The sequence below is a fragment of the Ciconia boyciana genome, chromosome 9 (assembly GCF_034638445.1).
Source record: "Ciconia boyciana chromosome 9, ASM3463844v1, whole genome shotgun sequence".
NCBI lineage: Eukaryota > Metazoa > Chordata > Aves > Ciconiiformes > Ciconiidae > Ciconia > Ciconia boyciana.
Genome location: NC_132942.1, coordinates 25,568,609 through 25,629,556, shown reverse-complemented (window position 1 = coordinate 25,629,556; position 60,948 = coordinate 25,568,609). Strand labels below are relative to the sequence as shown.

Genomic DNA, 60,948 nt, shown 5'->3' with positions numbered 1-60,948 from the left:
CCACTCAGCTCCCCGCCTCCTCCCATCACTTCCCTACTAGAAAAAAAGAAACCAACCCCCAAGTGTATTTTCCTTCTGGGCTGAACCCAACCTCAATTTCTAATTTTGAGCCTTTGCAGAGGTAAAGTAAAAAATCACAAGGGGATTAAAAAAAAAGCCAAAGGGGGGGGGCGCGAAGAAAAATTAGTACATTTCCTATTGAAAAAAGTTACAGGAAAAAAATAGCCTTTTTTGTGGTTGTTATTTTTAACTGGTAAAACAGCAGAATTGACGGAAGTCCCCAACCTGGCTCTGCGTTCAATCCCTCGACACCTCCGTCCCTGCCCTGTCCCGCGGGGCGCGGATGCCCGCACGCAGGAAGATGCGGGGCGCTGCCGGCCGTGGGCCTCTGCAGCGCTGGAGGCCATCTGCGCTCCCCAGCCTGCCGATCACGTGTCCGGCACTTGGAAGCGGACCCAGCTCCTTCCCATGGTGCGGTTGCTCCTTCCACCACGCTACAGTAAGCAAGTGTGTGTGCAAGGAGGGAGCCCGGCGTCTCGTCTCAGACCCCGCTGGCACACGCACCCCTCCCCGGTAGGCACACGAGCATGGGGAAACTTTGCTGGCTTTCAGCATGAAAACGGCCCAGAGTGCAGGAGACCAAGCGCTGCTTTGCTCAGCGAGGATTTCCTCGGTTTCGCTTAAAGGCTGAGGAATGTCTAACGCTAACTATATCCAGATGTGTCTACTTGGCAGCCCGCTGCTGAGGCATTACCGAGGGGACACAGGATCAGCGCTACCAAATGGGATGTAAGTATCTATTATGTATGTTTGATCAGGGTGGGTTGGGGAGAGTTATGCAGCAAGCAGTGTGAAGTGGAGACTGTCCTTACCTTTTCTTTTTCCTTCAGCCTGCGGCTTTTCTTTTTGCCTTGTTGCTCTTGCAGTGTTGTTACATGCAGCGACCTGAACTGTGACGGTTAACATGCAGCAGGGTTGGCTACAGGCTTGGAACACAGTCTCCAGCCCTGCTACGTCTGCTTTACGCTTTACTTTCCGAAGAACTTTCTTTGGATGTTTTAGGTTGTTTTTACAGAAGAAAGTTTGGGGCTTCTTTAGACAATGCCTCCAGTGCTCCGAGACAGGGTTTCCTCCCAACCACGAACATGTTCCAGTGGCGGCACGTTACATTTACAAGCCATTCCTCACCAGTAAAAGGACATGAATCTTCCCCCTGTGTTACACTATTGTATGCTTTGAGCAAAACATGGCAATTTTCAAGCTCTCTAGCATCGCAAAGAGAGAAAGAAAAAAATTCAGTCTCAGTGAAAGGGGCAATTACAGATCACATTTTTTAACAGCTTTTGGGCAGATTCTGATAAACTTATGCATTGGGTATCATCTTGAAATTAGTGGGGCAAGTCAGGACGTACTCCCTCTCCCATTCATGTCTGGGTGTAACAATACATCCATGCTAACGCACTGTAATTGCTGGGTTTTGGGGCACATCAGGCAAATGATTTATCAGATCAGAAGACGGTCTAGGAGCTGAAGAAGTAGCGAGCACTGCAGCCTGCGGAGGGCTGGGAAAGGAGGGCGGTTGTTTTTGGTGGGGCTGTTTCTTACCCCTTCACGAGTCTGCAAGGCTTTATTCTCCTCCTGAGGCCAGAGGAAATGAATGTTTGCAAGAGAGAGGGCAAGTTCCTAACCCTGTGCTTGGCTGCTCCGGGAGGGCCCTGTCTCCCCGAAGCACTAAGGGTATGAGCTGCTGAGCTCTCCATAATTCTGAAAATCAGACCACCTACATGCAAGACTGCACCTGGATTTAGGAAAGTACCTCTTGAGGCTGCTAAGCCTGTGGAAGATAATTGCGCATTACCTTCTACCTTGCAGGCAGCTGAATGCTCTCATTAGAGATGTGGTGCTGTGCTTTAGGAGGAGCTGGAGTTTTCCCTGTTTGCTGGGGCCCACCATGGCGTGCCTGGCAGCAGCACAGTCCTGCACAGGCACTGCCCTGATGGCATGTCCTGCCCCGAAAGGGCCAGGAAAACATCCTGCACTGCTTAAATGCAGCAGAGCTGCAGTCCCCAAACCCTGCCACGTGTACATGAGTGACTTACCGCCGGGTCAGCAGGGCAACGGGAGGAGCAGTGCAGGCAGCCAGCGTTTCCCGGAGGTCATGGGGATGGTCACGCAGGCAGCCAGCACTGCCCAGGGTCATCGGGGCTCCTCTGCACAACAGCCACTGCCTTCTGCTGTGGTACCACACGATTCCCTGCTGATTCTGGGGCCCCTGTACGTGAGAGCAGACATCTTAGCACCATCGCCAGCCTTCACACAGCAGCTCTGCAGTTTCTTTGCATTTAAGTCTGTATACTTCATAAAAGCTTCGCTGACTGGGGTGAAAGCTAAGAGGAGGCGACCGCAGCAGCCATTTGCGAGCCGTTGTCTAACGCCTGACTGGCGTTGCGAAGGCGAGGCTGGCAGCGCTAACAGGAGGGACCGTGATAAAATGGGACAAGCCATCTGGGAAGCTGATGAAGCCACGTATTTCAGGACTGGGGCAGAGACATAAATAAGGCACCCTGTCCTGTAACAGCACGGATTTCATCCATTCGTTTGAGCTGGCCTGAAAAGCAGCTCCAACAGGAAAGCTGGAAACAGTCTTTGGAGCAGGGCCTGCATTTTTGTTACCTGCTTGCACAGCGTTTCAACCAACAGAGCTTTTTGCCTCCAGGTGCTGCAACGCAAGTAACAGCAGCGGTGACACTGTGCCGGTGACGCTGTGCACGGGGCTGAAGCGCTGCTGCGACGGTGGCACTGGCCAGCAGTGCCCGAGCAGCACCTTGGTGCGTGGCTGAGCACCGCGAGCCCCTGCCCCTCCGCACTGCGTTCCTTTGGCTCTGGCTCACGACCCTGACTCCTGGGAAAGCTTTCTTAAGACATTCAGCTAATTAAATCCTACAGCCTATTTTCAATTTGTTTATAGACTTCAAAACTTCTAAGCGGCTGAATGAGATGGGCTTTTTTTTCTGGTAAGGCAGCTTAGCAATTGTTTTGGTTACTTCATTTTACTAGGGCTTTGCACTAACCAATGTGCCGAAGGGCGTCTCTTGTATTTCAGCCTGCCCTGTCTTCTAGTCAAGAAGATCAAATCATTCAGCATTGCTTTGTAATCCTATAGCTCCAAATGAGACCTCTTCACAAACACCCTGGAATGCAGAGAGGTGTTATCCAGCACCAAAGCCCCTTGAAGCATCAACTTTGATGAGGTTATTGATTTTGCCGAGGGGGGTGGGTGGGGGGGGGATGTAATGGAACAACAACCACCACCACCAAACAAACAAACCCAAAAAAGAAACCATGCAGGAATAAAACTTGTTACATGACACCCAAACGTAGAAAGTAAAGAGGGCTTCTTCCCCTGCTCCAACACACAGAGCTATTTTTCCCCTTTAAACACCCCAAAACCAGCTCAAACCATTAAACCAGTTGTTTCATGCATGTTTTTGTATGTGGGGCAGAACAAACCCAGCACTGGAAGCTGACACATTTCCCTGTGGGTACCCCAAAGAGCCCAGGCACCCATGTGATGCAAAATGAAGATGAGGTTTTGCCTGCATGAGACCCGTACTGAGATAACTCAGCTGAGATTTGAAAACCTTTGCCTTAGCGCTTCACTTCAGGTTTCTGTTCAAGGGTAAGAGAAGGATAGCAACCCAACGTGGCTTGAAGAGAGCAAAACAAGTAATCCCCACACAAAACAGAGTGCTACTTCTGTCTGCGTGTTCAGCAATGCATTTAAACTAAACTGGTGCGGACACAGAAGTCAAACGCTCTCCCGACCCTCGGGGGCTCAGAGGATGGGACCAAGCGAGAGTCGGTAGGAAGGTGTAGTCACCAGAGCTTCAGGTGGTGCAGACTTCTTGCTGTCATCATCCTGGTCTGGTGGGATAAAGTTAATCTGCGCATGTCTATTTTACATAGTCCCAGCTGCAGGATGGGCATAGGGTATGTTATTATTGTTGCTGGTGGGTTCTTGAACAACGTCAGGAGGCGGCGGCAGAAGAACAGCAGCACAAGGTTAGGAGGCGCCTGGGAGCTTGATCTGCTCTTGCTGAGTGAATCAGGATGGAAAAACTGCTGCAAATGAGGTGGGAGAGGGACACGTGCACAGACCTCCCTGCTGCAGGCCAGAGCCCTGGTCTCAGCTTCCAGCACTGGGTGTTACAACCCGACTTTGTTCTCGTGAAATGCGTTCAACCAACATGAAAACAAATATCCAAAACCTCAAGCATTGCCTCATTGACGATTGGACTAGATGATCCTAGAGGTCTTTTCCAACCTGAATGATTCTATGAAAGCACCCCCACCACTCAGAATTTTCCAAGTTCCCTTGAGGATTGCAAAAAACTCATTGAACGCATTGGTGCTGGATCCACAACACTTTCTTTAGCTCAGTTTACAGAGAAACAGATAAGACATCTCTATCATCAACCACAGCCCCACATATTGCATGGCCACACAACATATGTGGCTCCTCTGGTGCACAACCCAAACCTACCAGTGGCAGCTCCAGCTTCAGGAGCGAGGAGGGGAGCCAGGAGGGAGCTGGAAACACTTTGCATGCAGTGGGGCAGCAAGCTGATCTGGGGACAACCCACAGCCGTGCTTGGTGGGGACGGACATTCCTGTGAGCCAGGCTGGGACTAGCGTGCAGCACAGCTCTTTGCTGTGTTTTGTACCCTCTTGCTCAGTGTACCACATTTTCAGCTTGCCTCGCCATTGCAGCTGCTTTTCCCGAGGCTGGGTGGGTTGAATAACCACTCTTCAAGGCACAAGGGAACATGCCAGAATCACCAAGGCTTCTTGACTGAATTTGGGGACAGGATCCAGAGGCTTTTTCCCACCTGGGCCCATGTAAGCAGAAGTGCCAAGTGATGGAGACATGATGCCTGCTGCAAAAGAAGGAAGTTTCCAGGATGAGCTCAAGGCTTCACGTCATTCAACTGGGAATGAAGGACTAGCAATTTTTTTTTATTTAAAATCATCATTTAACTGTTTTTATTGCAGCAGTCCTTGGCCATATTTCAGAATCCTGCTCTCAGATAAATGAAAACCAGGCGGAGGACTGGGCCCTCTGCCCAAGCGTGCAACAGCGCAGGTCAGATTCCCTGCTTGGATGCTCACAGGGTGCCATGCCCAGCTCCGGCCACTTCCAGCTTTCGAGCATTTTGTTCCCTGTGGTCCCCTTGGTCCTTCCAGCACATTCCCTGTGTCCCCCACGTTTCCACCTCATGGATATGGGACCTCTCAGCCTCTTCCTACAGCCCAGCTCAGCCCTCTAACATCACTGGTGCTCGCACGCGACACTCCCGGTCTTCCCCAGGACCCCCTTGTCCCACTGCTGGGGCAAACTGCACTGTCCCATTCAGACCCGCTCGAGCCGGACTCAAGATCCCTACTGTAGCCATCCTTGGGGAGCCAACACAGAGAGAGACAACTGCCTGTTTTTCCAAGCTTAGAGGACACAGGAAGCAGCCCTGGCAGCTAAGCCCACACTCCCTGAGGCACCAAGTGATGCAGCAGTTTCATAAGCCCAGCTCCGCTGCACAAGTTGGATGGAGATCCCCCACAGTGGCATATGAAGCAGAGGTGCCCGCCTTGGATGCAGACACGCAGCAAGATGCTGTGCCGAGAAACGCTCTGCTGTGCTCACATCTCTCTTGTTTGCCATCAAGTATTTTCTGCTCGCTTTGATAGCCCCATAATTCCACACCCACCCACCCCACCCCCCACCCCCCCAGTGTCGAGGTGGATGAATAATCTTTTTGGCTTTAGGACACACTGGAGGGTCTGCCAGAATCATCAATGCCTCTGAATTCAAGAACAGGACAGCTTTTCCCACACTGACATCCACGGATGGAGCTCACACCTGTGTAATAATCGAGGGTACTTCCTTCAAAAGAAGGAAATATCTAACAAAGACTGGAAAATCCATATAATTCGATCAAGGAATCACTTCAAGGGCTGGCAACTTCTTTCAAAAATGAGATGTCTATATTCAGCACTGAACTGTTTTATTTCAGCACAGAAATCGCTATTTCAGATTCTTTTCTTTCAATAAATGAAAACACAGAAGAAAATCCAGGCTATCAGCCCAGGCATGTAACAATTCAGGGTTTTTCTTGGCTTTTTCAAGGGCACTCATTGCCAGATTCCAAGATGCTGGCAGGATAAATCTGTAAGTCATGGAAATTACGAGTTTCACGACACACACATTTTATTCCAAACCCTCGCCAATAAAATGAAACACAGGAAAGAGCCAGGAATTTCATCCAGCTCCTTAATTACCATCTGGAGCCTGGCAGCTGAAATAAGATCAAACTTTTGCATAGAAAAGGAAAATTAAAAATTGCTATTACAGTGGGGAAAGAGATGAGACTGCGAAGAGCTTGAGTGGAGATACACAAACATCCCAATGCTATCAGGATCCGTCCCACCAGGGACTCCGCATCTCCTGCTTGCTCTGGAGACCACGTGCACAGAGCTGCGTAGCACCTCAATAAAGTTCATCCCATCACAACAGAAGGACCAGAAATGCCTCAGTTTTAGTTCTTATGAGCTTTTTGAGACAGGGTCCCTATTTTAGGTATCTCAATAACACCGAGCAAAAATTCTTGCTCGTGATGAGCAGAAGAGGGACAGACTCTCCCTCCTTAGCAGATCCAGTTCAGTAACACATCCTGGGTGTAGTGGGACCGTCCTTTCATACTGCTGGAGCTTGCCTTCAAAATTATTGAAGGCAACGTGAGGGAAAGCCTACTGGGAACCACATCTTGACAGATAAAGGATGATTTAGCACAAAACTGAAACACAGCGGGTTGCTGCAGAGCACCGCAATCGGGACTTGCCAAGGGTAATTTGCACACGACAGACGTAAAATGCAAACATCCTATACGTGTTAGAAGAGACTGTTTCACGAGGCTGAAAATAGTTATGAGCCAAGTCATGTGGCAGAAAGGCATAAACAGAAAACAGCTTCTGATTATTATAAGCATTTTAACAACAATTTATGAGAGATCAGAGAAAATTCTACAATCCTGCTATCAATATCAAAGCTATGCCGGTTAAAACATCAGCCTAACCTAGGAGAGAAGTGAAAGGTACAGTAAAAAAAGCCAACAAATGGAGAAAACCCCAGCAATCTCTATTAAAGGCCAGAAAATGGCAAGAAAGGTGGCCTGAGGAAAAAAGCATAGTCATCAGGACAGGGAGGAAGTGATTTTGAATCCACTGGGAATGCAAAGAGCCTTACCAAGGCACAGACAAGCCATTTGCTAAAATAAAGTTTTCAGTAATACTGGAGACAAAGAAGACAAGGTCAGTAAATATTTTGGAGCTGTACTTGGGAAAAAGATAGCTGATACCACATGATGATGAAATACTCTCCAGTTCAACAATAACTTGGAGATGCAGTTAACCAGTAATGAAAAAGCAAAATATTCTAAAATTATGAGGTCCAAGTAATGTGCATCTAAGAATTTTAAAGGGGCTGGCCAAAAAAATCAACTGGTTTATTAATTTTGCTTTTTCATTGGTCTTGAAATATTGCCTAGATCCCACAGGGTCTGGAGGTAATGTTGCGCCACTATTTTAATACTTCGTAACTACAGACTTATCAGTCTAAATTTGAGCTTCAAAAAGATAATGTTATGGCTGATACAAAATTGACGGTTAATTAACAATTAGCGGGTGATACAATCCATGAGAGTGAAAAAGAATTTGCTGAAAACAGATGCTACTGAATTAAAGAGGGTCCCATTTTAAGTCATAATCACGTTGAATTACAGTATTCTTACCAAGCACGTAGCTGCCCATTTTTGAGTCAGTAAAGCGGCTGTGGGGCTCGACTGGAGGCAGGGCATCCATCTGTGTGCTCCGCAGGCTAACAGTGCTGAAAACAGTGAACTGCAGGAACAAATTGCATAGGAAGCCACAAGCCCTGGCTCCTCCACCCTTTTCAGTCCTCAGTAAGAAGTGTTCCTTAAGTGAAGACAGACTGACGTTCAACCAGGCAGCTTTTGATCAAGAAGATTTTGGGTAAGATGATCTCGGCTGACTGAAGACAGGCAACTGTAATATCTTCAAAGGTAGCTTCTACTAATACAGCACAGGCAAGATAGAGCTGTACGTCACATACAAGTGTAAAATATTATCAGTGGATTATATAAGAATCCTTATGTGCACTTGTGGGAAAAGTTTTGGGTAGAGCTAAACTTTTAGGAACATGCTACCTGCTAACAAACTGTAGGGATTACGATTGTTTCCTGCCTTCTCCGGGAGCCCGGAGCGACTGTCAGGTCCTCTCTGTCCAACTCGGTTGTTAGCCGCTGTGGGGAACAGCGTGGCTGCACGTGCAGTGGTGATGAGAGGACCTTTGCTGCAGCTACAGACACTTGACCAGCTCTTTCCCTGAACTACAGTTGCATGCTGCTTTCTGCTTCTTACTACTCTTTCATTATTATATTTTTGTTTGCAGCTGAAGAACTGATCGAGTGAGACAGAAGATCTCTGGGAAAAGTGTAAGTGAGGAATCAAATCTTGTATTTCAAAAGGCAGCTTCATCTCTCACGTGAATAAAACATTCCTAACACAAGGCTCTCCCTTGCTTCTGCGTGTTGGGATTTATTTGCCCACCTCTTGCTTACTGGTTAGGGTGATTCAGCAGAGGCAAAAAACCCGTGCCCCTTCTAACCTTATTAATGGAAGTTATTTATAATGGTTTAATATTTTATAAAGATTACTGGCAGCAAAAAGGCCCTGTGTGCATTCCAGAGTGTGCCTAATGTATTCATTTTGAAAGCACAAATCATAGTTGGTTTACGAGAGCTGGCTCTGCGTGCAGGGAAACGCCAGTGACACGCTGCTGATGAAAAGTCTGCCCTTCAACAGCCAGGTCCGTGCCTCCCTGTTTCGACTCAAAAAGGGTAAAAAGCAGCAAGAAACAGTTACCAAGGGGGGTATGTGTGTGGGGGGAATAGAAAAAAAAAAAAAATCTAATGATTTATGGAAGAATGGCATTGCTCATAATTTTCCACCTTGTTTTTCCCAAAGCAGGGAAATCTCTGAAATGGCAAAACATGTTTGGCAGAGAGGGGTGTGGGAGGAAGGGCTGATTTCACGTTGTGCTTAGGGGGTGGTTTTCAGGATGATGGATGACAGCTTGGTGACTTAACTAAGCAAGTCACAGAGCCAGAGCACTAGGATCAGTGTTAAGTTTGCAACCCGTGTGCCTTTTGGCAAGCTCCTTTACGTGTCTCAGTGTTTGTATGAGTGGAATGCACTTTGCTGCTAGTTTTTTAAACGGTGTTTCAGTTAGTCTTGCCTGCATGCTTCAAAGCTGCCGATCCTCATGGCTGACACACCGTACGTTTATTTACAGATGGACATTGGTGCCAGGCAGCTCAAACACAGCTTTTAACTGTCCCAGAAACACTGCGGAGACAATGAGAGTTCGTCTCAAAGGGGATGCGATCTGTACCCTCTTCCTGCTGGTAGCGCTTTGCTCTTTAATCTACTCCCAGCTGGAACATTTAGTCCCAGTAGGAAACAAGGAGCCAACACAGAAGCAGCCTTCAGTAACACCGACACTATTCTCTGACCCCAGAGCACGTTGGAGACTGATGCCAGCAGAGGCGATGGTACTCAGACCCCAAGTAACTCCTATCGTTCGACGAACCGGAGTGGCCAATAACAGGGTCCAAACTACAATTCCACCCCCGTTGACCGATTCTGCCTTCAAGCATTATCTCCTAAACAAGGATAACAGGAACTTCAATCTCCTCATTAACCAGCCCAAGAAATGCAGGAAAACACCTGGAGGTCCCTTTCTGCTCATTGCTATCAAATCGGTAGTTGAAGACTTTGACAGACGTGAGATTGTCCGGAAAACTTGGGGCAGGGAGGGTTTGGTGAACGGGGAGCAGATCCAGCGAGTGTTCCTTCTGGGAACACCAAAGAATAGGACAGTGCTGGCGACGTGGGAGACCCTGATCCACCAGGAGAGTCAGACATATCGGGACATTTTACTCTGGGACTTCATGGACACTTTCTTCAATCTGACCCTGAAGGAGATCCACTTCCTGAACTGGGCCGCTGAATTCTGCCACAACGTCAAATTTATTTTTAAAGGTGACGCCGATGTTTTTGTCAACATTGAGAACATTGTCGACTTCCTTGAGAGACATGACCCCACTGAGGACCTCTTTGTTGGGGACATCATCTACAACGCCCGCCCTATCCGTGTCCAAAAGAGCAAATACTATATCCCAGAGACCATGTATGGGCTAAGCATCTATCCAGCCTATGCAGGAGGAGGAGGGTTTTTGCTGTCCAGCTGCACCATGAGGAAGCTCTCCAGGGCTTGCAGAGAGGTGGAACTCTTCCCCATTGACGATGTCTTTTTGGGCATGTGCTTACAGAGGATCAACCTCAAACCCATTTTGCATGAAGGATTCAAGACCTTTGGCATTGTCAAGCCTTCTGCTGCCCCGCACCTACAGACATTTGACCCCTGTTTTTACAAAGATCTCATGGTAGTTCACAGTCTGAAAGTTGCTGAGATCTGGCTAATGTGGAACCTGCTCCACAGCCCACGTCTTTCCTGTACTCAGAAGAAGCAAGTGAAGAAGCCTTTTCAATGGAAAAAGAAAGCTCAAATAACAACACAGGCATCACCCCTCAGATAATGCAGGCAGACTGCAGCAGAAACACATAGCAAACCAGCTGAGAAAGGGAACCTGAAACTGTTGCAACCAAACAAACCAGCTTTAGAAGTAGGCTATTTTAGCACATCTTATTCACAATGTTAAGGGAAGACGAAAAACTATTGCAGGAAATTGCCAAATTCCACATTTGCACACACATACCATGTAGGTCCTTCTCCATTAATAAGTCCAAATAATCATAACAGTATCTTTAATTTATTATTATTTATTAGAATTATAGTAGTGCTTAGTGGGCCAATGTGTAAAAGCACATTGCAAAATGCAGTCCTTGGAGATTTTTCAGCATTGTTAGAAATGCAAGAAGTGAAAGAAGATAGAGGGTAAGAGATGACACCAAGGAGCACAGGGATCGTTGTCAACTTGGTTACCTTGACTCATTTCTCATTGAGAAATGACCAAACTACACAGTAACTAGAGTAAAGGAAATCAAGTCTCCTTTAAGTACACTCAAATCAAATCACCCCTGCCTGGTTGGCTTTCTGTAGGCCTCATAAGAAGTGAAAAAAAGAACGACTAACAGCTATTGAAATGGGGTCCTATACGTTGCAGACAGGGTGGACTACAAGAAAACAAACTGGAGGCTGAGGCTGGTGTGGTTGGTTGAGCAAAGGACAGGTAAGTAGATAAATGGGAAGGGGCAGACTTCCAAAGGGCCTTTAAAGAAAGGACAAGAAGAACTTTGAGTTGATCCCTCTGAATCTTGATTTTTCGTTATTTGTAGCAACTCCTCAGTTCAAATATCTGCTCCATTGATACACTCAGGACTCAGGGGACCATTTTTTGGCACTTCCATGAGCTCGGGCTCTCTACGCTATGCTGACTGGCACTCAGTGAAAAGTCAAAGTCATCCAACAGTATCTGATCTCTCTCACCATCTAATCCAGATCTTCAGACGGTCTGCATCTGGAGAGATCTTTTGGCCTTCGCTTGTGAGAGTAAAACCACACAGAGCTGCTGCTTGCAATCACACTTGGGAGCTTCTTCAAACCAAAGGAAAACTTGTCAAAGGACTGGGCTGGTTTCTATAGACAGCAGTGCTCTTGCCTGGCATACAGTCAACTGCAAAGAGCAGCCAAGACTTTTCATATTGCTGCGGGTGTCATGTGAAGGGAGAAAGTAGTTTTCAGACAAAAGGGCTTCAGAATAAAAGCCTTTCTAAATTTATTGCAAGAAAGCAAAAACACACAGCAATCTTTCTGTTGGGCTTTCCAAGTTTCAGTCAGTCTGTAACTTCCTAAGTATTTTAAGCATCGGACAAGAACACTGGATTGCTTAGTTTTTCAAAGAATAGTCAATACTTTGAAGCATTTTGTTTTTTCCAGCAGGAGATTACCTTAAAAGAACATCCTTGTCTTGGACATCAAAGAAGAAGTAAATTCCTCTAAATCAGGGTTAAAAAGCTTTGAAATTCACAGGGCAAAGAGCCTGAGTTCACCTCTGATACTGTGTTTGTTAATTCTTTTGTAATTTTTCCCCCTCAAAAACACTCCTATTCATCAGAGAACCCCAATGTCATCCCTCTTCAGGAGGGCACATACACACAGCTTCAGAGGAAACTACAATCAGTCATAAATGTCCAGGAAGTTGCTTTCCCTTGAACAGAGCCTGCAGCGCAGCTGCATTTCATATCTGGGTATAACCTTCCTCCCACCCAGCACTAGTCCGTGTGTGGTACTTGTATTACCTATGCACAACATGGAGGAAAGCAAGCTGGTAATATCTTTTGGTAGACTATTAACAACAGGCTTACACGTTATCTCCATCATAAGAGTTTAAGCCTTACAACAATGTATTTCCAAGGAAAGGTCAGCTATATAGAAATCAAAAGACCGTATGTTGATTTGGGATATTTTCAGGATGCAATCCTGAAATACCAAATGCTCATGTGAGCTTTACAAGGAGCTCTGTAAGGTGTGGAAATAAGCCAGAGCCTTGCTGGTGGGAGAAAGCCAGTCACGCCCCGTCTGCTAAAATGTGTGATACTTATGTGTTTATGAGCTTGTACAGAAATGTATTACCTGTGATTAGTTTACAGTTTGGGAAATTATTTATACCATCATTAAAAGACAGCATGCAGACGTGCCTCTAGTTGTCAGAGTCTGTCAAGTACATCTGCACACATGTTCTAAGACTAATACCACAGGTATTTTTCATGAAGATAGCAACACAAAATATATGTTATTCATTATTTTGGATAACTTGGTTAAATCCTTCCTTATGCTGGACTTAAATTAATGCTAATGACAGAAAAATAAACACGGCTTACCTTACGATTTCCTACAAGGCAGCTAGTCAGGTTCAGCAGTCCTTATTAAGATCTTCCTTTTAAGCTCGGAGATGCACAGAGATTGGCTCCTCTCTCTATAATGTCTTCAGATCTGCAATCTACCCACAATACAGCATTAATGAGTGCATTTTGTCCTAGATCAAAGTTGTTGTTCAACATCCACCTGTGCCAGCACATACCCCGATAGCTGGCAGAAGCAGAGCTAGAGCAAACTGTTTACTCCATTGTCTTAGTCTATGGAATAGCTCATTTCTTTTATCCAACAAATACTAAATCTAGAATCTATTAATGAACGATACATCTGCTTTTGTTCTCCAGCCTCTGCTGCATGGCCTGTTTCACCTGGTTTTAAAAGTTTCCATTTGCTTCTGCAGTTGAGCTGTAAGTTCACAGACCCCATATGTGAGCATAATGCACTGGGGGAATGCCGGAGGGCAGTGCTGCACCCCCTGCAGTTTATTAAATTCTACTTAACTGCTACAGCAGGCAAAAAGTCTTTGACTTCACCTAAGCTGGAGACTGTTTCCTAAAAGATGCGGGTCTTTTCAGAAAATCCTAAAACCCTAGGTGTGTATGAGAACCAGCAGGAAGGACCCTCTACTGATCTTTCTGATGCATCTCGGAAAACCAAAGGCATCCATTTCAGAATGACATTCTAAGCAGCTTTTATTAACTGGCTAATTCAGCGCACCAGTCGGGGTTTTGCTACAAAGCCTTGCTTGGCAATTTTTTTCATGACTAACCCACGACGAGAAAAGAAAACATAAAAACATCTTAAGTGGGTTCCACCAGTAGCAAGGAAAGCAAGCAGACTTCCGAGACAGACATAAACATCTAAAGCTAATACAGTACAGTAGGTTTTATCGAATCCCAGAGATCCACACACAGTCAAATTTTGTTTCTACTGTACACAAGTAGCCAGATTTGGTCACTATAACGAGCAGAGCTGGCTTGAACCTCACATTCAGCACCTCCGAAGGCATCCCTGAACACATAAACTGGTAGCAACTGCCAAGATCCATCATTCGGTCAGGCCACCGCTGACTTAGACATCGTAAAAAAGAAAGCCAAAGATGGCTCTGAAGCAGTTGAACGTTAAAATATTGTGCTTCCTGTCTGCATTTAATTATTCATCTTTCTACAGCAGGTTCTCGGAAGCAAACCCTAAATGCAAAATCAAACACTACAAAATAATCAAATGGCTCAGAGAATCCTCACTAAATATTAGCACCAAGAACATTCCCTGGAAAGTGCTGAAAAAACATCAGATTGGGGGGGGGGTGTTTACCCCAAAGCCCAATTCAAAGAACTGCTGAGCCCCTGAAGTTGTACCTTTCAGCTGGAGTTGCTCGTCTCAGCAGCCCTGAAAATTAGCCCACCACATTTCCCTAACGATGCTATTAACTCTACCGACATTTGTCAAAACCAGTAAAACTTTTCAATCCACTTTTCATGATTTTCTAGGCTTATGATCAGCAAGAAAACCATACTGAGAAGTGAGAAACTAAACCCCAAAGGACGCATGCATCCAAGTCCCTCCAAGAGCAGCAAACAGCTCCCCCACCAGTGCTGGCCAGCCCAACGCTCGCTCTCCAGTTCATCCAAACCCAGCTCACAGATCTTCTCTCTCTCCCTCCCTTTCCCAGCCTGTCCGTTGATAAGCCCAGTGCCAAGACCAGGGAAAAACATAAAATAACACAAATCCATGGTGACTGCCTTGTCCCCAGGGGGGCTGATTGAGCTGGGTGTGAATAAAGGCATGATATTAAGACAAACACTCTCGACGGCCACAGAAGCAGAAGGAAAGGGTGAAATAATCTTAGTAGCCTCCATACTTGTGGATGCAACAGAGCTACTTAGCGAGGAACAGGGTAAACTCAGGATTTCAGGGCTTCAGTTTTTCTAAGAGAGACCGGCAGAGGTGAAAAGGGAATACAGTGACTCGGGCTGCTTTGATTACTTAGTTGATTAGACTGCACATTGCATAATCATGGGGGGGGTGGGGGTGGTGTGTGATTGGTATTTAAACTAAATGTCTCTCTGAAGGATATTAATACTGGAATGAAACTTACACACTAAGTGGAATATGTAGCGTAGGTGTGAAACATTAAGGCACTTAAACCAGCTTCCAAAATTGCAATATGCAGTACTTTAAAATGACCAAACTAGTAACATTTAAAGGGGAATTAATTAGGGTATGAAAGAGAAAAGGTTACATTAAAGCATTACAGTCTAGTCCAGAACAAAAATTACTGTTATAATGGTATCTTACACCACAGTAAATGACCTATTCTGCCAACTCCAGCTTACCTTCCCCGCTGTTTCAAGCAGTCACCATTCCCAGATCATGAAAATGAATGATTGTGCTTGCTGGAAAAATACACATCCCCAAACAAAACAAAAGCCTTGTATATAAGGTTTGGCAGATAAAACATTTAAACAGTGACTTCATTAGTTACAGCTAAAATTCACACAGATAGAGAATATGGTATTTAAGTTCAACCTGAACCCTCCAAGTAGCACATACACTCCCTGCAAAAACAAATCCCTTTGTAGGTGCAACTTTCATATGGTGAACTGGTTATACCCTGGCCTTGAACAAAGCCCCCTACTTCATTAACTCCTGATCCTATTTTAATGCTCAAGAGTTACATTTTCAGTAAGCTCCATTTTATATTTCCCCTTATTTTGCTTCAACCTTACCTTATCTCTGAAACATCCTGGGCCATACCTTACATGGAAAGAACCAACCAGAACTAATTTGTATTCTATTAACTCACCAAACACGCACAGTGATGTATTTATTTGGCTATATGTGCTGTGTCAGGTTGTGTCTGACAGGATCAGCCAGAGAGGAGGGTGCCTTTGTGTTGGTGTAATCAAGATAAAGGAGGTCAAATAAAAGGTGTTTATGGGGCAAAAGTTGACATGGAACAATTGTATCTGCAGAGCTAGCACAGAATAGCCTTTTTTGCGTCATGACACCAAAGATTATTCTGAACTGAAAGAACACAACCAGCCCATGTGAAATTCTGCCATATCAGACATCTTGGTCCCTGTCTGAATACTCCGAAGCAAGCAAATAGCTACAGCTTGGACATAACATGTCTTTCAAAGTAACAGCCACAAAGCTTCAGACATGCAGATTTACTCTCATATACATTTGGAGCCATCAAACACAAAACTTAACAGAAGTTCATCTTAGCAGAGCTGTTAAGTGACTAACAGGCTCAACAACATGTAGAAAGTCAATGTGAAGGGGGCACCTACACCCTTGGTTTCCCTTTGGAAAACGCCAGCTGGTGTCTAACCTCCAGCCAGCTCCTGATAACAATGAACCATCATCTTGCTGTAACGCTGAGCTGTAGGAAAGATTTTGTTTTAAACAGGTTTGATGGGAGTTCTGGAATGTGAACGATCATGAGCACATAAATCAGTTCTCACACACCACCCGATTACTATTTCGGAAAAAAAATCTGTTTAGAATTAGAAGTGTGATGGTTCCTGGCAACGGAAAATTTTCTTGACAGGAACTGCGTTTTAGGGAACAGAGGGTTCTAGTATTACACAGCAGCACTGATCTATACAGTACTGCCTGTAATACTCATAGGAGCCCAGGGACTGCTTGCAGGCCTAAAGAATACGGGAAGAAATGTCAGCTTCACCTCCAAAAAGAAGGGCACAACAGCTTTATTAAGTGTAAGCAAATGAAATACTGTGGAAAATACTGCAGTATTCAAGTCAAGCAGACACACAGACAAACTCTTAATTTATATACAAAAGAAAAAGGCACACATCAAAATGGGATCACATGCACAATGTGTTTTATTAAAAATGCAATTGTATGTTATATAGTTTTCTCATATGAAACCAAAATGATGGACCAACACACATGTTGCCAACATCTGTATCAAGCAATACATAATTCTAACAGGGGCACCTGCTGAGATGGGATCTGACACAGCCCAAATCTCTCTTGTTCCTTTGGGAGGGGAAGGTGATGCACCCTGCCCAGCTGGCCTGGCAGAGCTCGAGCTAGCACACTACTGCACCATGAGCCCCCCTCTGCAAGGAACAGCTTTTGCTTCAAACAAAGAGCCTCGTCCCAGCCACTCCTTCCTGCCACACTGCCATCCTCACCTTCTCCCCCAGAGCTCCTCTATTCCCTATTCCTTCCTTTCTTCGTTCTGGTGATTCAAAACTGCCATCCCAGTCCTAACCTTTTCATGCCAGCAAGTCCTTAAGGCTCCACACCAGCTCCCCTAATGCATCAGCACAGGAACAGCTTGGCTTGGCTTAGTCCAAATAGCAGTAAACAAATCAAAAGATCTCAGAGAAGCGAGCTATGAACAGCTGCAGTCACAAAGGAAGGGCGAGGAAACCCAAAAGAGCTGCTCCACATTATCTCCCTGTGCCCTTCTTCAGCTCTGCCTCTCCCAGAAGTCAAGTGCTTTGCGCTCAGCCCATCAGCAGCAGCCAAGATGCAAAGTTGCCTTTAATTTTTGTCTGTTACAGAGGAACTTTTCGAGATGAAGGGACTGACCTAGAGAAGTATCTGGGCTGTTAAGAGAGCACATTTCATTATCTACACTGTTTTAGTTGCTTTGACTCACTAGCGTATTACAAGTGAAGATGGGAGTCACTGAAGTTGTTAAATACCTTTGGTTAGCTGCTGACATCCTGTCCTAAGTCTCAAGGTGCATGCTAGAGCAGCAGTCCTGACCTCACACTTCTGAAGAATTTCAACTGAATATGCTTGAGAGCAGGATATTGGTAGCCATTATTCAAATCATCCCATCGAGAATTTATCTCCTCCTGCAGCTAATCTGGAGCCTTTATTAGAAAAGGATTAATTAAAATTAATTTATTAGCAGGACTGCTGTCATATTTTAGTAACAAGCATAAGCATGCACACCATCTCAATTCAGAGATCATAAAATTCTCCAAGAGCACACTGAGGCAAGCACTATGCAAGGTCATTTTATATTCCAAAACCGAAGGATGCTAGAGTAGGGAGAGCTAAGTGCTCTAGCCTGCATTATGCAGCCAGTGCCGTAGAAGTGTTAATGGAAACAGGAGTCCCATTCCTTATGCCCTGCATTGACCTCTAAGCTACTTCAGGGTAAGTGTACTTTCAATGCTTTTCTGTTGAATTGCACAGGGCACAAGAAAGCAGTATGAGAATTCATGTTTGCTCCTTTTACTGCAGACATTTCTTTCGTTCTGTTGTGCGATATTCAAACTCTGAAGCTTGATCGATTTTAATGATACCCAAAGGTTGACATGAGTGTAACAATCGCATTTTTGAACACAATACAGAAGCCACGGTGTTATTTATCATACTTTAAAGACTTTCCTTCTCCACTTCAGGGCAAAAAATTTATAATATGCTTTCACATATCTACTAGGAAATAGACTGCAAGTTATGTTAGTTTTTATACTGACTCTTCGGAGAACATACTGTATCAGCTGTAAAGGAGGAACACTAGTCAGGTACTTCAAATATAACGTCTGAGAGACATTAAAATAAAAAAGGACTAATTTATAAGGAAAAAAAAAAGCAAAAACATCCATGATTTTATTACAAAAACACCCAGCAACTGTATTTAACACAAAACAGTAACTGAGAGTCTCATTTTATTTTTCTTTCAGTGTACATGCTTATTATTATTCCATTTAATTTACAGAAGGGCTATGTAAAATGAAATTAAAATTAGAGAGGAAACAAAAGGAAGGTTGAGGCATAGAATTTTCTTAGCAAGCAATGATCACAGGAGACAGCACAGATTGAACAGGGAGTCAACAGGAGTGACACCTAGGGATAAAGGTAAACAGTAACTTTTTCCTTATCCATTAGATTCTCCATGGGGCTTTTTCGTTTTAGCAAAACAGTTGAGAGTATCACAGTATACAGGAAGACTAAATGGCAAAGAACGTCTCACACACACACACATTTATCCCTGCTACTGGTCCAGGATCCAAAACTTCTGTTAACATTCTATTTTCTATCTCTCATTCATTGATAAACTATACAGGATTACACTGTACATGGAGTTAAAATTACAAAAATGTCATATTTACAAAATCTGTACACACATAGTAAAACTCACAAAATTGTCATCTATGTATCACAAGTTGCTACACCAAAATATTAAAAATGGGATAAAATTATACATTTCTCTTGTCCATTTTTAAAAAGGGTTCAATATTTCAAAGACAGACCACCTATTTCCCCCAAATAAGACTGGTAAGAGAACTAGAAACCTAAAGTATCCTCCTGGGATAAAATGTCGCGAGCAGCATCTCCCAACTAGAAAGAAGCCTATATCCTGTCTGCTGGGGTGGGGTGTGCAGTTAGCATATATGTACAGAAATGGTGAAACTACAATAAGGATGTCTTTGGCTAAACCTTTGGCATAAATTAAAATAATACATCAAAAGTTACAGAAAAAGGTTTTCTTGGTGATGGCAGAGCTTGGGAATTTCTTTCTGAGATACCATTATATACAGCTTTTCTTTCTCTAAAGAAACAGAGTAGGAATAAAGGATTTTAGAACAGAGGCAAATGAGGCAATGCTATTTCTTCATTAAATTTTTCTGTAGTATGAAAAATTGTATCAAACCCTTTCACTGAAACATAATTCAATCATAGAAACAACCTCTTCCAGAATTTTTTTTTTAAACTCCATATGAAAAAAATTAGTAAACCAGCCATGGCAGAAAAAAATTGTTTCAGCACATCAAGTACATATTAGTGCAGGAAGGTGGATAAATTTGATCCACTGTATAAATAAGCTTTATGCGCAGCGTACATTAAATAACCATCACACCCCACTCACACCCAGTACACAGATGCTCCTCAGTGAAGATAAACATTTATCAAGTAATTAAAGTGTATGTAGTGCAAATGTTACAACCAAGTATTACGCACATGCTACTTGCTTGGTTTAAAGTTACACAAAGATGTGGTGCCTGAAATCATGGACATATATACATCCTTGTCACACTTGGTACAATGTCCTAAGCCACAGAAATACCGATGTGTTTATATCTATATATATACACACACACGTTTTCTTAAAATGTGACCACCACATCAATACAGTAACACAAACAGACTAAAATCAATACCTGCTTCCAGATGCTCCAAGGCTCAGAAAGTTTGTGCTTCTAACTCTTGCAGTCATTACGTGCCCCTCTTCCATTTCCCCCTTCTGCCAGCTGAGAAGGGGGGACAGTCTCTTCAGGTCTGTGCTGCATAGGATGAGGGCAACGGAGAGGAATAAACAACGGCACAGGCACCTAAGCTGCTTTCCTCCATCAACAGTTCCATGCCCCATGATGAAGGGTTGAGAGAATTTCCCCTCCACACCACCCCCGGGTGGAAAGGCTTATTGAAAAAAAAATAAAAATCATAACGTGCTTTCCATATTATAAGTGGCAGCAAATCAAGGCACGCTGTACTAATTTTGTAGCATTGAGATTAGCTGACTCTGCAGGGGATGCTCACTGGGGAAGGTCCGATGTTCTCAACTGGCTGCTGGGCCGCGTTGGGCCATACAGAGTAACAGAAGCTATGTGATTATTCTGCATCACCTGCAAAAGAACGGCAGGAAAAAAGGGAAATAAAAAGAACTGTACACCAAACAGGAACTCGGAAGAGTGGAAATGGTGAATATAGAACTGATCTGCCTGAAGAAAGAAATCCCAACAACAAAAGAAGGCAACAAGCTCTTGGCTAACTCCTAAAAATGGTCTCTAGATTTCTATGACACATTTAAACACCAGCATGCTCCACCACTACTCAGAGCTGAGTGCGTTCATCTCCTGCTAGTACAAGTTCTAGGTGACAAACTTGAAGTCCCAGCTTTAACATGCAAATGTACAACCCCAGAGAAGAGATTGGAAAGTTGCCTGTTTCTGTCAGTAAGCTCTAAAAATACAGCTGCTCCCAAGTGCTGGCTTTTCTTGAAATGGGAAATAAGAAGCCAGTAGTAATAATAGCAAACTCCTCATCTTGTCTTGCTCAAACAAATATGAAAGTTTTTCTCCTAACCTCAAAGATCATTCGTTGCAGTCCAAAGCAAAAGGTTGACCCAAATGGGTTAGTGTTGTTCGGAGATGATGACCTGATCAGAAAAGAGGAAAAAAAAAAAAAAAAAAAGGATGTATAAGGATCAGGAACTTCTTAGGGAATAAGCACTCAGTAATATAAGGTAAGTTATGGAATCTTTATCATGGCTTTCATCAAAAGAAAGTAAATCTGTGATGCAACACCACTGCTAGACTCCAAGTGAGCCAGAGGATACCTCCTTTTAATGTCACAGAGACGTTTGTAACTTTGATTACTTTCTCCCTGAGGATTAAATAACGACCTCTACAGGAAAACTTTCACTGAACTTGAGCAGGAAGAACCCTGAAAATAAGCAGATACATAGGAAGAGAGAAGCACCATGTAATTTATTACAAATTATTTTTGTGCAAGATCCTTTCCCACTCTTCAATCTACTTTATTTCTCAGCCTTTACCAAATGTATTTACTATATGCTGTCTGGCTAATTCACTGGGTTTATCATGTTAAAAAATTACCCTGTAAGATGCTGAAATAGAATAATCCACATTTTATTAAACAGTATTTTTCAAGATTAATGTATCACTTGTCTGTCAGATATTTCTGATATTTTTGGATCATATATACAACAATAGCAGACTCCTGCTGACTACAATCGATTTTAGATTACAGCCAACACCCCCCCCAGCCCCACCCCAAAAATATTTACCTTTTGGCCTTTCTTGTAACTGGTCAGTTTCTCAAATTGCATGTCTGAGACATTTGAGATGTGCTCAGTAAAGCAAACTGTGGTTGAACTACTCTCTACAACACAGATGAAAAATAGAAGGGCTCTATGTAATCACTACTTCACCCCAGATTTACTTTACATGGCTTCTGCTCTAATGATCTCATTGGAATAAAACAGGAGTAAAGAGGAACAAAGGGCACGAGGGGGGGGTGGGGGTGGTGGTGTGTCAAATTAAAAATCATGAAAGCCTGATGAAAATACCTTGTTAGGTATACCTGAAATTGCTGCAGTATTTTCACAGTACCCATGACTTACACTTGTCCCAAGATAAATCATAGTTTCGTATCATATCATAGAATGATAGCACTGCAAGCAGGTAATGTCTATTTAACCCAACACTCGGCTCAATCCCTGTAAGAACTGAGCAAGTGTAAGCACAACATTCTATCTTCAGGCAGCCTAAAAGAACTGTAGAACAACTATGTATGTTCATAAAAGCAAGGCTTCTTCAGACCGATTGCTATCATATACGCTACACACTGTGCTATATGATGTCATATTGTTGAAATGCATGTGACTAGTATAAAAAAACTACACTATTTATTACACATGAACAGAGATATTTCTTTATATGCTGCTTAGCTCTTCTCCGGACATTACAGTTCAAGGAATTTTGGAAATTTAATTCCAAAATTTTCCAAGTTTTCATTCTGCATGTCAGTCTATTTCATCTGAGAGCAGCTATCTAGCCTTGTTAGCAGCCAAAAAGTCTGAAACTGTATCAGCAAAGCAGCCTAAAAGTAACTAGTGCAATAAACACCCTTCCTCTGCCTAAATTCATCCTCCACAGCTCAATCCCTGCAAGGAAAAGAGAGATCTTTACCTGTGAAGTACCACTGGCTTTTCTACAGGGTGCCCCAGAAGATCCTGAATACCGTCCCACTGTAAATATATCAAAGACTTTGTGTTAAAATGAGGCACAGGAAAACTCTTCTTTTTATCTAGGAAGAGAGCTGTATACATTTGTTTGTGACATGCTCATTTGCCAAATAACACAGAGGTTGTATTTACAGAAGTATTTTGTGACTGAAGCCATACTCAGTAATGGAAACTACCCATTACTAGAGCTAGAAAATCCTCTCAGGGTTTATTATCATTTTTGTCTCAAAATAGCTTTGAATCAGAGTTATTAATATAAAAAATTCTATGGGTCTTCTGGGTAAAATGTAGCTGGAAAGTCTTTTAGCATTTCAGGGACATCTCAGGGAACAAAGCAGCTGTGGGAAACCTCAGCAAGATATCCTCTTACATACCTTTGCAGAGGGAAAAATAGTATCACTGCTACCTCTCCCAAAAGCCTTTCCCTGATTTAAGCAACAAGTTTGGAAAAGAAGAGGAAAGCTGCACTGTTTAATGATTGGGAATGTCCAGAAATTTTCACCACTCTAAGCACACTTAAGAAGCTGCAGTTTCAAACACAAGACTGAAATAAGTCAAAGCACTGAAGAATGCAAGTAATTCAAATCAAAAAGCAAAGAACAGCAGCTTCCAGGTTCCTGACTCGAATTTTTTCTTCCTAATATGAGACCCAAAATTCACCAAGGAAAGTCTTCATTTGGCACCCCAGGAGCCAAGAGAGCAGTACTGACCCTGGCTGAATGTTAACTGTAGAGACACTGCTGAACATAATTTTTGAGAAGTTTTTCAACTTAATGTAGTTCTCAAACATGCAGCAGCAACTTCCCAGTTGGGAATTTCATTTAGGTAGTAAGGCTATACAGTCTTCAAGGAGTCTGCTGTCATCAGGAGGTGCCACACTGGCAGTGACATTTTTGTAAGGCCTGCTGCTGCCTGAGAAACGTCCCATTACTGGCACGCCTCAGAAGAAACTGGAAGGGCACTGGACCCTCTTGGTTAAATATTAAATGTCTTCAAGAGCTACATTAAGTAGAAAAGCTCTATGAAAATTTTGTTTAGAAATATCTCTTCCAGCTAACATTCAGCCACTACTGCTATCGCTTTCATATATCACTTATTTTACTGTTCTATGTCTACCTGCAGCTATCTTAAAATGCAAAGCATGCAATAATTTAATTTACTAGAAGTGTGCTATTATGAATGCCTTCAATCCTTAACACAACAAAATGTTTAAACCACAAAACATACATTAATTTTTGTCCTTCAACTTTTCTATTTTGAAACAACATGACACAACTGCTATTATTTCTTCAAAGCATACTGCAAATTCAGCATACATAATTTAGATGGTTTAAGAAAGGAAGGAAAACATTCAGTTCTGCACAGACTTACCTTGCTGTATGTTGTACATGTTTCAGTCTGTGAATCAGCACTATCTATGAAAGAAAAACAGAAAAGCCTTTATAGCTTATGCTTGAACAGTCTCCTATATAATCCTGTGTTTTGGGAGGTTCATTCAGATAGCAGGAGACATACAAGCACTAGATCAGTTGATATACAAATTTACCAGCATTTACTAGCAACCAGAATTGTCAACAACATTGATTAAATGCCACTTAAGGTGATTAAACAAAACTGCCTATTTACAGCAAGTTCCAACACTATATGTTTAACCTGTAATCTTACATAGAAGAATGCCAGTGTAAAAGAAACTACATCTCTTTGCACCAAGTTAACATGCCTAGCACAGCTACTCATTCAGATAACATGATGTGCCACTCATCAAGTCCAAACACTCTTGGAAAGGAAGCTGGCTAAAACTGAGAGCTTGAGACTCAGCAGCTGGCAGACCTGAAATAAACTAAAATGCCAGTCTTTTGAAAACAAAGATAGCAGACAGCTTGGGAATTGCAGTCTACCTATTGAATAATAAAAAAAGCTGCAGGTGAGGACAGCATTGCATTTATGCTTACAGTCTTAAAAATAAATTGTTTGCTGGTGGTTTCAAGCACTATTTCTTACGTACATTTGGGGACTTCTGAATTCTGAAAGCACCTTCCTGAAGCAGTGGAAATGGACCTAGACACTAAAGTCAAACATAGTAAATGGTCTTCAATTTGATTGAAAGCTCCTCTGTATTTTCTACCTGCTAAATAAACATGCTCTCTTTATGTCAAAAGAGTCCACTTGAACTCTGGCTGTCAATTTATTGCCTGAAGTTGAACTACGGAAGGGAGTTAATAAAGCTACATCAGGCACTGCCACCAGATGGAAGGAGGTGGGCTCTTGATAAATTTTGTAACATTTGTTTTCAACTTGTTACATGTCCTGAACATAAGCTAGAGACCAGAAAGGTGAATTAAAAAAAACCCAAACACACCACCACACAAACACACCCCACACCACCAAAAACAAAACCCCAGACATATTCAGAAGAGATTCATGCCACTACTTGAGGTGAATAAAAATAATCAGAAATTAATGCCTTTGAAGTATTGCATAATAACCTAAGGGAAAATAATTTAAAAAGTGAGAATTTTCATGCTTATTCTCTTAGCTGAAGTACAAATCAACTTTCGTATAAGCTTGTATACACAGACATTATTTTTCCAGGTTTTTATTCCTCTACATGCTCAAACTGCTGTGACAGCCACAGGAGAATTGCACTTTACGCAGGGAAGCGCTTTCAGTGAAAACCAATCAAAATGAAGAAAGCATCCCTGGCCAAACCCTTAGCCAGCATCCAGTATTCCCTGGATAATCAAAATACACAATTTCTCAGTACACCCGTTAATTCTTACATAAAAGAAGTCTACCTCGATCACTATGATCTTCAAACAAGGTTCTCCATGCTTTGTTGCAATTACTTACATGCACAGAGCTGGGCACATCTAAATATCTTGTAGAATTCAGCACTACTGATAATACATGTATCTTTTCAAGTTGAGATTTTCAAGTGAACACAACAGACATACTTTGTCTACAGCATATAGAGCCAACATATTCCGGATGTTTGTTCTCATTCCCAGCTAAACCAGTTTATATTAAATATAATGAATAAACCTTTTAAGAGTGAGTTCAGGATTAAAAAGTTCAACAGTGGATTGGACAGACCAGCTCAGACTAACACTGCCTTACAGATTTTGAGCCTCCAGGTACAAGGTAATTGATTTTAGCAGAGTGGCAGCATTACACAAAATTAGTGATGTTGCAGCTAAATATTCGTATGATTCAAGTAAGTAAACAAGGTAGTGCCAATAAAAATCAGAGAACTGCTAACTTGTCCTGAAGTATCTTTTTCACTTAACAAATAGAAACCTAACCCTGAAGTTTCTCCTCTGTCTCAATGACTTTCACCGTTAGCATCCTCTGATAATGAAGGATGCATTAGAAATGAAAACTGATCATACCTACCCTTTGAGCATTTTGTGGTACATGCCCCCTGAAGCAGGACAAGAGATGAACTACTCACCTCGCTTAATGACTAGTGGAATCTTGAACTCACAGCGATGGTAACTAGAAAGTGCAAATTGTAAAGCTATTAGAAAACAGAAGACCCAAAATAAACTGCACAGTACAAACTTAGGGCTCTTAACCAGTTTAATGAAAAGTCACATGAATAATAAAATGTGTCTCAATGCTAACAGATTAAGATAAAAAGTTCTCATTTCTATTTTCTATATCAAAAAAGGCAGCAGCCTAGCAATGTCCTAACATAATTTTCTAAAGGACACAAAAGGTCCTTCAGCACAAATTACTCTGCTGTTACACAGAGTGGATGGAGAAATACTCAGCTTAGAAACAGTACCATAGATTTCTCTGTCACTAACGCCAACTGCCTGAAAACATGTTCGCTTTAATTGGACATCAAATCACTTATTCCGTAACTCATATCACTCCCCTGAAGAGTTCACATTTAAAAAGTATTGAAAATATGTTCAGAAGCATGAGAGAATTTTTTTTTTAATCACTAACTGAAATAACGTCAGGAAAAAAACAGCAGCCTACCTACCAGTAAATGGACACTCTTGCTAATACAAAGTTTGCCTCTAGCAAGAGAGTGTGCACATTATAGTTGTACCAAGAACTACCTTACCTCATTTACTGCTTTGAGACATACTTGACAATATAAAGGCATTTAGAAGTTAAAAGAAAATAATAATTTAAAAAAGTGTGCTAATAATGATGGCTGAAACCTCCATGGGTTACCAGAATCACCAAAAAACACTTGGGGAAAAAAAAATACTGGAATTCTGTAAAGGGAACATAAGATTTCCTTTCCAGGTGTTTTAAAATGCTCCTTAACAGATCAGTTCTTTACACTCACATGTTAAAGTTGTAATGACCAGGATAATTGGTATGCAGGACAAATTTCTTCACCTTGTGAGTGTTTGCATCAAAGAGAATATCCTGTTGAAGAAAAAACAGACAGATGGGAAGCAATTTGAATAGAGGAAGGTGGCTTTCCCCAAACTAACCTGAGATGAATTACAACAGTACCTGTATATAGTGATATGTATCTATCTCATTGGAACCGAATGGAACTATGAAAAGTAGTATTTGAAAATGAGACTATTTGTAAATTCAAATAAACACACATTTCCTCCAGCACTCAGTCACAATTGCAGTTTCATTTGCTAACGTTGGCAAGTTTTCTAAGGAGGTCTTGTCTTTCTGCATATTATTTACAGTAATGTAGACTAAAGCAAAATAGCTGTAAGGAGGGACACGAAGATTGAACTACATCCCACAACTCAGCAGACTTTCACAACTGATACACCTATCTCAGTTCTGTGGGACAGGAGCATGGATTTCAGAAACAAGAACTAGTATATCTATGCATCAGGCATGGCAGAGAGAGAAAACTTAAGAGAATGCCAAAGCACAAACATAAAGAGCCCTCCATCTACTGGTGCAGATGATAAAACGTTGCTGATTGAATTTGCAAGTGCTAGAGAAATGCCAGTGTTGTTCCTCGTATCCAGAGATTCCTAAGGCAGGGATCAAGAGTTTTGAAGTCTCCCACTTCCCACAGCCTTCGGCCTTCTGAAAGGATTGCTGCGTAGCTAAATCAAAAAACTTTACATGAATTTGTTTATGGAAGCTTCCCACTTACCACTCCAAGTGTGAAATAATTGAAGAAGTAGTCATTGCACTTTGATGGGACTTGCTTATGGGGTGAGGGCGAATGGATTTTCATCTGCAAGAAACATGTTTTTCGGGCGTATTTAATAATGCTTACAAAGATGAATGCAATTAGCAACATCACTACAATCAAACAAATTGCCATAATCTTATTTGAAGCACTTGTTCAAATATGTAAGATACTGTGCTTCATGACAGGACCATCAGCTGCTTACAGCAGCACAATGACACATCTGGTTTTTTCTTTTTAGTTATCTGAAATAAAAGGTTTACTCATATGCTGCTATGTAAAAACATTAGAAAAGGATCAAAGTATATGCTAAAGTTATTTTACATAAAATTAAAAAACAGGTAGTACACACTTGCTAAGGCTCATTTGGATTAAAAAATGCTCCCATTTTAATCAATTTTTAAACCAGTTAAAATGATGCAATTTTTTTTTTTTAAACAGATTTGCATAGATTTAGCTTAAAAAAGCTTTTTAAAATCAAATTATATAACGGTTTATCCTGGTGTATTACATGTCAAGTGAAGCACTCATAATTTGTGCTACATGGAAGTTTAACTTCACTGGCCTTGCAAAATGCAGGCCCTGTGATTAAACCGAGACAGCACTGAAGAGAGACAAAGTCCTGCGCCTGAATCAATTCCCTCACCTTATCTTCGGACTTGTAGAAGACTTTGTGCGGAGACCCCAGGGTGCTCAGCACGTCCTGGCACGAATCACCAAAGTACACACAACGCTCAAATACCCGCATCTTGGCATCGGCTAAAACACCTGGGCCACAACCTGAGGAATGGAAAACAACTCAAAATTCATCCTTCCTGATCAGAGAATACATCAGCAAATCAACACCAAAAACTGAGCATTCCCCTATTTACCACAAACCTGCTGCATTCTTTAGACAACAGCACCAAATGAAATTTAACCTTTTATTTTGCAACAGTTTAAACACTTATCAAAGTGATGTATGTGCTGACTGTTGTACAGATCCCCACCTTAACCTCCAACTTCAGCAATGCTATCTTCACTTCCTTGCCATTCACATGAATGTGACTTGTTTTCCTAGTCAGTCTCAATTTGATCAGCTGGTTATTAGCAGTAAGTACCAGGAATTATTTCTATCCTTAAAATATTCTACTTTAGCAACTAGACATGTATCTCCAGCTAAAAAAGTAATGCCTGTGAAGTGAAATTCCTAATCCATATTAACTGTATCAGAAAACATACATTCTTTACTCAAGATTCCCATAGTTTATTAAATCAATAGCAAGTATGCTCCTGTGCAAATAATGTTAAAAATGGATCCTGCTGAATAGCCATTACATAGATGAATGACTCACATACATTACTAGATGTTAAGAAATAGAAAGTTTGTGACCCCATTTGCTTTCAGGAATGCAGCACCTTACATTTATGAGAACGCATGTACATACATGCAGCAGTTACTGCAAAATACAGGATGTGCTCCAAATACACACTTAGCTTTTCTCACTATACATTATTTATGTAGCCAGTTACCCAATAAATCATAAAAATCCAATTGAGTCATCCTTGATTTCTTAATCAAGTTACTTCAAATTAATACACTTGCAGAGAAACTTGTGCTAGAACAGGTGTGTAATATGTTCTACAAAGGAGTTTCTGCAAACTTTAGCAAGACAAGAACAGCACACATCCAGATTGCCTCTCTGCAAGTTTTAGTCTGAACATCAGTGATATATTTTAATAATAATTTTATTCATTGACAACATTTCCTTTAAGCTGCATATGTATATTTTTAACTTGACACTCTACCTTAGAAGTGTCCAATTTCTCAAAATCATTTATATTATTATGTTATAGCTAACTCCTTCCCTAGTACACAAGGGTATATGTTCCCTGTCCTAGGCAGCTCTCCATTACCTTCCTCTGTAAAGAGAGAAGCAAAGTAACTTGAAAACATCTGCTCCATTTTATTAATAATTTTTTATTCTTCATCTTAAGTTTTCTGCTTTTAAAGTTTTGCATATTGGGAATGTATTCCAAGTGTTTTCTCAATATACCTACAGCTAGTAATCAGGAGAGGTTAAAAGCCGAGCCTGCTAATGAAAATTGTTAAAAACATCTCAGTATTTTTTCTTAAAAACTTTGTCAAGTCTCAAGTTACAGTGACTGAACAAGGCTCCTTTGCAGTGATCACATCTTTCCCTAATTTCTAAGCCCCTGTCCCCCTCTCTGAAAGCACACACAAGAGGAAGGTATTCATCAGCCTCTGACACTTTCAGTGCTGTCTCCTACAGCAAATGAAAACAGAAATGAATTTAAAGTGCAGTCTAAGGCTGCAGCATTTATGTAGTCTCTTGCTGGCATTTTTAAAAGCCTTTCAGAATTAATCACAAAAGTGTCAACATTATACAGCTCTCCAGAATCTCAGAAAAAGCACATGTACATAAGGTTTCTTGATTTCTTATGTTTTTTTTCAGTGAGGTACTTGAATCTGTTTTATTCTACATATACACCTGGAGACAAATTCCATTTCTGCAAACAGACTCTAAGGACTTGGAACTACAGAGGACACTGCTACAGTCCTCCGTGATTTCTCCAGGGCCAGGGAAATGCAGCACCAGGCAGACTCACCTTCACAGGGTTTCTACTGGGTTTTGTTTCCAATAGTTCAAAGTAAGGTATACAGAACACTTTGAAATCACCTGTAAAATCACCACGAATAACCTATGCTTAATTTATACAGGCTTATCCCTCTTTTCCTGAGGAAAGCAACCAGTTCAATATTCTGAGTGTCACTAATACCTGCAGTGAGTAGGCGAAGCCGTAAACCTGAGGGTCCAGTTCCATCTCTCAGAACATCAACATTCTCAGCATACACATTACCAAGGAAACAGCTGAGGGGCATCAAAGGAGCCCTGAAACCAATCATATAAAAAATGGGCATAGGATTTGCTTAATCTTCAAATTTTCCATTAACAAGTTGGTACCAGTTCACTGAAACAGAGCACATTAATTTTGACAAAGCTGCATTTAACTCAGACTGAAGATTAAAAGTTATATTAAACACAACAATCAGAAAGCCTGGGGAAAAAGGAAGAGGAATAAGGCAGCACTTAAATGCAGGACCTTTACTACTAATGAAACAAACAGCAAGTTTCAAAGACTCCAGAAATTGCAGAAACTGTATCTAGCCTTTGGATACCTCCTATGAGGACATACCATTTCAGACTTCTCTCAGGGAAAATAGAACTTGTACAGTTTTTAAAGATACCTACTCCTTGATATCCTACTCCTGCTCCTTGCATATCACCCAAATGCAGCAGAAAAGCCTTCTCTGTGATGCTCTCACTGCTCTTGGGAAGGTACTCCACAGCCCAGAATATGAATTCAGCTTGTGCAGGTAAGCCAAAAACAATTGTTCTGCTTTACTGGGACAGCTCTCCTTTTCATTCAATTACAATAATATTTGAGAAAATTATAACAGCCCCAAGAAAGATATTTTCAATGGAAGGGCCGTGTTAGTTTGTACACGCTCTGTAAAATTCACTTTTCTTATGTGAATTTCTCCTCTGTGTGAATGATATGAGCTGAAAGTCAGGCTTTGAGTTCTCATGCATACCAGAGCCCCATGCGACAATTAGTGCTTTCACTAAAGCCCACCACACCACAGATGGGCACAGACGACAGCATTTTCCTGAAGTGTACTTATTTCTAATCAGGAGACAATGTCTGCATAAACAAGGCTCCCTTCCTTCTAAGCAGTAATCCACAGATGTGTTAATCTTCTCCTAGCAATAAACCACAACTGTCTCTGCAAAAACTACCACCTTATCAGTTTGGGTATAAGACAAAAGGAAGAATTTACAGAAGTCCTTTCGATTTTTCATTGAGTAAGAAACCCCAGGAACAATGTTTTTAGAAAGAGCAAAACATCAGCTGTTGTACAATAAATTGCTGTTTAAAAGAAGACAGAATACAATACCACAGAAAACATTAACCATATTAAAACAGAACTATTCCATTAGTATTAGGGCATGAAGATTAGTTTCCTCAGAATAGTAAATTCAGTCAGGTAACTGCACATATATTGAATATATGTTAGATTATGCGTATGGCTTAAGCCTTAAAATACATTTTATTATTTTTTGTATAGTGGGAGAATTTAAGACCCTTGGTAGGACCCTGCCATGACATACATAGTACCAATACACTACAAAACTACTGACTGCCTACACCAAGTTTGATTTGTCTAGGGAGAGGTCGTTAGCACGCAAACAAAATGTAGAGTAAGAATAGCCTAACCGCATCTCTTACTAGATTCACTACATTTCCTCCTTTACTTCATGAATTCATTTTCAGGTCAATTGAACTAGCCTCCTACAGCTGAGCCAAGCTGATTTTATAGCAACATAAATCAAACCAACATTTGCTTATAAGGTCTGAGGACAACACCTATGGAAATCTGAAAGAGGTTGGTATCTAAAGGCATTCTGCACACTACCAAATTCATAAGACCCAAACTGAACTAAAAGAACAGTATGATTATATTTAGCATTCACAAAACCCTAAATAAATGAGGAAGAAAAAGTATATTTTAAATGATCAAAACAGCACAACCAGCTGTACATACTTGGTATCCTGCAAACTGTTTCCGTTGTAGATGTACATACGTTTCACAGTCGCACCATGTGGAATTTGCAGAGAGGCTAGACCGTGGGCAAAGTTAGGCTGTGGATATACAAAATCATTCTTGTTACATGACATACTGGACACTTCAGGTCAAAGTTATAAATTACATTAGAAATACAGTATAAGCTTACCAATTCAGATAATTCTCTAGCCAAAGACAAGGGGGAAAAACAACAACAAAAATCCCTTCTTGATGGTGTTTCTTTACATTACACCACTCCTGGATTCCCAAGCTGAGGTGAAATGCTCACTATGTTTATCCACCAAAAGATGGCACTAGTCTGACAACTAGCCATGGTGTGTACTGAGCATTCAAGTTTTCTTGGCTTGATCACTGGCAACCAGCAATATAAAAGTATTTCTACTGATACGCTGTATTTAAGTTCTAAGAAATTGGCTACCTTGAAGGTAGAACTTCTTTTTTCTCCCCCACTGCATTAACTTCAGCTTTTTAACATTTTTGTTTGTTTGTAAAATGCCTTTATCTGATGAACAGATTCTCACTCATTAAGTAGATTTTCCGCTCTCCTTATCACCACATTCTTACACATATTGTTTTGATAGGGATTTTGAGTGCTCTCATCAAATAGAAAGCATGCTAAGGAAGTCTGATTCATTCTTCTAGTGCAGTAAGAGCCTATTTCTTTCAACTCTGAAGACCTTCTTCAAGACTGTCAACATACTTTGCTGGCACTGAACAGAAAAGAAACTAACTTTGTCACAAGCAGTCAAGAAAACCAAGATGCACAATATGCAAACTATTATCCTGGTCTACTTTAGCGGACATTGCATAAGGTAAACACAAAAAATTATTTTTAGAAAAAAAAAAAATTAACCCAGAGCAATGACTTTCACTGCTGTAGGTATTTAGAAGGGAACCTCCACTACTTAGCAAATCTAGAGATGCCCTGATTTCAATCCTCTTTCTGAATTTGCCCAGAACATGAACACCTCAAAACACAACCTTCTAAAGTAGTCAGACTTCAGATTACTTTTTAACGTACTTACACCTTAGCAACAGAGAAATCTTCTCTAGAGCCATGGAAGTGCCTGGGCCATATATGCCTCATTTCTTAGCAGAGTGTGAGTAGGTTTTAATGTTCTCCTCACCTACAATTTGTTACCAGCTATATAAAAACCCCAAAGTTTTCTTCAGAGTTTTTTCATTTCCATAAGCAGAGATTACACTGCTTTTCTAACTAGTTTAGCATTCCTAGATGATCCTCTCTGAACTTGAAAGATTTTGACATCTTCAAATTTCATTTCACTCTTCAGTCTTTCCTAACGTTCCTCCCTGAAAGGATCCACAAATAGTCGTCTTCCCTGTGGACTGTTTCATACTACTTTGTATTCTAAACTATCCCATTTCTACCCAATTATAATCCTGGGGAGAATTCTGTCTTTCACTCTGTGCAAACAACATTTTACTAACCTCATTTGAACAACTGGATGAAAGACTTTGAGAATGCAAAATTATTTTCTCCACTGTTCTGGCAGCTATGAAGAACTGTATCATCCCTGAGGACCACACTATGTCCCTCTCAAAGCATATTCACACCAAGCATTCTGTAACTACCCCTAATTATTTTCTTAGTTAACTGAACCACGTACCAAAACAAGACACACAGATGCAATGGCTAAAATTGATTCTAGCAGTTTTATTTTAACATCTTTTAGTTTTAGGTAGTCCTGCAAGGAGCAGGGAGTTGGACTTGATGATCTTTATGGGTCCCTTCCAACTTGAGATATTCTATGATCTTTTCAAATCTTCAGAATAAGAAGTGACTTTCTTAGCAGTTCAGCCATTTAATTCATAAATGCCCTGAGAACTCTTGCATGAAAAGCAACTACTCTTTGTTGGGACATTCTTTTGGTTTGGCTTATTATGTTTCTATTTACCTTCCAGTATTTCTGAAACCTAACTGACCTTCACTACTGCTAAATAATAACTTCCCCTGGTTACCCCCTGTTCTCTCACACGTCAAAACACAACTACTAAAGTAGTAGGCTGTGACATAAAAGCATGTGTCATCATGTTGGCTGATTTCTCCCACTTCATTTTGGGTCTTTAGATGCTCCTTGTTATTTTAATACCATGCAGTATGCATTGTTTTTAACTGATAAACCTAGATAATACAACTGAGAGTGTTTCCATCCTCACACAAAACAAGTTATACACACATTTTTGTTAATATATGTGGATATCACTGATCTTGTTTCCACTATAGACAGTGATTTCCAACTCAGTTCAGAGAACACAGTAATACATTCAATTATTCAGTAACTAATCCGAACATCTGGTGAATATGCAAACAGGCGTTACAAGTAAAGCTCATTCATTTGGCTTTCTAAAAGCACTCATACTGAAGGATGCTTAAGATGAAAATGTATTTTATGAACTCTATCCTAGTTTAGTTGCATAATCACTTTGATGAGATTCAAAAATATCTGATAAAAGAACAGCCTTCCAGTAGATTGCTTAATATTTACTTATTTGCATAGACAGCGCTCATTTTTAGAAGACACTTTCCAACAACAGAATTGCTAGTCCCAGTTCATGATGCAAGCAAAACCTCTAAGCATATGCCTTCTGCTAAAAGGAAGAAAATTTTTAACTTCAAAGCTCTGATTACAGAGCATGAATAGGAGCACAACTGAGGAGTTAAATTCCTTCCAAATTACTGGTTTCTTTTACTTGCAGGCAAGACATGCTGTAGGTGATATTTTGCAAGTACCATAGAGGCAAAAAGAATTATTGCTGACCTCGTACTTCGGAGTTTCAGTCCAGGAGTCTAACTGAAAAGAAAATGACAGTCCTCTGAAATTGAGGTGAAAGAGTTGCTCAGCTGAATTATACACTAAAAGGGAAAAGAAAGTAAAAACAGAGTTACCAGAATAAACTAAAGAATTCTCCAGTTCAGATCTAACAGCACTTTCATCACCTCAATGAATTTACTACATCTTAAGATGCGGGAAGAACACAATTACATAGGACAATAATAGTTTTGCTTTTGATTTGTTGCAGTAGAAACACAGCAATAAGAGAAACCTTAGATTCATTAAGTAAGAGTTGCCTATGTAAGCCTGTAGGCACTAACCTATCCCTAATGAAACAATATGACACAATCAATTATGCCTTAATATCCCTAAAATAGTTTAAACAGCTACTATTAGTACAAAACAATTTGTTAATTGTTATGTGAAACACTTGTACAATATTAACCAGAAAGTCTTTTAGACAGATGTGGCCAGAATGCTGATAAATTCGTATTTCACACCACTGGGAAGCACGTTCCTGAGTAGGAGCTCACAGGTACCTCCCTGCCACTTCCACCTCTCCTCCACAAGAGGAGCTTCCTCTTCCATGCCCCATGAAGGAAATGTTTCAGACACACAGGTTCTAGGCCATTTACAATGATAATTAAAAACAGTATCACCAGAAACACCAGCTGATTGGTCAGCTTTTACAAAGAGCAGTAATAAATTAGAACATGCACAGACTTCCAGCTGTCATCACATCACGAGATGTCCCGATTTATTGCAATAAATTGCACATCATCAACTATAAACAGCAATAAAAGTCATCCCAGTACTTACTGTAACAAGACATACTATTTTGTGAGACTGTGGAAAGCTTAAAAATAATCCCAGGAGACTGGGAGCTTGGGAATAATTTTGGGATTGATGCTACAAAACTTCAACCTGTGCCTGGTAGCTGCTGGGAGGAACATAACTTTCTTCTAACACACAGAAGCTGGTTCATTTGCAAAACAGTTTGAAAATGGCAGAGGCAAAAAACAATAAAGAAACACTCCAACAAGAGAAGCTGCTTTCTTCCACTTTACCAAAGGAAATTGGTTCAATACTCTCTTTTTCTCTTACAATTTTATATTCAAGATGACACAGCATAGAGAGAAAATGCATATTCCCCCCCAACCCTTGACACACACACACAAAGTGCCTTTGAAATGTTCAACTTGAGACATGTCACAAGATATCTGGACAATGCCAGACCGCCCAGGATAGAAAAATAATAGTTGAGCAATAAGCATTAAGCTTTCAAAAGTCATCATTTGCCTTTTCTGCAGAATGTGCTGGTTAAGAGCATTTTCCCTGCTTGTCACTCAAAGGAAAACGTGTGGGGAAGAGGGAAATGTTTTGATTTGCAGGAAAATTACACAAATCTTTCTCATGTGATAAATTATGATGCATCTTTTCCAAAGCCCACAGCCAGCTGGAGAAGTGTTTTTCCCCTAGTCATGCCAAGTGTGATATCTGATTATATAAATCGCATCAGTTCCCATCCCCTGCAATGTTTGTTGATGTTTAGACTTAAAGGGCAAGGAATGTTTTTATCCTGAAGAAGTTCTCTCACGTCTCCTTCAAGATCGTACGTCACAGCCGCATGACTGGACAAAGCCTTTTTTTTTTTTTTTTAAATTTATTTACTACACAGGTACCCTGCAGAATAATTCCATTCAAAATTGCTGATAGAAGCAAAAAGACTGCTTCTTTGCTGCTGCACTCTGGGTGAAGGAAGGGGTGAGAGTCTGCCTTCCAGGAAAGCAGAAGAGTGTGACTAGCTGGAACCCATTTCTGTTGAGCAGGACAGGACAAAGCCACCGACACCAGCGAGCCTGCAGAACAGACACAGTCCTGATAAAAGCAGAGGCAGATCCAGAAGTCGGGTCTTCCTGGCATCAAACACAAAACTCTTCTGGCACCCTAGGGGAGCTTGGGCAACCTCTGAAGTCTCGAGAGTTACAGAGCTAGAAGACAGGATCTCCCCCATCAAGGTCACTGTGGCAGGAGGGAAGGATGTTTTTTTCTTCTACCTTATGACTTCAGTTCAATCCCACAGCCCTTATCCATGCTGAATGGCACTTCGGCAAACAGCCACATCCACGAGGACTCAGAACAGGATGTGATTTCAACAGGACCACTGGCCAAGAGCAAGCACTCCCCAGCAGGAGGTCAGGTCAGAGAATCATGGAAATGTGGGATAAAATCTTGGCTTGGATGAAGCTATTAACCTCCAAAGTGGTCATATTTCAGTCAGCCCCCTGACAAAGATACTACAATGTTTCAAACTAACATTAGCCAAAAAGTAATGAAGCTGGTTGCAATTTTCCTGATGACTCTTCCTTTTTAAAACCACTGATTTGGCAAAACCAAAACTGCTCACTGAAGGTCAGTTTCAACACAAAACCGTTGCTAACCTTTTGAAATATGTTTTGAAACTATCACTGTATCTTGTTGCAGGAAAGTTCTGCTGCAACCACCTTGGTTTTTAGCGAAATACAACATTTTGTTTGAAATTCTAGTGGAGGTTAACACAGAGATAAACAACAAAATACTTTTAAACTTAAAGGGCTTGCACTGGGGTTTTGGAGGAGTATTGGTACAGAGAAGAAAAGGGATGGTTATGTCATACTTTCATTAATGGAAACTGACATTTGGTACTTTGGTCATATTAAGAGAAAGGTTTCTCTTCCCACCTTTCTCTCCCCACCCCAGCTCCAATTTTTGTGGGACCTGAAAACACCATAATCATCCCTTCCACATGCTGAAAACCATTCTGGTTTTTTGTCTTTTCTGTTTCAGAAAACAAAGAAAAAAGGACTTATCAAAAACTTGCATTGCATGATACAGTTCAAACTGTTTATGACAGGCAGCTTAATATAGAGCATTTACTTCTGCTAAGTAGGCTGTTAATGGAAGATACTGAATTTCCAGTGAGGAAACTGAATAATCAAATGCACTAGTGAAATGGTAATAGAGGCCAACATTTCAATAAATACATTTTCATATCTACCTGTCATTGGATGAAAAGATGTTATGAAAAACTATCACCAGGTGAAGCAAGTGTGCAAGATTTCTTAATTGAATATGATAGGTGCCCAAGATCTGGCAAATTCAGCACGAGGACACGTGGTACCAGGCTATGCTTTTAAGTGCTTACATACAATTTTATGCAGTAATAAAACACACTATTGGTATCATAAGCAATGCTTACAGCTGGGTATTTATTTTTATCATTCATAGTATCACAATTTTGCAAGCAGTTCTCCTCTAAATATTTGCAAATAAACCATTGTCACAGAACAAGCTAAAGTTATAAACAGTTTTGTACATACTATTTCCATAATAGCTAACTGTAGTTCTCAGAGTTTCTGCCTAAAAGGAAATGTTAAGATCATGACCAAAGTGAAATTTAAAAAGGCTGATTCTGGTCCTTGGAGTATTATGGCTAGAAATCCTCTAAGCTTCATTTATCTCAATCTGATATTCATCTACTACAGCAGGCTTTTATGCGATGATATTACTTTAGCCACATGACCCTCCACAGTTAATAAATCCTGTTCTGTAATGTGCAAGAGATTGTCTGCAGAGAACAGAGACAAAGACTGGATATGCAATCGCCATCAATCACAAAGAACGCTAGCCTATTTGGGATCAGCCTGCCTACTGCAAATGGACTCAGTTAAGCTAAAAATAGAAAATGATGCTCTAAAAAGGGTATCTTGCCTATATGGAGTTAATCTTTCTTGTTATGCTAGTTTGTGGCTCCATTTCTTGAAGGTTCCTGAGCAGTTTAATTATAAATACCCTCTTCAAAGTTTCACCACTGGCTTATTTTCATCACCTAACAAACCCCTGAAATACACTCTCCATTTTCATATGTAAACAAGTTAGCCTTTTTCCTGCTACAGAGGTGGTGAACAGCCAAGTAGCTGTGCAAGAGTCAGAGTGGGTTCAGCCAGGTTAAACAGACTTGTCCTGGTTCTGGTCATGCTGCACGTAGGCTGACTTCACACCTCCCCAGTGCTCCCGCTAACAGGAAGGAGGCACAGGGAGATGCAAGCCAGTTATACACAGGCTCACACTCGATCCTGCCCTAGTAGGGGTATAACCACATTCTCAGAGCATGGAGCCTGAGTGAACAGTCCTGGCTGGCTCCACACAGAGATCAGCTCAAATGTCTGGATGTTCATGGTATACTTAATCCCTAAAGACACTTGAGAACTGACCATGCATAAGAATGTGTAAAAACAACAGCATCAACAACAAAGCTCAAAATTTTCTGGTACCGGCAGTTCAAAACAGTAATGATACCTGAATACGTATCGTACCATTCTGTGCCAATGACTCTCTGCCTCGCTATTTCACTTAAAGAACGTCACAATTGAACTTACAGTACATTTTACATGATATCCCAGCTATAAGAATACGACCATTCTGGAACACAGCTTCAGATCATTCGACAACAGAAGTGTCTACACACTTCTCTAGGCAGACACACAGGAAAGACTTCCTAGAAAGAAGTCTGTCAATCTAGGTATGCTTCTGATTCTCAGAAATACTTCAGCTTACCTCCTGGATGTGTTGCTCCAAATGACTGATCAATTTGTTCTATGGTTGGAGCAATTGCCTGAGAGTTAAAATGGACACCACTGAAAAAGAAAACAAAATGAATCTGCATTAAGAATATTGAATGGATGCTACAAACATTTAGCAATGGCAATACCACATTTAAACTGGAAGAAGTCTCCAAGACTGAAGGAAAGAGTAAACTGGTAATTTAACCAGGTGCTATGTTCAAGAACAGATAATTATCTAAATTCTTTTTTGACAGTTATTTTGTTTTTTTAACAAGAATGATTGAAAAAAATGAACTCAGGATTTAAAAAAAAAAAAGGGGGAGAGAAACCAATCACTGTAATCAAGAAGAAATCATGGGAGGTCTTAAATCACTTACCAATATTTTAACTTCACCTTAGTCAAGTCATAAACTTCAATCACCTGAAACACAGGAAACAGAAACATTACCATACTTCACACATTTGTGAATCGTTACAGAGGCAAATTCTCATCAAAAGGTAAGACTAGCTAGTGCTGCTCACTCCCCTCCTTAACAGAACTCTGCTAGGATAAATCACATTGACAGAGACAAAACTCCAAAAACTGACTCGGCAACTGTGATCTGAAACAAGTACTGAAGAACAGCTATGGGTTCAGTACAGTACCTCCAGACCCCATGTAAACCAGCACTGACCTGCAGAAAGTAATCTTTTCACTAATACATCAGCATCCTGATTTCTGCAAACATTACTCTTAAGCAAGTTCAAAGGAAAGTAATAGCAAAGGTTAGCTAGTTAGCAAATCCTCTAATGAATGTCAAACAGTAGGCCATTCCTTGGGTTGCTCTTATTACCCTGAAGAATGCCTGTGCAGGGTAGTCAGTCCTAGCACCGACTGCACTGTTCTAACTTTCCAACTCCTTCTAAAGTAAAAGATGAAGACAGGAGGACTAAGTAGTAGTATTCCATTTCAATACTACATAAAGACATTTAGCAATCTGTCCAAGCATTACAGAAGGTAAGCAGAAGAGCAGCCCACAAAGAATCAGAGCAAGCCATAACACCTAGTTCTGATACTTAGTAAATATTTTAGACCTTATTGAATACTCCAAGGAGCTCCCCTCTCTGCAGATGATATTATGTATGGATCCTTTGTTCTGAATACATTACTGCAAATGTGCATCTGAGATTGATTTAACATTATTTTTATGTGACTGTTACTGGATCTTGAGGCCAGACTGGGCTTTAAGCAGATCATTTTTGGCAAGTAACCATGGTCAAACACAAGATTCTTCCACCCTACATATGTGTTCCTGTGTCAGCAGGAAAAGGAAAATACGTAGAGCACATCATAACTGCTGTAAAGAAAAGGTAAAGCGCTTTTTATTGCTTTGTATAATCTTCCAACAAATCACTGGCAGAATTAGAAAGGACTCACTCTTTAGCTAGAGAATAAAGCAGAATCGAATAAAGCAGAATTCCCCAGGGAGCTTGCTACCAAATGTGGCTTTAAAGCCTAAAAATATCACCAGCTAAGAAGGAAGTCTTGGTTTTGGGAGATGCCCAGCAAATAACCCTAAATAAAACAACTTGCAATGCTTAAACCACTATATATATTAAAAAAAAAAAATCAACATTTAATGGTACACTGTTGACTCATAAAAAGTTGGAAGAGTTCTCTGAAGCACTTTCTTTGCTTGGGAAGCCCACACATTTCAGGATAAGTAACAAATGAACATTCTGGCAGAACCAACATACAGAAAAGCAAACAAATTTTTCTTCTTAATAAATATACTTTGAATTATGCTTCTTGGAAAAAGCTGGTTATCCAGTATTTTAATTCAAATGCAGTTTGACATGTCCAGCTTTCCTTTACTACACAGCTTGTTAAAAACAAAGGCAACTTTTATGAAAAGGTAGGAATTATTTTACATTTTTTAGTGACCTTGCACATCTTTTTCTGGGGGGAAAAGTTCCTGAAAATAGCGCAAACCACCCCACACACAGATCTAGTTTTGCAGCAACTACCAGAGAGCATCAGGCACTCTCTTGAAGTTCTGCTGTAACATGCTGCGGTGGTGGAAGACAAAAGGACGAGTCGAGCGAACAAGAAGGAGCAGTGCACGAGGAATAGCACATTACACAAATGACGTCCCCCATGAGAGAAACACTGTGACAGCAGCCAACAGGCACCAATTTGCCATCGGCCCTCTTCCCATGATTCAGACAGATCTATTCATGTCACATTTCTTTTCACCAACAGCAGAGGAAGAAACAAGCACAACTGAACAAAATTTAAAGGTAGTCAAAAGATCTCATAAAAGTCGTGAAAGACACATATATTGAAGAACCACTGCAACAGGCCATGGCACTAGAAAAGGATTTATTTTTTAAACTACAGAAGCTACACTGACAAGAGGATTAAAGTGATTCTATGTGCAGGGGAACAAAAACTGAGAAGACCAAGGACTATTCAGTGATGGGTTTACTACACAGCCAGAAGGCAGCTGGTTTAAATGAGTATAACCTGATGTTTTGTCACACTCACTGTTTTGATAAAAACTACTGAGTAAGACTCAAAAATGTTCAGGTATCTACTAACCAGCAATAACAGACTGACACTGTGAAATCTAACTCTCTCCACCTCAGAAGGAGCATGTGCGAGAGACCTTGTTGCTAACGTTCACAGCACTGTTTTCAGAACCTGGTCCTGGATCTACTCTTTCACATTAGCAACATCTCCTGCAGTGCTTTGGCTACTGAAGGTAAGTAGAGAGACTATGCACAAGCCTTCCTCCTCTTCCTGAAAAAAGGGAGGAAACTTTTTAGGAATATTGCTATGGCTTTACTCCTGCACCAGCTTCTTCGGGTCTGTCAAGACTTTCCATTTTGGTAGCCTGTATTTCAACCTCTTTTTCATAATCAAATCTAACAGCAAGTGTGTATTAAAAAATACAACACACAAAGCAAAGAAAAAAGGCATCCTGATTTTTCTGGTTTTGCTGCTGCTGAGCAACACTGAAAACACAGTCTCATACCATCTTAAAAACAGGCATTACTTATTCTGCACCTACACTATTCTTTAACAAGTCCTGCTGCTCACTTCTGAACTGATCCCATAGAATTTCTTCTATGAAGCTTTGTGAACACTGTTACAAGTGGAAGTTTTCATAACATTGTATGCATTTACACAGCTTTACTCTTCATAGTTAAAACAAACAAATGAAAGGTATCACTAGACAACTGAACCACCACATACCAGAAGAGATTGGTCTTTTTTTTTTTTTGAAACAAATCTAAAAACACATACCAGAAGAGTCTGTTTTTTCTATTTTTTCTTTAAAACAAATTTTAAAACACATTGTGGAGAAAGGTGAGAAGAAAAGCTCTCACATAGTTCTTAGAACACTGGGTGTTGAAGTGACTAACTCAGACCCTCAAAAACTGGAGATGAAGAGACATGGCATACACTAGTTACAGCACTTCAAAAACACTACAAGATTGTGACATTCCAAAAAACATCAGTAAGCAAGCCATGCCCTTGAAGTGATTATGTCAGGTTTGAGTTCAATCTCCTTAAGAATTAAATATATTTTTGAAAGATTTCATAAAGCAGGTGTAGCTTACACTGATAAAAGATCCATCTGACAAAGTGATTTTTCAAGATATTATCTTAAAAATTGTAAATTCACATATGCAATCTGAATAATTAAGTTCTAAATCTTGACAAAAATAAAAATCCCATTATTACAGAATGACTTCATTAACAGAAGCTACCATAAGGCAGTTACAAACTGAAATCTGTCAAAAAAGTGCTCAGTTGTCCCCCATCTGAGCTCAATTCGAAGTGAAAATTGTTCTTCAAAATGTGTATTTTTATAGTTAATATAAAAGAGATTTTGAAAAAGAGAAATACAAACGTATCATGGTGTTACAGGTTACTACTAGAGAAATAAGTACTTCCAACAACTAATAATTTGGGTTGCTATTCAATGATTTTATATATACACATTTAAAGTATATGAAGAGCTCAAGTTTCAGCTGATAGCACACTGCTACACTCTCTAAGTCACTTTGGGGATAAAGCACTACGCTGACATTTTGGAGAGTGATGTTTTGCTGCTGGTTTTATTGGAGACATGAGTGAGTAAGGGGAACAAGGCTCCACCTACCACTGTTCCAAAGCTTGGAAGTATGGATGTGAGCACCACATTCCATACTTACCTAAAGGGTAAGCATTCCATTTTTTAACATCACATTTAACCCCCCACTTCTGCTTTCAAATGTTAAATAGCACAGCAGTTAGAGCAGAACACTCTCACCCAGTTAGCCAAATCAACACCTGACCACTTCGGTCACACAGAAATTTATGCACGCCAGGTGAGAACCACACTGACAATGGTTCAGCATAGCTGGTCCTGCCAAAAGGACCACCCTGAATAACTAAGAAGTCACATATAGATATTTTAAATATTTCAATTAAGAAAGCTTTTCAAAATTTTGTACTGATCTAGTCCTATCTCTACAGTCCCACAGTTGCTCATTTTGTATGGATGAAACATACCACTTTCGTAACAGATTTTTCGCAAACGTAAATGCCCTGGGAGGTTAGCGGCCTTTTAGGCCTACCCTTTATTTTGCATCTTAACTACACAAAGCATCCTAGAGAGAGGCAGGTCAACACTTGGTCACCTAAAAGCACAGAAGCAGAATTGCTGGACTGAGGACTTTGATCGCAACAATAAAAACTCATCCAGAACAAACTGAAGCCAGTGCAGGAGGCAGCTGCTCACAAGAGGCCTGAATGTGGCTTTCTGGGAGAAATCATGCACTCAGCCACACAAGTACTCTGTGCACCTAACTCAACTGAAAACTAAGAATAGGAGGAAGTAAGTTTACTTTCAAAAATAAAACAGCAGCACAAATAAAGGAACAACCTGGGCAGAAAACAACACTGGTTTGCATTAACCAATGCTCTGATTTCAAATCCTAGGCTTAGCTTTAGTAACGGCCTTTTGCAACTTCTGACAAGATGGGCAAGTAAGACCACGCTGGACCATCATACTCCTATGGCACTCAGAGTCCCCAGTACAATGTTAAAGTGTCTCTTTCCTATAAATAAAGATTTAACCCCCAAACCGAAGAATGTTCATTATCACATATCAGTTCATTATCACAAGAGAGCGCTATATATGGCAAACTGAATGCCTAAAAGAACCACATACTTACGCTCTGTTAAGTGTCAATATATCCTAGGGTTTTGGTTTGCATTGTTTTTGTTTGCAGGAAGGGTGCTTTATTACCTTAAGTCTCTGATTGAAAGCATCAAACAGCAGTTTGATTCCATCCTGAGTCAGGTTAAGGATGAGGTCATGGCTAAGAGGTGACTGTAAAACAAAAAAAAAGCAGCTGTTAGGCTTTTGATTTCAAGGCTTCTTTGTTAAGATATATATCACTGTATAAGTATAAATTGGTTACTTTGGAAAACAGAACTGCCTCAGAAAACCACCACTTGTTCAACAAATAAGCATAACAAAAATACATTTGGCCAAACCTCTCAACCCCTTCAGTTTCCCTATGAAAGATAAGTGCCTGTGTAAGATCTGCACCCTGCAAGAACTCCCAAAAGGGTTGCTGTCCATTACTTTAAGGGGGGTGGAAACAAACACCTTGAAAATTAACATTCCAAGTTTAGCATCAGAAACATCATGCAGGGACAGTCTGTTGCATTCTTGGCACACAAAAACAATAGCCCATCTCACCAAACTCTCACATCAGAAGCATACACTTGACAAAAAAAATGGTGAAAGGGCTTTCCACTTCAAAAATCAAAGAGTGTCACAGTCTTTTTCAGGCCTCAAAAGGAAGGCTTCAGACTCTTATGTTGTGAATTTAGGTCTCCTTAGTTACTGTGAATCATAACAACTAAAGGCTTAATTTGCAGTCTGCTGGAGTCAATAGGAGACATTCCACTGGCTTCACTGGTGTCTGTATAGGCTGTACGCCATCTCAGTCTGCTGCGACACTGTGGAAGCTACTCACTCCTGTACCATTACAATCCACACATACAGTCAGTTGGCCCTAATTCAGCTATTTGATTGTCTAAAGCACATTTGCTTCAAAAAGCTCTACCGTCCACAACCATCTCCTCAGAGGAGAAAAAAAGGCTGAATGACAGGCAGGCAGCAATATTCATGTCCTACTATTGCACCAAGCAGTTACCTACCAAAAGATAGAATGGGGATGGGACATCTGGGGCACATACAGGCTTCTAATGCAGGCAGCCACACCATACAGCCCTTTTTATGAATTAAGCATAAGCTATCTTAAAAACTGTTACCCTCCCCTTTGTTCTACTGGGAGAAGGTCTGTGTTTTGACTGTCAGAAGTCTAATTTTCATGCTAAATTTTCTCACCTCTTTATTCTCATGTCAGCACTGTCTTCTAGCCTGGATACTTTTTGTGCATTCTCACATGCCTCTCCCACCCCTTCCCAAACCATATATTTAAGTAATCAGATCCTAGACTTCACATCACTAAGTCAAAACAAGCCAGAGGGCTTTCAAACCCCTGTGATGCAGATTTCCCATTCCCCTTGATCACTCCAGTAGCTTTTCTTGAAGCAGGTTCAGTTCAAGCTTCTTGAACATGGGTGAGCTGGTATGTAAGCTGTCTTCTAAATGAAATCTTCACAGCGCCTTGCACAATGGCATCAATACTTCACTATTGCTGGCAAACTTTTACGATACTGTGTAGAATTGAAGCAGCACTGCAATATAGCCATGAGCCTGAGATAATAAGGTCTAACATTGATCCTGACGGTCTTTTTTTAAATCCCTTACAAATCTAATTTAGAAAGGCTACCGATAAAGAAAAAAAAACATGTATCATTGCATTTAAATATACCAACAGAGTTCTTCTGATATGGGTTATCCTCTGCATTTCACTGGTTTCTAAGCAGAATTTTCATAAGGTTATTCCAAGACTAATAAGAGCATTACAAGTACTTTTGAGTGGGTGGAAAAAAAACCAAACCAAACATCTGAGGAAAAGCTTGATAATTAGTACAGCAAATAGCTTCTGTTCTATGCTGGCATATTTTCTAATAGAAGAAAAGTTTCAAGGGTGCAAATTTAATTCATGTGACTTTTAATACACAAAATAGAACCTCAAGTATGAAAGATGATGCCAGGAAGCAACAGGAGGGTCCTTCCTGAAGGAAGCAACTCAGATGTGCAGTTACACTGCTAATCTTCATAAAGCTGCAGGAAAAACTGTTATCACTGAACAATCCCATCCACACAAATCCAGAGGCGGCGGCTTAGGAAAACATACAAAGGCAATTAAGTACCCCACTTAAACTGACCAAAAAGGAGTTAGAATTCTTTAGTCACAGAAAAGGGTTCATCAAGCTTTTTTGGCACAGTTTGGGCATCCCATTTATGTCAAGTTAAAAAGAGAGCTGTGGGCAGATCTAATTGCATTTAATTGTCATACAAATTTTTGAAAGGAAATACTACTTGCTGCTGGAGTTCCAGGATCAGAAATTCAGCACTTTAGATGCAACAACTTTAAATAACATTTGATCACTATGCTCAAAGGCATTCTTTTAGAAAGCAAAGAGGAAAGACATGAAGGCTGTTCAGGTATAGTTTAGCTGGACAAAAGTTGTGCATGGCAAATTTTATTTAAAGCTTTGAATCTTCTAAGAACTGCAGCAGCAGCTCTTTGTGCTCAGCTGCTAATGAAGCACATGATGTTCTGCACGAGGGTGAGGATATAGTCAACTGCAGGCCCTGAGTGGCATGTGGAAAAAGTTGCACCCATATCAGGCACTGAACTGGAATAATATACAGAAAAAAAAAAAATCATCAGCACAACTATTCCACAAAGTTGAGAACTTCTATTTTGTTGGACCATGCAGATGTTAAGAACATCTTTACATTTATTATAGTTTGGGGAGAAAAACTCTAACACTCCCCCCCCGATGGAATAAAAATTCAGTGTACATAGTCAAGTGTACATAGTGTAGCTTTCCAAGAGGCATAAAAAGCCAAGCAGCGGTATACCTTGCTTTCTAGCACTGGACCACTAATCCTTCTGTGATTCTACAAACCTGAGAGGAATGGGAATCTCACCATTTATCTAAACAAACCTAGAAATAATTCTGTAATGCACTGTGGTAGGAAAAACTAAGAAACCTCCAAAGCATATAAAAAACAAGGAATGCATTCACTGCCAGATGGATGCTCCCATGCATTAAGTACAAGGAGCTAGATTTTCAATTTGCAATTTAGTCATCATAAAACCCATAAATCTATATAATGTGAAACAAAAAAGGATAATTCATTTAATTACATGAAATACGTATCCATCAGTAAACGCCAGAGTCGAGCTCGTTCCTTAGCCATTCAGTATTTACCACAAATGCATGAGGCCTCAATCAGTATTTTGATAGAAACTGACATGCTAGCAGACTTTTCCTTTTTCCCAATGCAAAGATCTGTAATCTACAACATATGAACATCATCTTCTGATTAACGTGTATGTCACATAATACACATTTGGAGACTCGCAATCCTCCTTTGTCCCATCTCCTCTTCCCTTCTACTTCCTTCAAAGTAAAGGTAGATATCTAGCACATTCTATTTGATCTAGCAGAAACTTTTCACTTCTAGTCCCCTTTTTGATGGAAGTCAAACGTATTAGGAACTTAATGCTTAGTTATGAAGAATGATTAAAACATCTATAGCTGGTTTAAATTATTGCATCCACTTTCTGCAGGCAAAATTGCAGATCCAGAGAGAAAGTGTGTAAGCCTTTTCAGGGGTTTCATCACCACTGAACCAAACACAAAAGCAGAAAGTAATGAGTGATTCAGTACTTCAAAAATACTGCAATGCTTGACAATGATAATGGAAAAAGACTAGAATTAAATTATCCAGCTAATTACAGAACATTTCCTTTCTTAAAGGAAAAACAGTATTACCCCACTACCGCATATACAAAACTGATACCCATTAAATCACTGCGCTGAGGATTATTACACTTGACGTGAAACTGTTATAAAAGCTACACCTCTGATGTGGTGGCAATAATTTGGTGTAATTCAATTTCAAGTAGCTCCGCAACTCATACAATATGTACGTTAGCATGACACAGTATCAGTATACCCCCTAATGCCTTAGTTCTGCGACACAGTGACCCAGCCAGACCACGCACTACTCACCTGCTCACTGTAGAGAACCTGGACGTTTTTGATAATGCGACAGTGTTTCTGAAGAATTGCTACAGCCTGAGCCAATGGCATTCCTGTAAATAAAAACAGTTGCATTTCTTCAGTTCAGAGACCAGCTAACAGTGTTTTTTAACAGAAAGGTTACAGATGAGGTAACAGAGTCATCACCAGCAAACAGTACGTTACAACAGAAACGTATGCAATCAACAAATAACCCTACTTGACTCATGCTATCGGCACAGACCTGTTTTTTTGAAAGAGAAGAGTCACTGTTTATCTACCAGTTTGTTAGGCATATATCAAAGAAAAGTATCTCCAGCCACAAAATTAAACAGCAAAGTTCAGGCAGAAAAAGCACAGATCTTTCTACAATCCGTGCACAATTTTTTCTGCTTTTTGGGGCCAACAATCTGACAACTGATAAAACAGCCTATACCAAACTCCACTAGAGCTGGCTAGAGCACTCCTATACACATTCAATAGGCTCCTGGATCGCATCTTATGGCATACCCTTTATCAAGCTTGATAAAGTACTCAGTAGTTGTACAAGATAGATACAAATACTAAAATGGAGCAATGATTCTCCTTAGACCTAACAGGCCACATTAGCTGCTGATACAGCTACATTTGTGTCAAGGAAGGAACTTTATCTTCTCAGTTTACAGACAAGATAAACATACTAAACAATTTGGTTCAATTGAAATAATACACTTAATAGTCATTCACCCTCTAACACAATTTCAAGGGCTTTTTTTTGTTGTGTTTTTTTTTCTTCAGTGTATATCTTATCTTTACAGCTATAAATTTTTGAAAGCAGAATGAAACAGCTGATTCTGCAGAAAGAATAGCACCACACCATCTCATCCTTTATCACACTTAAAACCTTTGTTGCCTTTCCAAATGAAATGTGATTGTGTTCCTGGATTCAAAGCAGGCATTTATAAAGAGAGGTTATGAGCTCATAATTGTGAAATTATTATGTGTTAGATAATAATTCACATAATTGTGAGGTTATTCTGTGTTAGATAATATTTTCAAAATAGAAAAGAAACATAAATAACAGCAAGAAGATAAGATCAAAGATACTGCTGTGAAAGTTTCACATTTTTTAACCTAGTAAAAGCTATGATTTCCCTACTAATTGCTGCAAATCAATTTAGATTAGTTATCCGACATTTTATTTACACTCCTTGCCCCGTTCTTCTCTATTTCCAGTTTTCAAACATTAAGGAAGTTGCCTTGATTAGGGAAAATTTACCTAAATAAAAGCGTAGATCCCGTAGTAACAGTGCCAGCATTCAAATTTTTAGTTACTAGCTATACCTCTCAAACTCAGACCGTACATCGTGTTTCCAAAGCACCTTTTAGACATTATCTACAGTACCAAAGTGAGAAAACTCCCCCCCTCCATCTCTCTCTCTCTCACATATGCCTAGATCACCATAGGTACTGCTTTAATGTAATACTAGCATAACACTAACAAAAAAAAATATTATTCTTTTCACTGTTGCACTAAACTACATGCCTGTCGCACCCATACAGTGCAGCTTTTCTGCAATTATGAAATCAACTTTTAGCAAAACAGGCTTATAGATTAGAACTATAGTGATTCAATTTGTAAATACCATATACAACTGTTTCTGTGAATTTGTTTTGCACATTAGCCTGTAATCCTGGAAACAATTTTTTTTGCAGCTAGAAATTATACACCAGAAGACATAAAATCAAAAAGAATAGTTATTATTTTAATAATGGTAATGAAATTAAAATGCACAGAGCCATACAATAAAGCAGCACTGTTTCCTATTATCTAGGAAATAGCTGTTGCCTTGTAGTGTAAGCAGCTGACTTTTTAAGACAGTTATTCTGTGTTAGATAATATTTTCAAAATAGAAAAGAAACATAAATAACAGCAAGAAGATAAGATCAAAGATACTGCTGTGAAAGTTTCACATTTTTTAACCTAGTAAAAGCTATGATTCCAAAAAAAGTAAAGATGAGTTAAAAGTATGAAACCCATTTTCAAAGTCAGTATTTCTAGGAGACTTGCAGAGGTAAGACCACGAGCTCTTTAAAAAAAAAGAAGTGGCAAAGGCTCAAGCAAAGCCAGCAAACAAGCTGACAGATCTATACACTGATGGCAAGTGTCAGAAGTAGGTAACATTTCAGTAAAAAAGCACGTGGTTAAAAGAAGTGCACACAAACATGAAGTGCAGTTTTAGTCCGATGTAAACTGATGCAATCTTGGGTTGGTAAGTGTGCAAACAGATGGCTCATGTGACTCTCTTACTCAGAGCTTTCTCAAGCTGCAAGCAAATGGACATGGACCGATTTTGTTCAGTTTTCAGCAACTGAGAATCAAGCAGATTTTGCCATGCAGCTGCTTAGCAAAGCTATGATGAGCAACTTAAGATCTCCAGGAAGAGTTTGCAGAACTGAAAACATGCGTGGAGGAGCCAGTATCCTCCCTTTGCCTCCATTAGCAGAGAGCCAAAGGAGGAGTAAAGAAACTGGGTTATTTTTCTCCACCCTTCTCACGCACACACTCAACACCCCCTTTTCCTCAACATTCGTCAGCCTTTGCAGTCGAAGAGGAAAACAAAGAATTCTTTTTTCCCCTGCTCACCAGTCAGGGGGAACGGGGAAGCAAACATGGTTTCCAGCACATCAGACAGTCAACCAAAGTGAACCATGGCAAATAACGCCCACAAAGATCAGTGCCAGGACTCTCCCATCACAAACTTTTCCCTTTCCTAAATGCTGGATTGATACAAGTGACACAAGACACTCCTCTCGCATAGGCTGGTCGTGAACATGGCTTGAAGCGTTAGTCTATGCTAAGACTATGTGTCTTGAAGGGGAGGGGGAGTAGAGGAGTGAATAAAGATTAAAAGAGAAGAATACAAGAAAATTCAAGAGAAGATGAATCGTAACACATTAAATAAAGAGAAGTGAAACTTAGTAGGAAAAGAAAGTATAAAAAAATAAGAGAAATGCAAGTATGCCTTAGAAATTATACATCTCAAACGCTAATAATACAGCTATAGGCACTTCAGAATAAGTATTTAATTGTTCTGCTTTAAAATGGCAGGAATGTAGCCCGAGAGGTGCAGTGACACACGTATCTAATTGAACATAAAAACTCAGCCTCAGTTAAATTTTTTTATGCTCTGGTCACATACTGAGTCAACACTGGAGCCAGAAACAGAATCCAAAAACTCATGTAAAAAATTTTCCTGGCATTTCCCCTCAGTCATCTCCATTGTAGGCACAATAGTGGAAGCCAGAGTCAGCAGCAGTTCAGGAATACTACCATTAGTTCTGCTAAGAGCGTATCTAAACAAACGATGAGTAGAATACTCCTGGCAGCAAGAATCCCATTTACCGTAGTGCTTCCAACCTCGCTACCACTAAGACAGCTGAACCAGCTTTATCAGCAGGGACAACTTTCATACAATATCGCTAGCACAGGACGAAGTTAAGTTTCTTAATACCTAGTCAGCCTCCTGCTCTATACCAGCAGGTCATGCTAATTATATATTAGACACATCACATGGTGGCTATGTTTACTCCAAGAATTACAGCTGAGTTTCCTTCCTCTCACATCTATGCATGTGTGTGTGTGCACATAGATAGAGACACAGTATATAATTTTAACCATGAGATTGCATTAACGGGCTTCTTCAGGGGTTCTTGGGAAAATGAAAATAATTTTCTCTTTTCCCTTTTTTGTTTTCATAAGGAGAATGGGGGGAAGGCAGTACTATGTATTTATGAAGATTGTCAGGGTATATAATTCAGGATTGTATTTCCTTTCAGGTAATACAGGCACTAAACGATCACGGAAGGTCACATAGAACTGAGAGAGCACAGTAACACGTTAGTGGTATAAGGAGATCACCGAGATTCCAAAGGGTGGGACCTGAGGTACTATAATTAGCCTCCAAAAGCCATTCTAACACTCCCCTCCCTGTAACCATCAAGTTGTACTTGACTCTGAAGTCACAGCAGCATGAACAGCCCTTTGTGTTTGATGGGTTTCATATAAACACCACCCAGCACCACTCCTTTGGTGTGACCCAAGTTCAGGGCAGCTGTGTAACAGTCTTTTTAAGGAACAGTCTGTCCCCCGGCTGCCGCAGGTGACAACAGCAGCAGCAGAAGTGTAACTCAGGTTCTGGCAGATACAGATGGCTGCCACACAGAGCCCTGTTTACATTAGCCAAACCACTACTACCATTAACTGTGCTTTAGGCAGAGCAACAGCAAAGATGGAAAACTGAGAGAAAGAGTCCAACGCTGATATCTCAAACAATCACTCAGAAAATGTGACAACTACAGCCTTTTCTGACAGTTTTAAGGACTACCAATACCTGCTTGAAAACACAGGTCATCTGAAGAATCCATACCATCTGAGCTTCAAATGTGCATTTAAGTGCCCTAGGCTGAGCACCAGCCAAGTTTCCATCAGCTGGGGGAAAGTTCTTTCTCATCGCAGTGAATCAAGCAATGACCGGTAGGGAGGAACCTCTCAGAGAGATGAAAAATACAAATCACTGGGGGGAGAAATACTTGTTATCTAACCCTGAGAAAACCTCTCAAAAGTTTACTTTCTCCACTATAACGTCGCAAGTCAGCAACGACACACGGAAATTGTGAAACTCAACTCATCTTTATGAAAGGTTTGTACAGAACAGCACCGTGTTTATGCTAAGTGTTAGCGCACAGTTTAAGATGCCGGTATCACCTGACATAAATTCAGGTGCCAGTCAGTACATCCACGCCTCCTCTTTTAGGAGTTACTTAAAAAAATAACCAGTCTAAGATGGCAAGGCAAGACAAACCAAGGTAAACAAGTAGAAGAAAGCATACAAGCTGATAAACAAAGCACAACTCGGCGTGCAAAAGCTAAAGGTGAGACTATACGCTACACAGGAATCCTTAAAGCTCGTACATTAGTATTTTTAGCGATAGAGAAAGGTGAGCTTTGACTCTCTCTCCCTCTCTTGCAACTCCCTGAAAGCGTTGGGAGAAACCTTATGAGAGCCGGATCACGAGTGGACCCGAGTCACCCCGCTCACGCACACGGGGCCCCGGGGCAGCCAGGCGAGCTCCGAGGGGGGACACAACACTTACCCAAGGTGAACTCCCATTGCTCGTTCCCCAGAGACCGCTCGGGCACCACCTCCAGATCTAGCATTGGCTCAGGTAGCGCGGAGGCCGCGGGCTGGCACGGCAGGTCACCCGGTCGCTGCGCCGGACCTCTGAGGGAAGCGGGAGGGAAGCTCGCAGCTGCGCCCCGGCCGCCCGCCGCCGGGCTGCCGCCGCCCCCGCGGGGACCGCCACCCCCAGCCCCGGGGGCAGCGCTGAGTCACGGCGGAGCCCCCCGAGCCGGGCTGAGGGGGGAGCCCGGGCACCGCCACCACAGCAACCAGCTCCCCCCCTCCCCGCCTCACGCCCCGCTGTCTGCGCTCACCCCCCCCCGCCCTGCCCGGGCCGGCCACCGAGCGCGGGCAGCCGCTGCGCGCCCTCCCTCCCTCCCCAGGGCCGGGGAGCCGCCGCCTCGCCGCTCGGCCCGCACGTACGGACGGCGGCCCCCGCCCGCCGGGGGAGCGGAGTGGGGGGGCCACAGCCCCCTCCCCCCCGCGCTGCGGGGCTGCGACTCACCTCACTTGCGGCTGCTGAAAAAGTGCTTTGCAGCTGTCGTCAGGCGAGCCCGCGCGCGGGGCGGGGCGGAGGCCGGGGGCGGAGCCAGGAGAGGTTCGCCCCGCCCACAGACCGTGGGGGAGAGGAGAAAGTGTCGGCCTGGCGACGGGGAGACCCCAGTTCGAGTCCCGCCGCGGGAGCCTGAGGGCTGCCCTGGGGGTGGCGGGTACAGCTTTACTGCCACCTCCTGTCCTTGTCTGCAGACGAGTGTCAGACGTACGACACAAGCCCTAGGGACACCGTGCCACAGCCCGCACGGTAAGCTCGGGATTAAAAATAAAAGGCAAACCCAAACCAACCCAGTTGCATCCAGTTTTTCCAGTTGAAAGGCCAGGGTGGGGGACAAAGGCATGGGGGAAGGAGTTAAGGAGAAATTAGTCAGTGGCACGAGCAAAGTTACCGGAACAAGCTCAGGAGTGACTCAGTAAGGAAGAAAGTCGTAACGAGGTCACTGGCTTTGCAATGTTATTTGAGAAAACCGGAGGATCGCCACACAAGGGGCTGTGGTAGCCAAATCCTGAGCTTTTTTCCCTAAAGAAGTCCAACCTTTCCCCTGGCGTGGTGGTCACCATACAGGAACCTGCTTTGCTCAGACCCAGAAGACCCCAGGCGCAAGCAGCTGGCATCCATGCAATGAATGAAGGTAACAGAGCTCTCCCAAGACACCGAGATGCTGCCACCCTCCCATGGCCGCCACCACCTCGGACACCCCATGGCAGACCATCACCCATTTTTACCGCAGAAATTTGATCCAAGAGGAATGGCACCAAGTGAAGCATTGCCCAACATAAGCAGGGAATTAAAAATAAACATGACAAAACCCAAGGGTACGGACTCGTGCCAGCCTTACGTGCCAGCATCCGCAGGAGTAGGGCTGCACAAGGGATGGAAAAGTCAAGAGGGTCCAGAGGGTTTGGAAGCAGCTGTAATTCCTTCTGCTGACAGGTTGAGGCTACCAGGAAGGGCAGGGAGTGCAGGGAGATGCATTTTTTCCACGTTTATTTGAGGGTGGTAGCAGAAAGACTTGTCCTTGGGCGATACCCATCTCCCATCCCCTCTCCTTTGCTGCATTCTTCAGGGCAGCGATGCTTGGTCCTGGCTTGACCCCACCATCCGCATGCTGCCCACGTGCCCCATCCCACGTGCCCACCATGTCCCAGCAGAGGTCTGCAGCAGGCCAGCACCGTCGCACAGAATATCCATCACAGAGAATATCCTGCAGTGGGGCGGAAAACACCATTTAAGAAAACCCTTCATGCAGCTAGCCACAGAAGTTTGAGTTGCTCAAATTAAAAAAAAAAGAGAAAAACAAAATTCCTGCTAGGTTTTCCACTGCATCTCCTTCCCACCAGCAGCCTCACATTTGCGCCAGGCGCTCCGTGCGCTCCTTGTGTCACCAGCAGCATACGGTCTTCATAAAGCCCAGAGCAGCCAGCCTGCTCCAGAGGCCCTGGCTCTTGGGTGGAAAAGGAGTAATTTGCTTTTCCCTCCTGCCTGAGCTGACGCCTGCTGGTGAGCTGCCTGCTGCACCAATGTAGCCTTTGCACGGCAAAGCATCACTCTTTTCTCTCTAAAACCCAGCGTACACAGGCTGTGCACGCACCGCTTCCAAGCCAGCTGCAAAGAAAAGGTGTCCATCATCATTTCAAACAACTCTTTTAACAACTAGTATATATAAATACCAACAGGCGTAGTCACACCTCTTTTTCCATAGACAGATCAAGCCATCTCTGGCAGGGGGAATCAAAGCATTAAAAAAAAAATCCCAGTCGCATTTGGGAGCAGGACCTTGGCCAGGCTCTGCTCTCAACACTGCGTTTCTCAGCATCTGCCTTCAGGTCACAGAGCTGTCAAAGCAGGCCAGATTTTAATGTATATGGTGTGGAGCGAGCCCCGGGGAAATTAGCTTTCCCTTGAAGTCAGCTGCGCGTTGCTCTATTTATTATTCATGCCTCGCTTGCTCTTTTTTTTTTAAGTCTAAGCATGGTGACATCTTAATATGCTGAAAAGCGCAGAGGTGCTGCCAATTTTTCCCCTTCCTTCCAGCCCTCTGACATGTCTTTATTGGCTCAAAAAGAGAAATTAGCCCTTCCTCTCCCGGGAGCACAGGCTGATCCTTCATCATGAGCCACCCGCGGCGCTCTGACCCACTATATATATATTTCTATAGAATCCCACTATATATATATAGTGACATCCGTAAGGAACGTACTTGAGAAGAAATACCTAGCTAGAAATCTTGTGTACCCCATTTCTTTAATGGGGCATGGACACCCCAGCACCCACTTTTAGCTGGGCCCAAGACACATGCACTCCTCGGGCAGGGATGCTGGATGGAAAGCAGGTGGATGCAGATCAGCTGGGCTTTGCAGAAACTCTTCTGCAACTCCCTCCTGCGTTGGGTGATGCCCTTTGAAGACCCAGCGCTGCAAACTGGGGAAGGCAACAGGCTGGGCTTTCATTAAAAAAAAGTTCAGTATCCTTTGAAAAAGAATATTGGAAGTATGAGCTGAATTCTCCACGTAGGTTTGGAGATTAGAAAGCAAGGAGAAAGAAGGCCAAATACCACTGGGGAAAAAAAAATCCTGAGCTAACTGATTTCTGGATGTGCCTCTACCCTGCTATCCGTTTTCACGCATCACCCCAAACCCTAACCAGAGGCAGAGGAGGGCTCGGTGCTGCCGAGGCCGGTGCCCAAGCCACCTCCACCTCCCGGCCCCACCGCACTGGGGCTTTGCTCTTTAAAATAATGACCAGTATATTGACAGGGGGCTCTCATCCAGGGAGCGTGCCTACCCCTTCTACGTCTCTGAGCTTAAAATACACCCCTTAAATAACTGGCAGGGCAGAGCAAAGCTGCCAGGGGGGCAGGCGAGGGCAGCGGCACCGTACAGCAGATGCGTTGGGTGTTTTCTGGCCAGCCTGTGTGAGTGCTGTGACTCTCCCAGGCTGAGGAGGGAGGTCCTGGGGCGCAGGCACGGAGCGGCAGTAAATCCCAGCTGGCTGAAAATCCCACCGCAGCATCCCGAAGGAGAGCAAGCACAGGCACAGCTGGAGACAGAGCACCTCCTCGTGTCCATGCCCACCACCAAGCCCCAGCCCTCTGCTTCCCCAGGTACGGGAAAGTACCCCCCATGCACCTAAGGCATCCTCCCTGGATTCCCAGAGGGGCTGATTTCCTTTCAGACCACAGTTCTCGTTCCACCGGCCAAGATCAGTACAGAAAAAAAATTTCCAAGTCACTGGAAGGCAGAAAACCCCCCAAGGCTTCGTTTGCGTAGATGGTGGTTGCACCACTGAAGGCAAGCAGCTTGAAGGTTGCCTTTGAACCACTTGCTCCGAAGGCAGCAGGAGTGGGGGGGTTTGCACAGGGGACCATCAGCTCTCCAGAGAGGCTAGAAACCCAGCAGGGTCACCTCCATCTCCTCTGGGCACATCTCTCCCCTGACTTTCTCCTGGCCTGGAGAGGCCGTCCCAGATGGAGATCCAGCTGCAAGGTGGGCCGTTTGGGGTTTTTTTGCACAGCTGAGACAGCAGTTATGAAAAATTCCTGTCTCCCCCCAGCATCAGTTCTGCTCCTAACACGGGCAGCACCGGTGAGCTGCCTGGGGACACAGGGATGTTCTTCCCTTTGGAGACCTCTGTGCTGCGGGTTGTGTTCAGGGGCCGGGAGCAGCCGCTATCTGCAGGGGTGCCAGGGACAGAGCTGCCCCGCGTGTCCCCACTGTGGACTGGGCGCTTTCCCTGGCCGGGGCTGGTGAAGGTTGCGAGCAGAGAGCGGTTTGGGCAACTGAAACCAAACACCCTGAGAGTGAGTAGCAGAGCCCTCCCGTGCTCCGCCAGTGACACCAGGCAGGATGGCGTTTTCAAGGCAGGTTGGGCCAAGCACCCTCATTTCGGCAATGGCCTGGGACAGGTAAAAATTAAATTAAAAAAAAAAAAATTATTCTCACTCTCCAGATTATGGAGCAATTCTTGGAAAATACCTGAATCTGGTCCCAGGGCTCAGGAAGCAATGCATGGCTTTCTGAAAAAAATTTTTTTTAAAGACTAGCTCAGTTGTTAATGTTTCAGACCAAAGGAACAGCAGCGGGCATGTCCATTGGAGGTGATCTGGGTTCCCTACTACCAAAGGCTTATGATGCCATCACATTTTGGGGTGGGATTGGCAGCTGTAGGGAATTACTGGGTTTTTACCTGACTTTCCTAAATTCCACACATCTGTGAGGAAACATTAGCAGAGAAGAGCTCGGCTTTACAATCCAGCTGGTCAAAGGAAAGGGGAAAAAATGCAAAAGCTACCAGGAGGGACCAAAAATGCACCAGGGCTTGTAGAGCGTGGGGCTGCAACTGTGTGTGGGGAAAAGTGCCAGTGGCTCATGGTGAAGGTGAGCTGCCCTCTCCCGATGAGATTTAACAGCGACGCAAATCATGTCTGTAAGGAAATCTGCCCTGCGGCTGCCCAGAAAAATGCGCTGGAAACAGACCCCAAACTTGGCAGCACTGTTTCAGTTGGGGGAAAGATATTTCCTGTAAAGCTCTGAAGTTGCTCTTATTTTTTTGGAGGTGCATTTCCTGCTGAAAAGCTTTGGGTTTGCAGTTAGAAATGTTTCCAAACAGCGTTTGCAGCTCTTCCAGATGCAGAGCAAGAGGGGCTTTGCCTGCACTCGTGGGGGAAGCATTGAGACTCTCCGGGGGGGTATTTATCCCAACCCTCCGGGCGAATTTATCCACCTCTTCAAGGGAATTTATCCCCCAACCAAGAGCTTCGGGTGGCCTGGTTCCCATCGAGGTGGGCAGCACCTATGGACCCAGCCCAGGCAGAGCGATGCCACACCCTGCCACCCCATCCATGCCAGGGCGGGGGTCCCCAGGCAGGCAGGGGCTGGCAGTGCTGAGCCTGGCCCTTCCCGGGGGAGACCCCGGCTCCATTTTCCCTGGCTCAGCGCTTCTCGCCTCCTTGCCTGCACTAAGCATGCCCTGCTGGGATGTTTTCAATCACCCAGAAACCCGCTGGAGTGGCGGCCAAGGTTAACACGGGCAGAATGCGCAGCGTCAGCACCCGGCCGGGGTGCGAGGAGCTGCCCCGCTGCTCTGCCTGTGGATGCTGCAGCCAAGGGGTGGTGGGGCAGAAAGTGCCTTTTTTCATCGGGCCCGTTACCTGCACACAAAGTCTCCATAGTGTCATGAGTGTCCAGAAAGCCTCCGTGCGCTGGGGCTTGCACGCTCTGGGAGAGCATCCTCCTCCCTGCCAGCCCCAGGGCATGCTGGACTCACGGGTGTGCAGCCCATCGAGAATAAAGATTTTCGAGGTGATTCTGTGCTTGGCCAGGGATAGGAAGGTGATGTGCGCCTGGCATGGGCTGGAGAGCATGGCAAGGCTTCGGCACATGCTTTGCTCAATCAGGACCATGGTGGCCACTGGCATCACTTCCCACATCCCAGATTTGGCACCTGGCAGCTATAAAACCTCCCCTGCATTTTTGCACCATGCTTGGTGTCTAGAGATGGGCAGAAATGGGAGGCTCCCAGTGCTCAGCCAGAAATGCCAAGATGTTATGTTAAACACCGACCAAGAAGAAGAGCGGTCAGTGTGGCCCCTGCCCCTTGCAGGGCATTTCACAGGGCTGGGGCAAGGGCAGGGGCCGGGCAGGAGGACTGGATGGACAAGGATGAGGCGTTTCCAAGAAGGAAAGGGAGCAGCGGTAAAAGCTGGGGCAGGAGGGGCTGTTAACCGCACAGCAGCAGCTCCTCCGCATCACCCGGGCACGGCAGCAGCGTTCCCCGCTCGACGGCCGGTGCGATTACGTGCGTTTCGCAGAACTTGGCCCCTCCAGATATATTTTAAAAGCTCTGATTCATGCAGGGCTAGATCTACATTGGCTTTGGCTTAATTAGAAACAGATGCAACAGTTTCTCTTTCCTTCTCGGGGCAGTTTAGCCTGGGAGATGCTGCTGGGCCTGGGCAGGGTGCGAAGTCCAGCTCCCAGCACTGCTGGGAGCTGTGGCAGGGTGAGGGGCAGCCAGCAGAGGTGATGGCTGTTT

At 42.4% G+C, this 60,948-nt stretch overlaps 2 protein-coding genes across 6 annotated transcripts; one reads left to right on the top strand and one right to left on the bottom strand.

Annotated features, from left to right (window-relative positions):
• The first annotated feature begins 423 nt into the window (after positions 1–423).
• On the top strand, positions 424–12,855 carry B3GNT9 (UDP-GlcNAc:betaGal beta-1,3-N-acetylglucosaminyltransferase 9). Of its 3 annotated transcripts, none has more exons than XR_012044230.1 (3): positions 424–789; positions 9,425–11,384; positions 11,491–12,855. XR_012044230.1 is itself a non-coding variant. In XM_072873787.1 (3 exons), the coding sequence occupies exon 3, from the start codon at positions 9,489–9,491 to the stop codon at positions 10,728–10,730; it is 1,242 nt and encodes a 413-aa protein (XP_072729888.1). In that variant the 5' UTR covers positions 425–789; positions 8,522–8,564; positions 9,425–9,488; the 3' UTR covers positions 10,731–12,855. The 3 variants fall into 3 exon arrangements, 2 of the variants coding, with proteins under 2 accessions (XP_072729887.1, XP_072729888.1); XM_072873787.1 differs by adding an exon at positions 8,522–8,564 and having other exon boundaries at positions 425–789; positions 9,425–12,855; XM_072873786.1 differs by having other exon boundaries at positions 9,425–12,855.
• A 4,115-nt stretch (positions 12,856–16,970) lies between these two features.
• On the bottom strand, positions 16,971–55,167 carry PHAF1 (phagophore assembly factor 1). 3 transcript variants are annotated; one of them, XM_072872719.1, is made up of 19 exons: positions 54,865–55,167; positions 54,334–54,461; positions 49,189–49,271; positions 45,263–45,346; positions 40,358–40,401; positions 39,973–40,052; positions 35,362–35,456; positions 32,540–32,637; positions 30,712–30,824; positions 28,577–28,710; positions 27,892–27,975; positions 27,103–27,185; positions 26,248–26,291; positions 24,168–24,211; positions 22,741–22,799; positions 21,113–21,185; positions 20,567–20,652; positions 20,188–20,310; positions 16,971–19,577 (listed from the first exon to the last, which is right to left on the bottom strand). In XM_072872719.1, the coding sequence occupies exons 2-19, from the start codon at positions 54,395–54,397 to the stop codon at positions 19,478–19,480; spliced, it is 1,491 nt and encodes a 496-aa protein (XP_072728820.1). In that variant the 5' UTR covers positions 54,398–54,461; positions 54,865–55,167; the 3' UTR covers positions 16,971–19,477. The 3 variants fall into 3 exon arrangements, with proteins under 3 accessions (XP_072728820.1, XP_072728821.1, XP_072728818.1); XM_072872720.1 differs by lacking the exon at positions 54,865–55,167 and adding an exon at positions 54,783–54,846; XM_072872717.1 differs by lacking the exon at positions 54,865–55,167 and having other exon boundaries at positions 54,334–54,646.
• Positions 55,168–60,948: the final 5,781 nt, after the last annotated feature.

Bases quoted from the DNA above. Each gene is read 5' to 3' on its own strand.
- B3GNT9 (XM_072873786.1), top strand. From the start codon at position 695: ATGTCTAACGCTAACTATATCCAGATGTGTCTACTTGGCAGCCCGCTG. The intron at 790-9,424 runs GTAAGTATCTAT...GTTTATTTACAG, and splicing joins TCAGCGCTACCAAATGGGAT to ATGGACATTGGTGCCAGGCA.
- PHAF1 (XM_072872719.1), bottom strand. From the start codon at position 54,397: ATGCTAGATCTGGAGGTGGTGCCCGAGCGGTCTCTGGGGAACGAGCAA. The intron at 49,272-54,333 runs GTAAGTGTTGTG...TTTTATTTACAG, and splicing joins GCAATGGGAGTTCACCTTGG to GAATGCCATTGGCTCAGGCT. The intron at 27,186-27,891 runs GTAAGTGGGAAG...TTTCTTCAACAG, and splicing joins ATTATTTCACACTTGGAGTG to GATATTCTCTTTGATGCAAA.